This window comes from Chelonia mydas, chromosome 7 (assembly GCF_015237465.2).
Source record: "Chelonia mydas isolate rCheMyd1 chromosome 7, rCheMyd1.pri.v2, whole genome shotgun sequence".
Lineage (NCBI taxonomy): Eukaryota > Metazoa > Chordata > Testudines > Cheloniidae > Chelonia > Chelonia mydas.
Genome location: NC_057853.1, coordinates 71,302,928 through 71,360,040, shown reverse-complemented (window position 1 = coordinate 71,360,040; position 57,113 = coordinate 71,302,928). Strand labels below are relative to the sequence as shown.

Genomic DNA, 57,113 nt, shown 5'->3' with positions numbered 1-57,113 from the left:
GTGGGCACAATACTAAAATCAGTATTCTTCTTCTTAAATTTTCTCCTTGGTTCATATTGGAAGAAGAACAAAGTCAGCTTTTAATAAACTGCTTTGCTTGATTATTTGTCTTTGGGGATAGACCTTTTATGCATATGTTGCCTATAAATGTAAAGGTCTATTTGACATTTGAATTCACACAAACTCTTATTGCCAGTACAAATAACTAGGGCTGTCAATTAATCACAGTTAACTTATGCGATTAACTCAAAAAAATTAACTGTTCTTACAAAAATTAATCGCGATTAATCACACTGTTAAACAATAGGATGCCAATTGAAATTTATTAAATATTTGTGGATGTTTTTCTACATTTTCAAATATATTGATTTCTATTACAACACAGAATACAAAGTGTACAGTGCTCACTTTATATTATTTTTATTACAAATATTTGCACTGTAAAAATGATAAAAGCAATAGTATTTTTCAGTTCACCTCATACAAATACTGTAGTGCAATCTCTATTGTGAAAGTGTAACTTAAAAATGTAGATTTTTTTTTGATACATGACTGCACTCAAAAACAAAACAATGTAAAACTTTAGCGCCTACAAGTCCACTCAGTCGTACTTCTTGTTCAGCCGATCGCTAAGACAGATAAGTTTGTTTACATTTACAGGAGATAATGCTGCCTGCTTCTTATTTACAATGTCTCCTGAAAGTGAGAACAGGCGTTTGCATGGCACTGTTGTAGCTGTTGTTGCAAGGTATTTACGTGCCAGATATGCTAAACATTCATATGCCCCGTCATGCTTCAGACACCATTCCGGAGGACATTCTTCCATGCTGATGATGTTTGTTAAAAAAATAGTGCATTAATTAGATTTGTGACTGAACTCCTTGGGGGAGAATTGTACGTCCCCATCTCTGTTTTACCCACATTCTGCCATATATTTCATGTTACAGTAGTCTCAGATGATGACCCAGTACATGTTGTTTGATTTAGGAACACTCACACTGCAGATTTGACAAAATGCAAAGGTACCAATGTGAGATTTCTAAAAATAGCTACAGCACTTGACCGAAGGTTTAAGCATCTGTAGTGCCTTCCAAAATCTGAGAGGGACAAGGTGTTGAGCATGCTTTTAGAAGTCTTAAAAGAGAAACACTCAGATGCGGAAACTACAGAACCCGAACCACCAAAACAGAAAATCGACCTGCTGGTGGCATCTGACTCAGATGATGAAAACGAACTTGCATCAGTCCGCTCTGCTTTGGATCATTATCAAGCAGAACCTGTCATCGGCGTGGATGCATCTCCTCTGGAATGGTGGTTGAAGTATGAAGGGACATATGAATCTTTTGCGCATCTGGTATGTAAATATCTTGCGACACCGGCTACAACAGTGCCATGCAAACGCCTGTCCTTGCTTTCAGGTGACATTGTAAACAAGAAGCAGGCACCATTCTCTCCTGCAAATGTAACCAAACGTGTTTGTCTGAGCGATTGGCTGAAGTAGGACTGAGTGGACTTGTAGGCTCTAAAGTTTTATATTGTTTTATTTTTGAATGCAGTTATTTTTTTGTACATAATTCTACATTTGTAAGTTCAACTTTCATGATAAAGAGAGGTTTCAGAGTAGCAGCCGTGTTAGTCTGTATTCGCAAAAAGACAAGAAGTACTTGTGGCACCTTAGAGACTAACAAATTGAGTAGCTCACAAAAGCTTATGCTCAAATAAATTTGTTAGTCTCTAAGGTGCCACAAGTACTCCTTTTCTTTATGATAAAGAGAGTGCACTACAGTACTTATATTAGGTGAATTGAAAATACTGTTGCTTCTGTTTTTTACAGTGCAAATACTTGTAATCAAAAATAAATATAAAGTGAGCACTGTACACTTTGATTCTGTGTTGTAATTGAAATCAATATATTTGAAAAGGTAAAAAACATTCAAAAATATTTAAATGGTATTCTATTGTTTAACAGCACGATTAATCGTGATTAATTTTTGTAATTGTTTGACAGCCCTACAAATAATATTAATTAGAAAGCCAATTATAATTTTTTATTTTTACTTGTGTGAAGTTTATAGTAGTAAACTCTTGTCCTATGGGTTCCAAAAGTGGCCAGTGGGATATAATACTTAAAGCTGAGTCCCTCTGGACATTTTCATCAGTCCAAGGAGCAACAGTTTATATCTCAAATAGAATTGTCCTTTTTAACAGCTAATATTTATGGTACCTTGAAATATAGAATCATAGAAATGTAGTGCTGGAAAGGGCCTAGATATGTTGCCAATATCTTTGGTTTTTAATGAGCTGTAGCTACTGTACTGTGGTTGATACTTAATCTGTTGTGTTTTACCACATGGCATTAATGTTGGCTAGGGTGAGATTGTGTTTTGTTTGTGAATAGTATTGAAAGGCAGGATGAAGAGGCTGTGTTTCAGTGAAATTTTTGATGAATTATTTTAATTTTGTTTTGATTAATCAGTTGTAACTTCTCCCCCATGGTATTTGGCCTTTTGGCCACATATTGGTATTATATTTTAAAGTTTTGAGACTCCTTTTGGCAAAATGTTGGCATAACTGATATAACCTAATGAATGTTAATTTATCCCCTTACTAATATTATCTCTTGCCAATAATAGTTATGAACTCTTATATTTTTGGTATAAGTTTTTTGGCCACCCTTAGAACTTAAATATAATTAACCTTTTTACTGTCAGCAAAAATTTGCTTTAATACTTAAGAATTTTAAAAAGCATGTCAGGCACTGTGAAGCTTGGCAACCATAGACAATAGTGTCTCTGAAAAATTTATTGTACATGTGGACAAATACACTTTGAATAACTCGTGTAAAATTGTGATTCAACTGAAGTCATTGTCGAAGCTCCCATTGACTTCAATGAGGCCGGGATTTTACCTGGTTTCTCTAAGCCATATCACTGCTGGAGAGGATGAGTGGGATAGAAAGGAGACTTGAATCTACTTCATTAAAAGTGTCTGGGTCACCTGATTTTAATGGTCTAACTAAAAGATACCAGCCCTGTCACTGATGCTTTTGTCTCCCTTTGCACTTTCTCACCCCATCTTGGTTTTCTTGTACTCTTTCCTCCCCCCAGCTCAAAATATTCAAGCAGTATTGTGCACAAAAATGAGATTACGTTACTTGTCAAAGGTGCAGAATAAATGGTGTATTTTCAGTCTTCAGTGTATTGGAGACCGCAGTACAGAGAGATGTTTACAATCCCACCAGTGAGTTAATTTATAAACAGTTAAAACTGCTAACTTTCTGGTTTGCCTTATTCCAAGAAACGTGCAGAGGCAATGGTGCAAAGGAGTGCTTTCATGTGATTATTCTACATGTTACGAACTGGTACATCCAATCTTCACTGCAAAGGGCACAGTCAGCTATAAAATTAAGGTTTGAAGAGCAATACATGTTTTTAGTAATTCTTTAGTTTAATGCTCACAACTAGAGCTGGTCAAAATTTTTCCAATGGAACAGTTTACCATCGGAAAATGCTGATTTGACTAAATCTGTTTTGAGGGGGATGTATCCATTTTGTCAGAATTTTTTAAACATTTTGTTTTTATAAGTTTGAAATGCTGCACTTCAATTTCATCATTTTGATTTATATATTATATTTATAATGTAAAAGCCAAAACATTTTGACCTTATCAAAATGAAGTAGTATATGTAAAAATCAGAGATTTGACTTTTCATCCCAATTCAGGATGAAACCAAATTTTGAAATCTCAGAATTTCCCTCAACTCTAACTTACCTTTTGCATTCCATTCAAGTGAGCTAATGACAATAGACTAGTCAGTTTAACTTTTTGTTGTGTACCATTAGCAGAGTGCTGGAACTTTTCGGTTGCAAACACTGCAGAAGCATGATTTTAAATTTAAAAAAAATGTTTCGTTGACATTTTATTACTGTCAGTATATCACTTAACCTGTTTTTTCCCCTAAAACAGAAATTTGGGCCTATATCAGTTTGATAGCATCACATTAAAATTAGCTTTACAATTCAGTTAGATCATGACCAAGTGCCTAGAAAACTGAGACAGCAGTGCGTATCTAAGGCTGTAAAGATTTACTTGCGTGTGTAACTTGAAGCACAGGAGGCATCCCATTGCATTAATTGGGACTCTTCACATTCTTAAAGTTAAGTGTATGCTTAAGCACTTTGCTGAATTGGGTTCGGTGGTTTCCAAACTATCGTCTGGGGTCACTAGTGGTCTGCAGAGAGCAGGCAGGCTAGATGTTTTGGGCTTGTCATCTACAGATGTTAAACTGCATCAAAAATAGCTAAAGCAAATGTTCTTTATTAATATGGCTTTTCAATCTAATTAATTGCTAGAGCTGCCACTGGGAGGTTATTCAGTGGGGAGGGAGGAGGTGGCCCCTGTCTGTGAGGGGAGATAGTGCATGAGACATTTATCACACAGAAGAAACTTAATAAAATCCCATTTCTCTGAATTCTATGTGATGCTTTAAGTAATCAAAAACCAAATATGTCTAGAAAGGAACATGATGGTAAATCTAAGAGTGCTATGTTAAACACACGCAACAGAATTTACATGCACACAAATCACAGATCAGGCAGTAATTGATGGTCCATTGTATCTGTGGAAAAATGTTGACTAATGAACAATGGCACACTTCAAGTTTTAAATATTAGAAATCCACCCATGGTTGTTCCAGGTGGGCTACGTTTCACTATAGAGCCCTGCAGCAGTTCAAACCACACTCTCTCCTCCTTCTTCAGCTCTGCCATAGCAAAAGTGGTCTCAGAGCTTCCAGTTGTCTCCTGACTACTTGACAGAGTCATTCTGTTCCCACGGCTAAAAACCAGCTGGCCTAGTGCGGGTCCTGCACTAAACTTCACATTGATGACAAACATGTAGACACCATTTTGAGGTGCTTTGAAGTAGCCCTGTTCAGGGAAATAGCTGTTACCATAATTAAGATATGTTTCATTAAATCTCAATGCTTTTATTTCATCCCATTCTTCGGAGAATCCAACGTAGAATGCCACTGATGAATCTAGAACAACACAGGGAGAGGAACAGTTTTAACAATACAGCAACTCTTTCTGTGCTTGCTCCCCACAGGTAGGTAGTGGAATAAAGCTTGTAATTATGATTGCCACATATATATTTGTGTTAACTTACCTTATTAAATGTAAATATTTAAAATAAGATTATGCTCACAATGGGAATCAAAATGGCTCAACAGTATTATATCTATATCTGCTTCCTTTGGGTCTTAGGAATCATCTCTGTTTGATTTAATGAGGCACCATGTTCTAGTGGGTAGGGCACTGGACTAGTGGGTCACAAGACCTAGGTTCTATTCCTGGCTCTGCTGTGAAACTTTGGGCAAGTCACTTTACCTCTCTGCACCTCTGCTTCCACTCCTACTCTTTGTCTCTGTTTCAACTGTGTGCTCATTGTGTGTCTATACAATGCCTGGCACAGTAAGGCCCCAATCTTGGTTGAGGCTTCTAGGTGTTACTGTAAAACAAATAACTAGTTTTTTGCTACCATCAGCATTGCTGAGCCGATCTAGCTACGAGAGCAAGAGAAATGCTGGTCTCCCCCATGAAATCTGTTAATCTGTATGGTATAGAGTAGAAGTACATAAAAAGACCAGAGTTCATGGGGGAGACCAGGAACAGTCAGCATGGATTCACCAAGGGCAAGTCATGCCTGACCAACCTGATTGCCTTCTATGATGAGATAACTGACTCTGTGGACATGGGGAAAGCGGTGGACATAATATATCTTGACTTTAGCAAAGCTTTTGATACAGTCTCCCACAGTATTCTTGCCAGCAAGTTTAAAAAGTATGGATTGGATGAATGGACTATAAGGTGGATAGAAAGCTGGCTAGATCATCAGGTTCAACAGGTAGTGATCAACGGCTTGATGTCTAGTTGGCATCCAGCATCAAGCGGAGTGCCCCAGGGGTTGGTCCTGGGGCTGGTTTTGTTCAACATCTTCATTAATGATATGGATGATGGGATGGATGTCATCCGTGAACTTGCGGAGAGTGCAACTAAGCTTGGGTGAGAGGTAGATATGCTGGAGGGTAGGGATAGGGTCCAGAGTGACCTAGAGAAATTGGAGGATTGGGCTAAAAGAAATCTGATGAGGTTCAACAAGGACAAGTGCAGAGTCCTGCACTTAAGATGGAAGAATCCCATGTGTTGCTACAGGCTGGGGACCAACTGGCTAAGTGGCAGTTCTGAAGAAAAGGACCTGGGGATTACAGTGGACGAGAAGCTGGATATGTGCCCTTGTTGCCAAGAAAGCTAACAGCGTATTGGGCTGCATTAGTAGGAGCACTGCCAGCAGATCGACGGAAGTGATTATTCCCCTCTATTTGGCACTGGTGAGGCCACATCTGGAGTACTGTGTGCAGTTTTGGACCCCCCCACTGCAGAAAGGATGTGGACAAATTGGAGAGTCCAGCAGAGGGCAATGAAAATGATTGGAGACTGGGGCACATGACTTATGAGGAGAGGCTGAGGGAACTCGGCTTATTTAGTCTGCAGAAGAGAAGAGTGAGGGGGGATTTGATAACAGCCTTCAACTACCTGAAGGGGGGTTCCAAAGAGGATGGAGCTAGGGTGTTCAGTGGTGGCAGATGACAGAACAAGAAGCAATGGTCTCAAGTCGCAGTGGGGGAGGCCTAGATTGGATATGAGGAAAAGCTATTTCACTAGGAGGGTGGTGAAGCACTGGAATGCGTTACCTAGGGAGGTGGTGGAATCTCCATCCTTAGAGATTTTTAAGGCCCGGCTTGACAAAGCCCTGGCTGGGATGATTTAGTTGGGAATGGTCCTGCTTTGAGCAGGGGGTTGGACTAGATGACTTCCTGAGGTCTCTTCCAACCCTAATCTTCTGTTATTCTACATGTTATTATACATGCAATAGGTGTTTCCATAATTCTAGATAAAATAATGCCAAACCATATATCTTAAAGCAGTGCCTTATTTTAAGTCTTTTCTTGTAAAAGATTATCAAATTAAAGCAGGGAGTTTGTATTACCTTTGTATATGGCAGTGGTGAGACCATTTCTGGAATACAGTCTCCAGTTCTGGTGTCCTCACTTTAAAAAGGATGTTTTAAAAAATTGAAAAATATTCAGAAAAGACACAAGAATAATCTGAGGTCTGGAAAATGTGCTTTGCGGTAAAAGACTTCAGAAGCACAGTCTCTGTAGTTTATCAAAAAGAAGTTTAAGAAGTGACTTGAAGATGGTCTGACTACATAAACAGGGAAAAGATTTCTGATGGTGATCCTTAGTTTAGCAGATAAAGGAATAACAAGATTAAATAGATGGAAGCCAAATTCAGACTGGAAATAAGGTACACATTTTTAACAGTGAGGGTAATTAATCATTAGAATAATTTACCTAGGGATCTGACGGACTCTCCATCAAGATTTGGATGTCTTTTTAAAAGATATACTCTAGCTCAATCAAAAGTTACTGGTCTTGATTCATGCACTACTGGGCAAAATTCTATGGTCTATGCTATGCAAAAGGTTAGACTAAATTATCAGAAATGGTCCCTTCTGGGCTCAGTCTGAATCTATAAAGAAATTCTTCTTACCAGCAGAGGGCACTGCAGTGAGGCATGATAGAAAGGAACTTACAGACTCAGTGCCAAAAGCAGTCAGTAAACAACACATTTTAAGTGGCAAGAATCTTAGGTCCCATTCAGAGCTTGTCTACATGGGGAGAAACAGGGAAGTTTTGGTGAATCAACTAGAGGTATGAAATTAAAACACATAAAGTACAGCATATTAAATATATGCTTCCTTTGGACCCAAGCTTTTCCACTTCGCTTACTCAAGTTACCCAATTAAGTTAATGTGCCTGTTCCTGTTAGCAAGATGAACAGGATTTGGCCCTTTCTGTTCCTCCCAAACTCAAATAATGATGGAGACTGAGCCAATGCTTGGAGACCCAGCAGCCTCATCCTGACTCAGAACAAAAAAAAATTTAAGTAATCACCAGCAATTGCAAGCAAAACATGGAGCTTTTAATGTTAAGGGCCAGTTACCCAGCTGTTGTAAATCTGTAACTCCACTGACTTTATACCAGCCACTTCATACCAGTCACTGACTTCATACCAGACAAGGAACCAAATGCAATGTCAAATCTTGGATTGTATTGAGACACTGACCAGCTCCCACACTATATATACCATGCACCTGAAGTTTGCTGTGAGGCTCAGAAACAAGCTACAGCATGGGGAAGGGGAGAACGTACCTTTTTCCAAAAGCTCAGCCACTAGTTTATTTCTTCCATTTATAGTTTGCATGTGTTCTCTGTTCTCAGCAGTTTCTTGTTTCTTGTCTCTCCTTTTTTGCTTCTCATGACCTTTTTGCTGCCTCCTCATCTTTTTGGTCATCATTGACTGAATCTTTGTAATGTCCAGACTTATGTTTGAGGCAACTAATTCTTCACTCCTTCCAAACAGTTTTTGAAAAATCTGTAGATGGTCATCAAAACTCTGTTTGGTGGTTGCTAAACCTGCCCTCAGAATCTCCACTGAAATGCTGAGTGGTTCCACTAGATTTACTACAGTATGATTGCAGCAGTTATTGTTATCGTCCCTCCATGACTGATGCCTCTTAATGTCCATACTTAGATGTTTGATCTCTTTTTTTAGAGTCATGATATCATTATATGCTGGATTATCCACAATGTCATCCCTGGAAGCCTCATGGTTAGGCTCCATATGTTCTACATTGCTGTGTGGGCTCCTGACTTCCTCCAGAGTGTGTTTTGTTTGCTTTTTATGTTCGGGATGTTTAGGGACATTCTGAACATCATGGTTACTCTCACGACCCCTCTCCAGAAAATTAAATCTTTTTGTAAGGGATTCTAAAGTCACATTTTGCTCTTTGAGTTTATCTGAGGTGTCTCTGAGAGCTTCTTGCAGTTGAGCTACTGATGATATTAAGGTGTTAGGGTTTTCTTCAGACAAGACCTCCATAATTTCTGCTCCCAACAAGGCCTCTAGTGCTGTTTCATGCCGCATTGCATCTTCCAAAAGAGAATTGAAAGAGCTATTGAGATACTTGATGTGGCCGTGAATTTCCTCATCTTTCTTCTTCAGGAAGCCAATATCTTCTGACAAAATCTTAATCTGTGATTTAAGATGAGACATGCTGTCCATCAGTTGTCTGCTTTGCTCTTGTTGATAACCAAGAGACTGATGGATAGAATGAATAGCCGTGGACAGCTCTTTGATTTCACTCCTCAAGAGATCCTTGGAAGACGTCTCTAGGTGTTGCACTTCCTTTAAGTTTAGCTGGATATTCTCTAGGGAATGGGTGATATTCTTTTGATCTTCTTCCAGTATGTCAATGTCAGAAGATATTTTCTCACAATTGCACTCTCTCATGTACTTCAATAGATCCCAGTGGCTTTCTTGAAGATTTGAGAGGGTATAGTTCAGCTCCAATATTTGCCTTTGCAGAGATTCTTTGTTCTCTTCAATAATAAGTGATTTCTCCATTAAGGCTACTCTGAACTCCTCTGATTCATGCTTTGACTTGGCTTTTAAATCCTTAACCCATTTATCTAAAACAGTAATATCCTCAAAGGCCACATCTGACTCCATGTACAGTTCTTTAAGCTGCTTTGCATGCCCTATCAGGGTCTCATTGAGTTGCCTGATGGATAGCCAGGTAGCTTCATCTTTGTTGCCACAATATAAAGAGAGTCCTGTTAAGTTTCTGTTCAAAGTCTCAAGTTCATCTTCAAGGTTTTCTTGTTCTTGTTTCATGTCTGTCATGCTACTATTCAAAGCTAATAAATGGGACTGCTGTATCTTATGATACCTCTTGAGCTTCATATCAGTATCTGCCTTGATCATGGTGAGATTATAGTGAATGATAGTCTGCTGCATGTGTAGATGATTGCCTATTTCCCTTTTCAGCTGGTCCACTCTCACTACATTTTCTTGAACTTTCGATTCAAACTTAGTTCCTAGCTCCTGGAATTCCTTCTTGGGCACGGTGCTTTCTTGGAATTTCTCTATGCTTTTTTTGTTGGCCTCCACATCCTTGGACAAGTTTCTTACCATGCTGGAGAGGTTCTGTAAGCTTTTATTGAAGCTTGCCCACATTGGGTTAAAATGTTCCCTCAGGAAACTCTCCACATGGGGAAACAACATTTGCTGAAGGAGCCTTTCAGGCAGTTCTGCAACACAGAATTAAATTGTACAACACACAATCTAAGAAAAATATTCCTATAAAACTAAAAGGGAAAATTTAAATGACGTTTTGGGAAAATAAACCTTTTCAGGCTGGGACCAGATTTGGACAAGTACCTCCAGGTCACTAGCTAAGTGTTTTTCTGTGGTGACTGCCACAATATCCCCCCAAAATCTAAACTTTCCTTTAAAAGAGAATTAAGCTTCTAATACTTATGGCTAAGGCTGTGAGTTTGTCACAGAGGTCAAGGATTCTGTGACTTTCTCAGACCTCCACAACTTCTGCAGTGGCTAGTGCAGCTGACTGGAAGAAGCTCAGGCAGCCCCATGGCCAGCTGCACTGACCACTGCAGGGGCAGTCTTGGGCCACTGTGTCCCCCCTTCCCCCTGCAGCAGCAGGATTTTGGGAGTAGGAGGGGGCTCAGGGCTGGGGCAGGAGCTTGGGGTGAGGGATGGGGTGAGGGCTCTGGATGGCACTTATGTCGGGGAGCTCCCTGAAAGTGGCACCATGTCCCACTTGGGGTGGGGGCAATGTGCGGAGCCCCCTGGCTGTGCCTCCACCTAGGAGTCGAGGGACATGTCAGTGCTTCCGGGGAACCATGTGGACCTGGGTAGGGAGCTTGCTTGCCCTACCAATCCTGCCCCCCAGTACCAAGTGGGAGTCCCTGACCACCCTCCCCCTCAGAGCATCCGCAGCACCCCTGGTTACCCCCTGCCCGAGAGCACCCTAGTTTTAGTTAGGGGTATATAGTACAAGTCATGGACAGGTCACGGACCGTGAATTTTTGTTTACTGCCCATGACTTTTACTAAAAATACCTGTGACTAAAACATAGCCTTACTTATGGTTGGAAAAATAATCTTCTCATTTAAACTGAGCATAAGTCAATACAGTGTTGTCTTTCTGAGCCTGCAGCCACTTTGAAACAATAGTTCTGAGAAGTGTGAAGTGCCCCTGTTAACCTAAGAAGCATGTTAACTCTGAATTTATTATGATAATTTCTCAACTGGCCATTTTAGCAACACCCCCACAAGTTAATATATGTATCCCACAATTCCATAATGCCTCCCCTCTGATACTTACCATGCAACTATATCAAATACAAAATTATACAACACACTGAAATCTGAAAATTTAGGGACAGCATAAACTAAAATGACTTTAATAACAAACACAAAGGGATACTCAAACTTAAATATTACACTGGGCCTAGGCAGCATCTGCAAAGTTACCTATAACGGTATGTGATATCTTCTCTGTACTTGATGGTAACCAACTCAAACACTGATCCTTTCTCATTAAGGAACCAGGTTCTCAGAACCCATGGTTCACTAGTAGGCCAAATTCAGCAGTAAAAAGTATGTGTGGAGTACAGGCTGGTTTGGAGAATTCAGACACTCACTCTTATGTAACTTCCACCAATCTTGAATTCAGTATAATGTGTGCGCAATGACTGTGCAAAAACTTACACAGTAAAGGGAGGAAGGTGAAGGGCGCAACGGGAAAAGAAATTAACAAGTAAATGTAAGGAGCCTGCTTTCTCTTACACAGTGAATTGCTTTTCCTGATACCCATTTTTCAGCCATTGTGGCATGTAAATTACACCAAGTTATGCCAAATAAATTCAATTTAAACTATGCTATGGTTTACACCCACTTTACACCCCAATTTGTCACAGGGTAATTTGACTCAGCGACTTCCAGGGGAATTGCTCTCATTTACCCCATATCTGGATTTGGCTCACTCTAAGCAAGTCCATTTTTTAATCAGAGGTGTGATTGCAGCATATGTAGATATACCTTTATATATAGATATATAGTATACCTTTTTAGTGACCTTTGATCTAACTAGCACAAGTACCATTAGCAATGAAACTGTGGACAAGCCTGCCCGGGACATTGGGTCTGTATTCAAGCATCTAGTCTGTGCCGCCAAAGCTGCACTGCTATAGTTTGAGATAGTTCAATCAAAGCTAACACAAGTATGTCTCCACATGCTGCAGTCATATCTCTGGAGTGCAGATACATCCTAAAAATTGAAGTAAAGCCCTACAGAATACCAGGTTCTAGTTTCTAGATTTTCTTTCTGGTATATATGAATCTACAACGCAAGCTTGAACACTGATGTGTCTGTGCCAATCCTCTCACCAGATTTATTCAGGTTCAGTTTTGACGTCATGGTGGTAATGTTGTTTTCAAGTAGATTCTGTAAATCTCCGGCTGACTGATGAATATCATTCTGAAGATCTTCCAGAAGTCCCTTATGATGCTGAATAGTTTTCATAATTTCTTCTGCCTGCAGTGATGTCGACACTAATTGCAAAATGAAAGAAAGTGATCAGCCACAGAGCCAACCGGGTGCAGGCTCTGTACCAACTCCTGTATTCCTTACTCACTGAGTAAAGATTTAATTCATCCTTGAGTCTTCCAGTGACTCTATAAACAAACGGCTTTTGGGGACGTGACATATAAGCTCACGTAAACGTGTAGTCCCAGTTATTTCAATGGGAGTATTATAATGACAGCCCTCTACCACACCATAAGCATCTCTTGCAGAATAAGACCTTTCAAGTCAGTTGCCTAAGGTTACAGCTACACTGCAACTGGATGATGTGATTCCCAGCTCAGGAAGATGTATATGGTCAAGCTAGCACACTAAAATAACAGTATGGCCACAGCTTCACAGGCAGCAGCTCAATCTAGGTGCCCATGCTATCACAGCATGCTGCTATTTTAACATACTAGTTCAAGCAGGGCTAGCGTATGTATGTCTATCCAAGCTGGGAATCACACCACCTAACTGCAGTGCCAGATGTACCCTAAAAGGAAAGCAAAGTTGGTCTACCTACAAATCACACACCATTGGCTTGTAGAGCTGGTTGGGAATTTTTTGACAAAAAACAGTTTTTAATTGGGAATGTTTCTCAGGTCCAAGATAGAATTTCTGGTCAAAACTGGAGGGCGGGGGGAAGAGAACAGAAGAGCTGCTTGGCCAGGATTTGAACCTGGGTCTTCCACATCCTAGCTTAGAACCCTAACCATCAGGCTCCTGGCTATTGAAGGATGGGGGTGGGGAGTTTTTTTCCCAAAAAAATATCAAAAGGTCTTTGTTTCATCCCACTGCAAAACAGGAACTTTTTAAAAATCGTGAAAATTTTCATGGGAGGGGAGAAAATATTTTCAATCCAGCTCTATTTGACTTCACCTTCATTAAAAATCTTTTATACTCTCAACTCTCCTTGCAGCAGCTATTTATGCAAGCTGAGCTCAGTGTCGGAGAGAGGACAGTGTCTTCCAAGGCTGTAACATTGCCCTAAAGCCAGCTGTTAGGAGATATTTAATAGCACTTAAAAACTGCACCATTTCCCAGAGGCACAAGGAACCAGTACATTTGGTCAGACTGACAGGACAGAGTACTGAGGTATGGATCTACAGCACTAAGTCCATAGTAATGCCAACAGAGCCTTGGGCAGGTCTATTTTATTAATGACTAAAATACCATTTTGATGGGTTGTTTTTCTGATAAGTATTCTCAGCGATAGGTTTCCACTTCTTGACAATGGTAGAATTCACCTTGCATTTCGTGTTAAAATCCCCAAAACAGTGAAAGAATTAACTGTTTGTATTAGTTGGTATTCTCATCTCATTTGATACAAAGTTGTAGAATGGTTAATTTCCCTGGGTATTCTTGTATTACAAGTCAGTATAGGGCAGCCAGAGACCAAAAAGACAGTTAGCACTTCAGGACAGGTATGTATTTGTACAGCGCCAAAGTCCGGAGCTGCCGGGTGTTCAGTACATTTTAAAAAAGCAGGCTACTTATTTAGGTGCCTACCTATTGGCAAAGGAGTCTAACAGGGTACCCAATTTTGAAAATCTGGGTCACTTTGTTTCAAGCTTGGCAGGATCCTGTGTCAAACTTACATGCTCACAAAAAGGGATTCCCTTACACTGAAGGGTCGGGGAGCATCTTATACTGAACAAATGATCTCTTCTTCCATGATCATTTGTAGAAATGTTATACAGGGTTAACACAAACAAGATGTATACACTTAAAGAATTCTCACCAACTGAAGGGGAAAGGCTTTCCCAAAGCAAGCAAATTCACTATATAGACAGCTATTGTTCACACACAGCATGTATACGGCTGCTGAAAAGTCCTTCCTCTCATTGTATACATCTGTTTTTATGAGATTAAAGAGATGAAGTGAAGCAGTGAGTTAAGTTCAGGAACATACTTTTGCTTGAGAATGCTTCTCCATCTTCCAGTCCTTCTGTATGATTAGCTGGCAGTGGAACAAAATTGGGATCTGCAATTGAGATTTGATAAATTGCATATTAATGGCACGGCCTGCTTTCCCCTCTTCTGTAAGTTGTTTCACACAAGTCAACTACTCAAAACAGAAGGGATCTCTCTTCATTTTATACATATAGAAGCTGATCTTCAGCTGGTGTAAATTATGACAGCACTGTTAAAGGCAATGAAGCTATGTCAATTTACATGTTAAGGATCTGCCCCTTGTTTTCTGTGTTAATTAAATTCCACCTCTACCATGAAGCATTCCAGATATTAAACTATTCTGTCTACCCACTTGCCCAGTTACTGCACTCATCTTTGTAATATCACACGTCAGTCTGTATTGCTTTTTAATTGCTTGTACATTTACATCCCGTCCCAACCACACCCATATGAATAAAGACTCCAAGGTCAGACCTTTGGATTACAAGTTCCTCAGGGCAGTGAATCTTTTCCTGGACTGGAACAGTTACCTATTTTACAGTGCCACAAGCTTATAGCATTGCTTAAATAATAATAAAACCTCAGTGGATCTATTCTATTCATGATTTATTGACCTTTAAGAAATCAGCTAGGAAGGACTGTACACAGTTAACATTTAGTTTAAAAGCTTAGGTTGAAAATTGGACCTTCCTTATACATTTTAACACTTTTGGAGGGAATGTCTGTGTGTTCTACATATATTTAAAATTTTTAAATTCCTACAAATTACTAGTATTTTTGTGGCTTCCACCAAATCTCTGCAAATTCCTTTTTATGACTACAGTTAACTAAAAGTCCCTGCACAGTGTTGCTATCAGCTGTGACAGACCCAGACCAGTGGGGTACAGGAGTCTGGTAAAAGGCAAATATACTGGCTACTGATGAATAGTTTTCTGTTGCCTGAGTGACCAAAGCAGGGGCTGCCCTAGAGAAATCAGGAACCTGCTAGAACCAATTAAGACAGGCAAGCTAATTAAGACACCTGAAGCCAATTAAGAACTTACTAGAATCAATTATGGCAGGCAGGCTAATCAGGAAACCTGGTTTAAAAAGGACCTCCCATCAGTTGGGGGGTGTGTGCGTGTGCGTGCAAGTGTAAGGAGTGAGAAGGCATGCTGCTGGAGGACTGAGGAGTACAAGTGTGACTGGGCTTCAGGAGGAAGATCCTGCAGTGAGGATAAAGAAGGTGCTGGGGGAAAGCCCTGGGGAAGTAGCCCAGGGAGTTGTAGCTGTCATGCAGCTGATACAGGAGACATTGTAGACAGCTGCTATCCACAGGGCCCTGGGCTGGAACACAGTGTAGAGGGCAGGCCCGGGTTCCCCCCACCCTCCCAACTCCTGATCAGACACAGGAGGAGTTGACCTGGTCTGTGAGAAACACCAGAAGGGAAGGTCTAATTTGGAAAGGGATCTGGCCTGTCCCCGACCCACTAGGTGGGACACAGAGACTGCAGGGATTGTTCTCTGTTTTCCCCATGCTGGCCAGTGATGAGGTTAGCTGAGTGAACGGAAGGTTTGAGCCTCTAGCAGAAGTGGCCAAACTGAGGGCTGCCGTGAATCTCTGAGGCAAGCAAATCTGCCCAAAAAAAAAAAAAAAAAAGCAGGATCCACCAAGGCAGAGGAGGAACTTTGTCACACTGGTGTCAGGAGTTGGATCTGTGCACCGCGTGGCAGAAGAAGGAGGGTGTTTTTAAAAAAAAAAAAAAAAAAAAAAAGAGGCATCCGCAGCTGTCTGAAAAGACCTACACCAAGAAAAGAAACCCTCCAAACAGGTGAAGGCGTCTCCCGCTTTAACGCCAGACCAGAAGAATGAGGTGTCTGAGATGATCTTCTGGAACCAAGATGTGTTCTCAACAAAACCGGGTCGAACAACTGAGACATATCACCACATCGTCACAAACCCTGGGGCCAGAGTAACAATGAGGCCCTACCAGGTGCCAGCAGCCGAAAGAGAGGAAATAAAAGCAGAAGTAAAAAAAAATGCTGGAGTTGGGGATCAGTGAAGAATCCCACAGTCAGTGGTCCAGCCCAATCATGTTAGTGCCCAAACCTGATGGCACCACAAGGTTTTGCAATGACTTCCAGCGACTAAACGAAGTATCCCAGTTCGATGCGTACCCCATACCTTGCATAGATAAACTAGTAGACTGTATGGGCAATGCCCGGTACTTGACTACCCTAGACTTGACAAAGGGGTACTGGCAGATTCCCCTTGCCGAAGAAGCAAAGGAAAAGACTGCGTTCTCTACAACAGAAAGTCTTTTCCAATATACTGTCCTTCCTTTTGGACTACATGGGGCCCCAGCTACCTTCCAGCACCTCGAGGACAAGCTATTACATCCCCATAATCATTATGCTGCTGTCTACCTGGATGATGTGGTCATTCATACCCCAGACTGGGAAACCCACTTAGAGAAGGTGGAAGCAGTCCTCGATACCTTCAGGAGAGCTGGCCTTACAGCAAACCCTGCCAAGCGCGCCGTAGGGTTTACAGAGGCCAAATATCTTAGCTACATTGTGGGAAAAGGTCTGGTAAAACCCAATTGAATAAGTTAGAGGCCATCCAAAATTGGCCCTGACCAAGTCGCAAGAAACAAGTCCGGGCATTCCTAGGTGTGGTGGAGTATTACCGACTATTTATCCTACACTTTCCCACAAGGGCAAGCCCTCTGACAGACCTAGTGAAGGCCCGTGGACCTGATCTGGTGAGATGATCTGACGCAGCAGAGAGAGCATTCACAGACCTACGGACTGCCCTCTGCAGTAACCCCATACTGATAGCCCCAGATTTCACCAAGGAATTTATCCTCCAGATGGATGAATCAGAAGTAGGGTTGCGGGCTGTCCTACCACAGATGGTCAGGGAGGAGGAACACCCAATTCTCTACCTCAGTAGGAAACTCCTTCCAAGGGAACAAAAATATGCAGTGGTGGAGAGAGAGTGCCTTGCTGTAAAATGGGCCATGGAAATGTTGCGCTACTACCTACTTGGGGGCAGATTTATCCTCGTGACCGACCATGCCCCTCTTCAATGGATGCAGCGGAACAAGGAGAAGCACGCAAGGGTGACCAGGTGGTTCTTATCCCTCCAACCTTTCCAGTTCCGTGTGCAGCAGGGAGCCATCACGGCAACGCCGATGGCTTGTCACATGTGCACTGTCTGGCATCCCAAGCTTCCCAACCCCTTGGTGTTGAGCAGCGGGAAGGGATATCTGACAGACCCAGACCAGTGGGGTACAGGAGTCTGGTAGAAGGCAAATATACTGGCCACTGGATGAATAGTTTTCTGTTCCCTGAGTGACCAGAGCAGGGGCTGCCCTAGAGGAGTCAAGAATCTGCTAGAACCAATTAAGACAGACAAGCTAATTAAGACACCTGGAGCCAATTAAGAACTTACTAGAATCAATTATGGCAGGCAGGCTAATCAGGACACCTGGTTTAAAAAGGATCTCCCATCAGTTAGTTGGGGGGAGGGGACATGCAAGGAGCAGGGAGTGAGAAGGTGTGCTGCTGGAGAACTGAAGAGTTCAAGCGTGATCAGGCTTCAGGAGGAAGATCCTGCAGTGAGGATAAAGAAGGTGCTGGGGGAAGGCCATGGGGAAGTAGCCCAGGGAGTTGTAGCTGTCATGCAGCTCATACAGAGGATACTGTAGACAGCTGCTATCCACAGGGCCCTGGGCTGGAACCCGGTGTAGAGGGTGGGCCTGGGTTTCCCCCATCCCCTGATTGGACACAGGAGGAGCTGACCTGGTCTGTGAGAAACACCAGAAGGGAAGGTCTAATTTGGAAAGGGATCTGGCCTGTCCCCAACCCACTAGGTGGGACACAGAGACTGCAGGGATTGTTCTCTGTTTCCCCCATGCTGGCCAGTGATGAGGTTAGTTGAGTGAATGGCAGGTTTGAGCCTCTAGCAGAAGTGGCCAGACTGAGGGCTGCCGTGAACCTCTCAGGCAAGCATATCCGCCCAAAAAACGCAGGACCCACCAAGGCAGAGGAAGAACTTTGTCACACAGCCATAATACTGTTGTGCAAATGGGAAATTAAAGAGAGGGTAGCCGTGTTTAATCTCTTCTCTGTAACGCTCATTTACCAACAAAATGCACTACATTTGATGGTATTTCTTCTAACAGTATAAATGAAAGAATGGCCAGTAGTATTATATGTTTCAAAATCTGCAGTGCTTTACAGAGGGCTACATCTGCCCTCCAAATAAAAAAAAAAAAAAAGCCAACTCCACAAAGGGAAAAAGAGAAACTCCATTTTAAATTACAGAATAGATGGACAAGTGAGTGAGATAAGGATTCACCTTCCTTGACTTGTTCTCACTGTGGCCTCCTTAATTACAAAGAGAGGTTGTCTAATAATAATAATATTGTAGTTTGGGCTTCTTGCTCCTCTTCTGAGCATGATCAACAAGCATTTTTGTATGCAGTGTTGTTGTAGCCATCTTGGTCCCAGGATATTAGCAACTAGGTGGGTGAGGTAATATTACCTAATCCACCATGCATTACTGTGTCAACAAGGCAGCTGTCAGTTTCCCCTATTCTGTGGAGGGCAGCGAGTATAGGATCCACTAATTTTGTTTGGAATTGAATACATCATGATCTCTCTAGTAACTGATCTGCTGCTGTAAACTGACCTAGTCACCAGCCTTCACTTGGAATTTAGTCCTGGCAGGGTAGACTTCTACCTCAGTTGAGCCTACAGCCATGTGGCAAACAGACCTTTCATCATGTGTGATGAGCATGACAGCAGGCTTCTAGATGACTGTTTGCAGCCATTTGGCTACTAATAATGTCAAACTAGCAGCAGATTAGGGGAATAGAAGTCCTGAGAAGATGAGCCATGTTAGTGGCCTCACATCTTAGATGTGTAACAGTCTTTTAAAAAAAAATATAGAAATCTAAAATGGAATGAAAGCCTTAACAGAAGGTCTAATGCAGAAAATAAAGTCCTGTTGCTCAGCTTAGATCTCTTGTTCCTAAGGGTATGTCTACACTATGAAATTAGGTCGATTTTACAGAAGTCGATTTTTAGAAACCAATTTTATACAGTCGATTGTGTATGTCCACACTAAGCCCATAAGGTCTGCAGAGTGCGTCCTCACTACCGTGGCTAGCATTGACTTATAGAGGGGTGCACTGTGGGTAGCTATCCCACAGTTCCCGCAGTCTCCGCTGCCCATTGGAATTCTGGGTTAAGTTCCCAATGCCTGGTGGGGCAAAAACATTGTCGCAGGTGGTTTTGGGTACATGTCATCAGGCCCCCCTCCCTCCCTCCGTGAAAGCAATGGCAGACAATCGTTTCACACCTTTTTTCCTTGGTTACCTATGCAGACACCATACCACAGCAAGCACGGAGCCCGCTCAGCTCGCCGTCACCGTACATCTCCTGGGTGCTGCTGGCAGACGTGGTACTGCATTGCTTCACAGCAGCAGCTCCTTCCCTTCGCAGCAGACAGTGCAGTAGGACTGATAGCCGTCGAATGTCTCCTGGGTGCTCCTGGCAGACCTCGGTGAGGTTGATCAGGGGTGCCTGGACAAACATGGCTATTCTATGTGCACCAAATGGGAGCCAGAGACTCCGAGTCATTCTCTTCTTTAAGTTTCATCTCATGGAGATTCAGTCCTGCCTGCAATATCATGCACACTGGAGGCTTCTGCCTCAGGCTGCTCTCCCAGCCAGCAGCACTGCGTGGTCGCACCTACTCCAGCCTACCCTTGCTCCCATGGCTCATGAAGCCTGGACAGTAGTAAGGAGCAGTTCAACTATAGGCTGAGCAAGTGCAGAATGGTGGTAGAATGTGCCTTTGGATGTTTAAAAGCTCGCTGGCGCTGTATGCTGACTAGGTCAGACCTCAGTGCAACCAACGTTCCCATTGTTATTGCTGCATGCTCCATAATATCTGTGAGAGTAAGCGGGAGACATTTATGGCGGGGTGGGAGGTTGAGGCAAATAGCCTGGCATCCGATTTTGAGCACCCAGACACCAGGGCGATTAGAAGAGCACAGCAAGGTACACTGCGTATCAGAGAGGCTTTGAAAACCACTTTCATGAGTGGCCAGGCTTCGGTGTGACAGTTGTGTGTGTTTCTCCTTGATGCAAACCCGCCTCCTTTGTTGGTTTTAATTCCCTGTAAGCCAACCACCCTCCCCCCTTTGAAATAAAGTAACTATTGTTTTGAAACCATGCATTCTTTCTTTATTAATTTAAAAAAGAGAGATAATGGACAAAGTAGCCCAGGTGGGGTGGGGGAGGGGGAAGGACAAGGCCACATTGCTTATTGTAGCCACACTAAAAATCAAACTGTTTGAATGACAGCCTTCTATTGCTTGGGCCATCCTCTGCAGTAGAGTAGCTGGGTGCTCAGAGCCTCCCCCTCCGCATTCTTGGGCGTCTGGGTGAGGAGGCTATGGAACATGGGGAGGAGGGTAGGCAGTTATACAGTCGATGCAGTGGGGGTCTGTGCTCTTGTTGGCTTTTCTGCAGCTCCAACAGACGCTTCATGTCCGTTTGCTCCCCCGTTAGCCTCAGCATCGCGTCCTGCCTCCACTCTTCGCGCTCACTTAATTCTTTCCTGGCCTCTGCCACTGAATGCCTCCATGCATCAAGCTGTGCCTTGTCAGTGTGGGAGGACTGCATGAGCTCGGAAAACATGTCATCGCAAGTGCGTTCTTTTCACCTTCTAATCTGCGATAACTTCAGGGACAGAGATGATACGGGGAGCATAGAAACATTCTACGCTCTACCATTCTGAGGGGACTGCATGGTCATCTGTGCTGCTGAGTGCTGGTGAGTTCGCCATGCTGACCAAACAGGAAATGAAATTCAAAAGTTTCCGGGGCTTTTCCTGTGTACCTGGCTAGTGCATCGGAGTTCAAAGTGCTGTCCAGAGCTGTCACAATGGAGCACTCTGGGATAACTCCTGGAGGCCAATACCGTCAATTTGCGTCCGAACTACCCCAAATTCGACCCAGCAAGTTCGATTTTAGCGCTACTCCCCTTGTTGGGGAGTACAGAAGTTGATTTTAAGAGCCCTTCAGGTCGGCGGAACAGGGTTGGTTGCGTGGACACAGTCATTTTTATATCGGCCTAACGTGGCTAAATTCGACCTAACCCCATAGTGTAGACCAGGTCTTATTATTTAAAAAAGAGAAGTTCTCCCTGCCCCTCCAAAAACCACCATGATTGGTGTCTAGTCTTAATTCTCACATTCACTTTCGAACTTTCCTTACCACGGTGTTCACAGTTCTCGCCAATATAACCAGGGCAGCATTTCCAGTGCAAAGAGTTTAAAACCTTCTGCTTCACACGATATACTGGCTTCAAAGTTGCCCTATACCTGGAAAATGAAAAACATGACACTAGGGACCTGATCCTCAACTGGTATAAATCTCCACCAGCTGAGAATCTGGTCCTATACTGTACTAGATGGCTAGTACAAAAAATTAAGAAATCAAATAATAACAACATGCATCCATGCTGCTCAACAGAGCATTCTGACTGTAGTGAGAGTGCTCTTTTCCACCTCCATAAACTGTGATTTGATTTTCATACTTTTTTTTTTTTTTTTTTTTTAAGTAAACCCCTCGCCACAGGCCTCTTGCAAAAAAGAAGTATCATTGTGATAGTTATAAAGGATTCCAGTGTTAGCAACTGAATGTTAGTTTCCGTAGTGTCTTGCAAATGTAAAGCCAGTCAAACTCAGAGGTGGAGGTTACCATTCGTTAATTTACAGAGCTCCAACATCTTGTTCCACTCTGTACAGTGGAACCTCAGAGTTAGGAATAGGGTGACCAGACAGCAAGTATGAAGAATTGGGACAGGGGGTGGGGGAGAATAGGAGCCTATATAAGAAAAAGACCCAAAAATTGGGACTGTCCCTATAAAATAGGGACATCTGATCACCCTAGTTAGGAACACCTCAGGAATGAAGGTTATTCAAAACTCTCAAATGTTCGTAACTGTGAACAAAACATTATGGCTGTTCTTTCAAAAGTTTACAACTGAACATTGATTTAATACAGCTTTGAAACTTTACTATGCAGAAGAAAAATGCTGCTTTCCCTTAATTTTTTTTAGTAGTTTACATTTTACACAATACTGTATTTGCCTTTCTTCCCCCCTGCCCGTCTCTGCTACTGCCTGATTGTGTACTACAAATGAGCTGTGTGGTTGACTGGTCAGTTTGTAACTCTGGTGTTTGTAACTCTGCAGTTCTACTGTAATTGCTTCCACAAGTGTTGGAGTTAGACTAAATTCCAGAAGTGTTGTGGTCTCCTATATGGTGGCCTTAACGGGACACACAATTGCAGTTTTGTTACTGGTGTATCTATCAGAAACATCACTGAAGGGTTATACGTTCAGGTCCAAATTTCACTCAAAATCCAAATGCCAACTGGAATATCTTGTGACTTTTAAAAACAAATTATACTAGAAACTAGTTTAAACAGACATTCTACTGCCGTTTGCAGCATAGTGCTAGTACCAGAGAAAATTTAAAACTGGCTTGAAACAGGCTATAAACAAACACAAAATTGGACAGTCTACTTTCATTGTTCAGAGCAATAGACAAATTAATGCATGAATAGCTTACAAATAAGATTTTTTAAAAAATGTAATAAATTAATAACATGGGTAAGAATGTGTGAGTGGATATTAAGTGTATTATTTTTAACCAGAAAGTCTCTCTTTCAGCCAATGTTTCCTCAACCACTGTCAAATATACCAGTATTGGTACCTCAAGTTCTTGCCACTGTTCCTTGCACAGACATCATCTTCTCAGGAAGTAGTATCCAATGCAATCTTAGGATCTAAACCTGCAGACACTTACACTGTGCTTAATTTTATGCATTGTGAGTAGTCTTATTGAAGTCAATGGAGACATATTGCATAGAAATACGCATGTGTAAGAGTTTGCCATTAAGGATCAGGGTCTTAATGATCTCTGACTTCAGCCTTTCTTATCTGTGACTTCAGCCTTTCTTTGAATGTGTTTAAGCACAGATCCGTTCAGAATGCCTCAATTCAGTTAGTGACTCCCTTAGTAGAGGACTCTTCCCTCAATTAAAGATGCCTAAGCTAAATTTAGATTACACACAAGCACATATGATTTAGGAGTACAAGTCCCATTTGGGTTTGAATGGGACTTGTGCTTCTACGGGTATGTCTTCTCTGCAAAACAAAGTACATTCTTAACCTGTGTTAGCTAACACAAGTTGAAATAGTAGTGAACACAAGGCAACTTGGCTTTTAATTTCAGTTAACAGCTTGTGTGAAAGCCTATAGAGGAGCCTGCGGTTGAATTTGAGCTGCTAGCCTGAGTTAAATGCTGAGTTGCCAAGTCTTCACTGTTACTTTAACACACATTGGCAAACCCAAGTTAAGAACACACTTTCTTTTGCAGTGAATATGTACGCTAAGTCACTTAAGAACTTTTGAAAATCTCACCCTGAATATGTAAAAGAAGAAGGTTTAGCTGCCTCCACTGGTTTTACTGAAGCCAACAAAGAAGCAGATAATGGGAACATTAAAAAAAATATTCCTTGGGTTCTCTAATTTTGAGGTATATAAAAAGGCAGGATGTTGGGGCTGCTTGTTTTATTTTACTGTAACACATTCTCCTAACCCATCATGTTGACCCTTTCACCCTTCTCTTTGATCCTTCCACTGGCTTCCAACCCTTTGCTATCACATCAAACAAACTGCTTTTTTCATTTTCAAGGCCCTTCACAGTCAAACCCCACCCTACCTATCAACTGTTGATGCTCACTGCCAGTTGGCCTATGATGAAAGCCCCCACTGCCCACTTTTTCAATTTTCAAACAAACACCTTCATGCTTTCTCCTGTGCAGCCCCTCATGCTTGGGAGGCACTCTCTGTAAACACTGGCAAAGCTACCTCATTGCCCTCCATTCAAACCCCTCCTCAAAACTCTCATTTCTGTACTCGTACAAAAAACTTGACAATGACAAGGCTTCTGGTGTGCAGAGACTGGCCAATATTGCCTCACTGTTTACTTGAGCTCTCCCATCTGTCTATACCCAACTGTTGCCTCTTGGCTGATACTTGTAAGTTCCTTGGGACAGGCCCATCTCTTTGTTTTGTGTTTGTACAGTGCCTAATGCAGCATGGTCCTGGGCACTACCATAATACAAATAATAATACCACTAAGGATACTTACATGATTTTCTGGCAGTCTGGGGCTCCATTTGAACAAGGCTGCTGTGATTTAATCACGTATTTCTCTTTCTTGCAGGCAGCTGTGTATGTCACCAGCTGGGACTTCATGAAGGAACACCAATGCCTGGGAGGGGAAAGCACAGGGAAGGAACTTGAAAGGAAAGATTTCAAAAATCCCTGTTGATAACAGCAATGCAAAGGAAGTGTGCCATTCAGAGGGGCCTCCTTTTCAAGCTGAAAGATGACAAGGGCCGGCTCTAGGCACCAGCAGAACAAGCAGGTGCTTGGGGCAGCACATTTCTAGGGGCGACATGCCGATGCCGGCCCCGCCGCCCCTAGAAATGTACCCCCGCCGTCCCAGCTCACCTCCACTCCGCCTCTGCCTGCTCACCTGAGCGCCCCGCAGCCACCGCTCCGCTTCTCCCCCCTCCCTCCCAGGCCTGCTGCGCACGAAACAGCTGTTTGGCGCGGCAAGCCTGAGGCTGGAGGGAGGAGAAGCCGAGCGGTGGGAGGGAGCGGAGGTGAGCTGGGGCGGGGAGCGGTTCCTCTACTCCCTCCCCTCCGCTTGCTCCCCTGAACGCGCTGCCTCTCCCTCGCCTGAGAGAGAGGGAGGGGGAAGAAGCGGAGCAGGCGGAGCGGAGGTGAGCTACGGCTGGGGGGAGCCGCAGGAAGCAGTGGGGGAAATGCTGCACGCCTGGGGGAGGGACGAAAAAAAAAGCAGCAGGGCCAAATTTTTTTTTGCTTGGGGTGGCAAAAATCCTAGAGCCGGCCCTGCCATGGAAAATGGAAATTTCCACCAAAGTTTTTCTTTGTAGTTAATTTGCTTTGGTCTGGGATGATAATGTGTATTAGTGTTCAATACAAAGGAGGAGTCTCTGAATTTTGGGACAGTATCATGACCTTGAGCCATGTTTCCAACCCTCTCAATTTTGGTTTCAGTTTGCAGGCTCAAAGCTTCACCTGCAAGTATTTTATTGGCTGACTGAGGTCATTTAGACCTCAAATAACTTGACTGGCATGTTGAATCAAGTAGCTAGGCATCTAAATGGTATCAATTTTGGATATACAAGGGAGACTGCTTCTGAAAATCTAAGGCCCTAGATAACTATAAACTCCACTAATAGACTGTTCCTAGACCGTTATTTTGTTTAATGTTTGGTCTTGTTTGATATTAATTACAGCAGCCTTGAAAAAATCCTCTCACCAAGGGAAAATCATCTTAGAAAAGTGAGTACAGTATCATTTATTTTTTCATTCTCATGGTCATTCTAAGGGTGGGCAAGTAGATTATGTTTCTGGACATCTACATTCTTATGATAATTTTACAAAGCTGAATTATATTAGCATCCACTAGTCACAGCATGTCTATATTTCCAAGGCTTTATAATCCACCCTGGACAGTTGCTCTGAACTGAAAATTTCATAGGTGAGGCCAATAACTAAATGTAACAACAAAAATGGAGGGGGCGGGGTAAAGGTCAAAGCGGGAAGGAAGAGGAATCAGTTTACACATGAACTTGAATAAGAAATTGAACTAACATCATCATCCTGGGAAAATCAGCTTGTAATTAGTGTTAAAATGGAAGCATGTTCAACATCCTAGTTCAGACAGCATTTATGCAAGAAGGTTCAGCAATTATTCAAAAAGTAAGGGAACCAAGCAACAACACCACCAATTCAGTAATTAACAGAAATGGCACCGTGTCAGTTTAGTGCTTGCAAAAAGGAGCAAGAGAGATAAGTGGGTCCCAAATGGCAAGGAAACTGGGCTCCCTGCCTAGCATTCTAGCTGTAATAATTTCCAGAGGAAGAGTCTATTGAACTAGCTGTAACATTTTACAGACCACATATCTATAGACAGTCTAGTGCCTTTTGTTTAATTAACACAGGTCTCCATCAGTGTGGCTATTTCACATGTCCAATGCCAGTTTTTCATCAAAAATAACACAAGAATTTTACATGCAGTGTTAACTCCACAAGAACTGACTCACAAAGGCTAGGCTCTCTAAGCGTCCATTAACCAAACAGGCTGGAAAGTTGAGGAACTAAGAGGCTACTGTCTCAACAACCTAATGAACAGTATCCCCCTAGGGAAGTATTTAAATCTGACTTTTCTATCTAAGATACAGTGTTTTGCAGATGCATTGTGGTACGCTGTCTCATGAAACTCAGCATTTATGACACAGGAATCACTTGGCAAAATTCTATGGGCCTGTGTTACCCAGGAGTTCTACATGATCCCAATGGTCCCATCTGGTCTTAAGATCTATGAAGTAACCTGTCTCCCAGTGGGCAGGTTACTTGAATTCTGTCTTTTGAACCATAAGAGCTACAAATGAAACTTGACATGCTCAGGGGCAGAACTCTAACAATTCCTTTGAAACAGAGCCTCACCCATTGTTAATCACAGCATCACCTTCTGGAGATTAAGGTTGTTAGAAGATCAGTTTCAAACAGATTTGTGATTTTCATCATTTCTGAGTGGACGAGTATTCCCATCAGAAAAAAACACCTCTACAAGTGACATTAATTAGCAATCTTGGGCCAAGGACCAAATGAGCCATGGAGCCTGAATTACCCTGTACTTTTACAGGTGACTACTGTCATGCTGTCTGGAGTGACTCATAAGCAAGAATACCAACCTCAGGACAGACTGTTAAGAAGCAGGGCACAAACTCTAAACTGATTGTGAGTTGTATACTTAGATTTTACCAATCAAGTAACAAGTGTAAACTGCTAAGCCACTATACAGCCTCAACATGGATTCACGGACAGTCTCCTGGGCATTCCAATCTTCCTTGCCACCTAGGCAAGCTTGACTCTATGAAAGATGGTGACTTTACACCAAAGATCACAAAATATTCAGGTTACTCTCAGTCCCAAAGGACCAATAACTTACCCAGGTCAATTTGCACTCTAGAACTCACACCAAAGACAACACTTGTAGCTAATCCTATAGTAAACTAACTAAGGATTAGCTCTGAAAAAGAAATGAGTCTTTACCAGGTTAAAGCAGGTAACATACATACAAATGAGTTAAAATATTCGGTTCCAAAAAATAACAGAAACTTCTATAATAAGCAAACTTTGTGTCCTTTAGGGCTAACCCAAGCTAACCTGTTAGAGACTCCTCACCCATCAGAGTCCAGGCAGCAAAGGAATCATAATTTCTCTTTAACAAGCCTTTTTATTCCCTTCCCCCAGAATTCAAACCGATGGGATAAGTGCCTCTGCACTTAACTTCTTCATGGGTGGATGGAGGGGAGCAATCAACAAAGTCTTTGTTCCACAATGGCCCATTTGGATTCAATAGTCTTTCCTGATGAGCAGGAGATAACACCTTCTGTAGGAATCCCTCATTTTGCATTAGGTGAAGTTTTTTTTCTTCCTTTTTGGTAAGTTACATAGGCCATGTCTGCACTACAGAGTTTGTTGACAAAAGTTATGCCACTTTCATTAAAGCACTTTAATTAAACTGCTGTTGCATGTCCACACTATGCTCCTTGTGCTGGCAGCGCACATGCACACTAGCAGCTCTTGCATTGACAAAGAGAGCAGTGCACTGTGGGTAGATACCTCACTGTGCAACTGGCTGCAGGGTGCTTTGGGAAGGGTTTTCTATGCCTCATGGGGCAGGTACAGCATCACATGATGCAGGTTTCTCAATCCCATTGTTCCATGGGCATCCTACTAGATTGCCAGCTGCTTTTCTATTGAAGTATGGGGGAGGGGAGAGGTGGAGAGTGTGTGTGTGGAGAGTCAGAAACAAAGTGTGTGTTGTGAAGTGTGTGAGAGACTGTGTGGGGAGAGTGTGTATATGTGAGAGAGACTGTGTGTTGGGGAAGTGTGTGGTGTGTGTTGGGGGAGAGTGTGTTGGCATGCTGTCTCTCTAAGTTCAGACAGCAGCCTGAGCATCCAATCCCGCGGGAGGGGGACAACACACCCCCCAACCCCTGGCTCTGCACAGCAGAGCAGTCTCTCCTCTCCCTGCCCCTGCAGCAGCAGCTTGCTCTGCCTGCCTGCCGATTCCATATTAATGGCTCTATGATTCCGAGTTCTCCCATAGCTGCTCAGCTGCCAGGAGCAGCATCCTCAGCAGCTCTGTGAGCTCTCCAGGCTGAGGAATGTCAAATCTTCCTGGAGCTTTGAAAGGGGAGGGGTGCATGGCTGCAGGGCAATTGAGTTCAAAACAGTGAGCAGAGTGGTCACGGTGGGTACTGTGGAATATTGAAGGAGGCCAGTTATGGTGACATAGCAAACAGCAACGTCTACACTGACGCTTTGTCACTTTAACTTTGCTGCAAAAAGCTTTATGCCTCTCATCGAGGCAGTTTTATTTTTTCAGCAAAACACCAGAGTTTTGCCACCAAAAGTAGCTTTGTAGTGCCTGCACCTCCACTATTTTGTCAGCAAAAAATGCCTTTTGCCAACAAAACTGTGTAGTGTAGACAAGACCATAGTTTCAGACCAAACATTTTACAGCTATAGAGCAATTTTTTAAAAGGGCTCCAGAGGTGATCCCAGCAATTACAGGCCAGTAAGCCTGACTTCAGTACCAGGCAAACTGGTTGAAACTACAGTAAAGAACAAAATTGTCAAAACACATAGATGAACATAATTTGTTGGGGAAGAGTCAACATGGTTTTTTTAAAGGGAAATCATGCCTCACCAATCTATTAAAATTCTTTGAGGAGGCCAACAAGCATGTGGACAAGGGGGATCCAGTGGATATAGTGCACTTAGATTTTCGAAAGCCTTTGACAAGGTCCCTCACCAAAGGCTCTTAAGCAAAGTAAGCTGTCATAGGATAAGAGGGAAAGTCCTCTCATGGATCAGTAACTGATTAAAAGATAGGAAACAAAGGGTAGAAATAAATGGTCAGTTTTCAGAATGGAGAGAGGTAAATAATGGTGTCCCCCAGGGGTCTGTACTGGGACCAGTCCTATTCAATATATTCATAAATGATCTGGAAAAGAGTTAAACAGTGAGGTGGCAAAATTTGCAGATGATACAAAACTACTCAAGATAGTTAAGTCCCAAGCAGACTGCAAAGAGCTACAAAAGGATCTCACAAAACTGGGTGGGCAACAAAATGGCAGATGAAATTCAATGCTGATAAATGCAAAGGTAATGCACATTGGAAAACATAATCCCAACTATACATTTAAAATGATGGGGTCTAAATTAGCTGTTACCACTCAAGAAAGAGATCGTGGAATCATTATGGGTAGTTCGCTGAAAACATCCACACAATGTGCAACAGCAGTCAAAAAAGCGAACAGAATGTTGGGAATCATTAAGAAGGGGATAGATAATAAGACAGAAAATATCATATTTTGTCTATATAAATCCATGGTACACCCACATCTTGAATACTGTTTGCAGATGTGGTAGCCCCATCTCAAAAAAGATATATTGGAATTGGAAAAGGTTCAGAAAAGGGCAACAAAAATTATTAGGGGTGTGGAATGGCTTCCATATGAGGAGCAATTAATAAGAGTGGGACTTTTCAGCTTGTAAAAGAGACAACTAAGGGGGGATAGGATGAGGTCTATAAAATCATGACTGGTGAGAAGAAAGTAAATAAGGAAGTGTTATGTACTTCTCATAACACAAGAACTAGGGATCACCAAATGAAATTAGTAGGTAGCAGGTTTAAAACAAACAACAGGAAGTATTTTTTCACACAGCGGACAGTGAACCTGCAGAAATCCTTGCCAGAGGATGTTGTGAAGGCCAAGACTATAACAGGGTTCAAAAAAGAACTAGATAAGTTCATGGAGGATAGGTCCATCAATGGCTATTATCCAGGATGGGCAGGGATGATGTGTCTAGCCTCTGTTTGCCAGAAGCTGGGAATGGGCGACAGGGGATGGATCACTTGATGATTACCTGTTCTGTTCATTCCCTCTGGGGCACCTGGCATTGGCCACTGTTGGAAGACAGGATACTGGGCTAGATGAACCTTCCAGTCTGAATTTGTCTAGCTTCAACTTCCAGCCATTGGATCATGTTATACCTTTGTCTGAAGAACCCATTACAAATATTTGTTCTCCATATAGGTACTTAGGCTGTAATCAAGTCATTGCTTACCATTGTCTCTGTTAAGCTTAATAGATTGAGTTCTTTGAGTGTATCTCTATAAGGCATTTTTTCTAATCCTTTAATCAATGTTGTGGCTCTTTTCTGAGCTCTCTCCAATTTATCAACATTATTCTTGAACTGTGGACACCAGAAATGGACACTGTATTCCAGCAGCGGTCGCAAAAGTACCAAATACAGAGAACAGAAGTAATACAGCCTCTCTACTCCTACTTGAGGTTCCACTGTTCATGCATCCAAGGATCACATTAGCCTTTTTGGCCAGAGCATCGCAGTGCGAGCTCATGTTCTGCTGACTATCCACTAGGACCCCCAAATCTTTTTCAGAGTCATTGCTTTCCAGGATAGAATCCCCCACTGTGTAAGTACGATCAACCTTTTTGTTCCTAGGTATATACATTTACGTTTAGCCATATTAAAACATATTGTTTGCTTGCACCCAACTAACCAAGCTATCCAGATCACTCTGTAGCAGTGATTTGTCCCCTTCATTATTTACCACTCCCCCAATTTTTTGTGTCATCTGCTAACGTTATCAGTGATGATTTTGTTCTCTTCAGATCATTAATAATTTGTTTTAAATTAGTAAAAATTAGCATAGGGCAGGAACTGATCCCTTCGGGACCCATCTAGAAACATACCTGTTTGATAATGATTCCTCATTTACAATTACTTTTTGAGACCAGGTTTTAATCCATTTAATGTGTGCCATGTTAATTTTATGTCATTCTAGTTTTTTAATCAAAATGTCATGCAGTACCAAGTCAAATGCCTTACAGAAATCTAACTGTATTACATCAACACTATTACTTTTATCAACCAAACTTTTAATGTAATAAAAAAATCGAGTTAGTTTGAGAGGATCTATTTTCCATAAACCCATGTTGATTAGCTTTAATTACATTAGCCTCCTTTAATTCTTTGTTAATCGAGTCCCATATTAGGTGCTCATTATCTTGCCCAGGATTGATGTCAGATTGATAGGTCTATAATTACTCACATCAGTCCGTTAACCTTTTTCAAATATTGGCACAACATTAGCTTTCTTCCCATCTTCTGGAACTTCCCTGGTGTTCCAGTACTTATTGAAAGTCAACATTAATGGTCCAGCAAGCTCCTCACCCAGCTTTTTAAAAACTTTTGGATGCAAGTTATCCAGACCCATTGATTTTAAAATGTCTGACTTTAGGAGCTGCTGTTTAACATCCTCCTGATACTAATGGAATGATATGACTACATTATCTGTCTTTTTCCCATATACAGAACAGAAAAATTTATTGAATATTTCTGCATTAGGTACTGATAATTCAACCATTACCAATGCCATTGTTAGGATTCTTTTTGTTCCTAATATACTTTTAAAAAGTTGTTCTTGTTGTCCTTAACTCTGCTGGCTGGAGATTTCTCCTTGTGTCCCTTTGCTTCCCTTATCAATTTTCTATAATTCTAAGCTTCTGATTTATATTTATTACTATCAACTTCCCCTTTCTTCCATCTGTTATATATTAATTTTTTATTTTTTATAGCTGCCTTTACTTCCCCTCTAAACTTGGTCAGTTTTTTAACCAATATGGCCTTTCTTTATGATGGGATTGCAGCTTTTAAGGCATCTAGTAAATAGTTCTTAAACAATTCTCAGTTATCACTCACATTTTTCAAATTAAATTCTTCCTCCTAACTGATCTTGCTCATAATTGTTTTCAGCTTTGTGAAATTGGCCCTTTTAATGCACCAAGTATATATATCACTGGTCCTGACTTTATTCTGTTCAAACTTTATAAATGTGATCAAGTCATGATCACTTGTATCTAAGTTACCATTATTTTTTAGTTTTGTGATGAGTTCTTCTTTATATGTTAAGACAAGGACTAATAGAGAATTCCCGTGTTGGATGCAACATTTCGCTCATGTGAGTAAGAGTGTATAGGATAGAACCATGTAACTATGGCACTATAGCTTATCTTAAGCCCGGAAAGGTGCTACTGTTCCCTTCATACAATGTGGTGTTTTGATATAAAACTACTTTCCCATAAGAAACCAGCTAGTTACTAAAAACAAAAATAAAATAAAGCCCTGTACAATGCGGTAAATGTCAGATGGGCTGTTTGGAAAGGTCAGGAGACTCTTACACTTCATTATTTCAATGGGGCTTGCATTAAATGAGTACATTGTTTGTCTAGGGAATAAGGCTGTGTCTGATAAAGAACAGCAGAACTAAAAAAAAGTATATTTTTTAATGGGAACACAGGAACTAAAGCTTTGATTAGTGTCATACATGGGAAAAGTTTGCCTCAGAGACTCAACTGCAGAAACAATGGGGAACCATGTCAAGCACTAAAGCAAAGACTGACGTCACCTGCCAGGAGAGCAGCTTAGCAATTAGTAGGAGGGAAGGAAGCCAGCACAGGAGTGGAAATGGTATGGGGAACACAGCTGAATGAAAAAGGTTTAGACTGCACTGTTAGGAAAGTTCACCAAACCACACTCTTTGGGTTTGTCAGGGTATGCAGAGTATTTTTTGTTCCCTGAGTCTGACACTCTTAGAAAGAAATGTGATTGCTTTTGAGACTTCTGCTATCCCTGACACTAAACAAAATTCTTTTCTTGGAAATCAACATATTCCAGTGGCCCCTGGAATTTGAAGAATCCTGCAGTACTCTGAAAGCTGAATGGAGATTCAGGGTATGTCTACGTAGCAAAAAAAAACCCATGGCTGGCCCGTGCCAGCTGACTTGGGCTCGCGGGGATTGGGCTGTGGGGCTGTTTCACAGTATTGCCAACCTCAACCGTTCAAAAATCATGAGATTCAAAAAAAAAAAAAAATTATGATTGGCCTAACAATCACAAGGTTCTTATAAAAGAAATCATGATTTTTGTATTCGACCTTCTGATTTTTGATCTCCCCCTGTCTATTCCCTGTGTATGTGTGATTAACACAGCACTGTTTACTCTTGCGTATTTATGGAAAGGAAGAGGATTTTGGCTCCTGCAGGAGCTCTCTCAATAACGCAAAGAGCTCTTATCTGTATGCAATTGTGGAGCAGGGCCTGCAGGTATCGCCAGTATCTCTTGCCCTCCCAGACCATGGCACTCACCTGTTCCCATCGCTGCCAAAGTTTGTGTAGCTCCATGCAGGATATTTTTCACCAATGTGAAAAAGTCACTAGTCTCCCCTAAATGGTCCCCTGCCACTGTTTGGGGCGGAGGGGGAGACAACCATATGAGGAACATTAAATATTTGCTCGCTGATGAGGAACATCGCGCATGGAGCTGCACAAAACTTTACTTCCCCCCAAAAGTCAATGAATGTCCCATATTTTTTGTGGCCCAACTATTGCCTCATATCCTGCTGCTGCTCCTGCAGGAAGCCCTCACTCAGGATTGGGGGATGCACAGGAAGATGATGGAATCTTAACTCTACCTTACTCCTGGTCAGAAGCAGCAGCAGTGGGAAATGAGAAGGAGGTGCTGGTGGAAGCTGAGCCATCTGGGCAGCACTGCTCCAAGCAGCTGATGAGAGAGGCAATACACAGTCATGGCAGAGGAGGTGTATTGAAGTGGCTCCCCAAAACAATGTGCATCCCCCGGCAGTGGGAAGAGGTGGGTCCCGGGGCTGACAAAGATTTTTAACTAAAATTAAGCCTCACTCATCTTGGTAAAAAATCCCGACATTTGAGTGTTCTATCGCAAGATCATGAGTCAGGCTTAATTTTAGTTAAAAATTGCATCTCTCATGATCAATTCATGAAAGTTGGCATGTCTGGTTTCATTGCTGTGTAGATTCAGCTTGAGCCCGTGCTCTAGGGCCCTGTGTGGTGGGAGGGAGACTTAGAGGACCTAGGACTTGTCTACAGCTTCACCTTTGTAGCACTTCAGTGAAGATACTACGTTTTCCAACAAGAGGGCTTCTCCTGTCAGCATCGGTTCTCCACCTCCCTGAGAGACAGTAGCTAGGTCAATGGGAGAATTCTCCTGTCAACCTAGCGCTCTCGGTTAGTTAAACTGCATCACTCAGGGTGTGGACTTTCAGACCCCTAAGTGACACAAGCTATACCGATACAATTTGAAAGTGTAGACCATAGAAATGTCTGCTTTTCACTGGACTACACCATAGGCCAAATCCTGAAGTCTTTATCCTGTCCTTACTCACTGAAGGCCAGATTCTCAGCTGGCATCAATCAGGGTAGTTCAGCTGAAGTCAACAGAGCGACGCCAATTTACTCCAGCTGAGGATCATCATCTGGCTCAAATAGTTTTGACTGATAAAGGATGATATAAAAACTGAAAGAGGCTTGAAATCAGTGGGAACTGGGCACCTAAACACCTTTGAGGATTTGGACCTTACTGCTGAAATCAGAGCTGAAAGCCTGGGCCGGGTCCTGTGTGCTTTGCAAGTCAGAATTGGGAGAGGCTTTCCCGTTCAGAGACTCACTACATTCTTCTGAGCTAACAATGCAACTTTGCTTGACTGCCAACTCTAACTAGTATTGGATCCATTCTGTGTGAAGTCTGCCAGGTTCAGGCAGGGATGTGCAATCATGTGGAAACCTGCATTTAAAATAGGACTCTTTTGCTCTAGTGCTTTTGTTCTTTCCCAGTGAAAACAATCCACACCCCATGAGTCATCATCATCTGTGCTGATTTGTTTACCCTCCCAGATACTGCTCCAAAACAACAAGTTCCTTATGAGTTGTTAATCTAAAACAATACACGCATGGGGTGGCGCGAGAGGAGTAACTGACTGCACATATATTTATTCAAAACTGTCCAGATTCAGTAGGTATTCCAGTTATCAGCCTGAAACCCTCATAAACAGATCACAGAACAGACCTGGTGAGCAGACAGTTCCAAATCACCTGCGCTGCAGACTCTGCAGTGGTCCTCTGTGAGCTGTTAGACCAGCACAGAAGAGCCAGAGCTCAGTGCACTACTGCCTTGACTCCTGCTGGTTGCTCCCCTCCTTCAGCAAGGCCAAAACCACCCCCTTTACTAGGGGCTGGGAGAAGGCCTATATGGGTAGATATGTAGCAGCAGTGAACATCCCACTATACCAGAGGTATGTTTAAACCCACTTTAAACTGTTCAAGTGTAGTAAAGGAGAATTGGGTCAGTAATAGGTAAGGCCTGCTGCTTATTTTGAACAGTTACCAGCATTAAAGCTGGATGAATAGGGATTAAAATACTTGCAAATAGTTTGACAGCTGCTAAATAGAATTTCTCTTTGACTGCATTCACACCCTTCTGTTCGCTTCTCCATTCTTTGGAGTTAACCTTGATTTAGGCATTTCCTGACTTTCGAGCGCTTACCAGTGGAACCTGAAGGTTGCATGAGTGTCACATTTTGTATTTAATCACCATATCTTTTCTTGTTGTCCTGTTCCATAAAGTTTACAACTCATCTTTCAACAGAGGGTCATTTTTCAAGTTGGTATTAAAGTGCAGTATAGGCAGATGAGCAAGCAGTTTAGCCTTTTATTGCAATTATTTTGCCTAGCTCTTTTCAACAGTTTCCTTTCAGGGTATGGTTTGTATTAAGAAAAATCCCCAGGTTTCATTAGGATCAAGGATAAAAGTTTATTTCTGATATTAAAGGAGCAACTTAGAGGTCTATAAGGGCCTGAGCCAAAACTCACAGAAGACAATGGGAGTCTTTCCATTGACTTCACTGGCTATGGATTAGGCCCTAAACGTTCCCAGAATAGCTCTCAAAGTGAGCCAAATTGTTTCCTTATTCAGCTTGTTTATGGGATCACAAAAACCTTGTGTTCTACATCTACATTTTTTTTTCTGGGCTTCCTGTGAAACTGTGTCTAGGTTTATTCATTGGATAGACTAATTTTATGGCTGGTCTAATGCCATCTGCTTTTCATTCCCTCCTGAACAGTTTCACTTTGATTCAACTCACTGCCTGACAAATGGGCAGGAGTAAGACAGACTTTCTGTTGATGGAATAAGTGGGAAAGGCTTCTCTGCAGCGTGGTGGAAAGCAATGTTTGGTTCACGTCTGCAGGCGAAGGCATTGCCTTCTGCACTCACCAGCAACCCAGTGCCACAAATAGTTGGATATTTTAGTTGTTTTTCATGTTTTACAGTCTGTGCTGAACCCAAGCATTGGGCCAAATTAATGCCTGGCGTAACTTTACTGACAGAGCTACACCACGAATAAATGTGACCCATTATCTGTTATTACTCCATTAGATACCGCTTCTCAGTTACTTTCTCAGTTCTGCTTGTTGAATGGATTCTCAAAACATATGTGCCCATCTTTTAGTTTACTTTAATCCAAGTGTCCTGCCTTTTCCACATAACCATTAGTCTCTTACTTCAGCAGCAAATCTAGGTGTCTCTCGGGCTCCGCATCCTGCAAACATTTAGGTTTGTCTTTATTAGGAAAAAAAAGTGTATTCTTCACTCATGTGAACTCACTTGAGGTAAAACCCTAGTGAAGACAAGGTGGTTTGTAGTTTTAACACAAGTTAACAGATCAAGGTAAACACTTGGTTCCCCTGTAGTCTTTAATTTGACCTGCTAACACATGTGAAAAATGGAGGTTACTTATCTGTAACTGGAATTTCTTTGAGATGCGGTCTCCATCCGTGGGAATGCATGTGAGCCATGCGCCCAAGATTAGAAATTCTAACAAGCATTGTCTGTTGGCCTACACATGCTCAGTAGTTCTTCTTGTTCTAGGCTGAGGGCTTAAGAAGCAGCATGGGCCAACACTTCTCCAGTTCCTCTTCTTACCGCGAATCCAGTAAGATGCAAACTGAGGGGAAGGAGGGCAGGTAGTGGGTTACAAATAGGGACCACACATCTCAAAGGACTTCCAGTTATAGGTAAATAACCTCCATTTCTTCTTCACACGCTGATTCCTATGTGTATTCCACATGTGGGTAACTGACAGGCAGTATTCAGAGTGGAGAGGGGTGTGAGGATGCTGGCAGCAAAGATTCGTCTGCAGCAGAGGCCTGAATGGACGGATATGCACTAATTGGCAGCATGTGATGATGCACCCAGAAATCCGTTTAGAGATTCTCTCACAGGATAATGCTTGTCTTCGCTACTCTTCTGCTATGGCAAGAAATAGCCTTGGTGATGTTCTGATAGGTGTGGTCCTTTACAGGTAGAACAAGGTGTGACTCAGAGTGCCCGGGGTAGTCCTCACTGGACATGCCAAGGTCTGGCTGCAAAAGGGAAAGCAGATACTCTCAAGACTGGTGGGTAACACTGAAGTTAAACTCTCCAACCAGTCATAAACTGTGCTTCTGATCCCCCCCACACACTAGTTTTCAAGAAACAAACAAAAAAAGAAATCACACAGCTCCCTTTATTGCATTCCAGTTCTCTGGCTCCCAATCAGCACATAGGTCCAGTACAGTGAGAAGTTATTTTAAAACTCTGCTCACATATGTTCTTCTGATCCCAAAGGGCCAGCCACATTACCAGGTCGATATAAGTTTGGATCTTACCCAAAATACCACATTGCCAGCCAATCCTTTAGTATCTAAAACTAAAGGTTTATTATAAAGAATGAAGAAAGAACAAGAAGAGAGTTGTTAAATGATAAAGCAGTCACATACATACAAAGATTCAAAGTCTATGTATCAGGTTCTTAGCAGTATTGGTGAGTTTGCTAACTTGAAAGTCCCTCTGGAATACATCCACAGCTTGGATGGGTCATTCAGTCCTTTGTTCAGAGTTTCAGTTTGTAGCAAAGTTCCCGCAGAGGTAAGAAGCAGGACTGAAGACAAAATGAAGATGATGCAGTTGCCTTTTATATTCCTTTTGCCATGTGGCTTGTACTTCCTTTGTTCCAAACACAAGCTGTCCAGCACATGGCATGGAAAAACCTTACAGTTCCGTCCATAGGCATGCCCCTACATGGCTTGCTGGCTCAAAAGTAGTCCTTGTTCCTTTTATTGGGTTCATTGTACAGTTGATGTCCCTTGATCAAGCAGGCCTAGTGCTGATGCCAATCTGTCTGGGACTGTCACCCAGAAACACAGCACAAGTTTGGAAATACAGTTATATCCTACATATATGTAACTCATAATACAAAGGTGATACAAACATATGAATAAGATTATCATACTTGCCAAATTATAACATTTTTTGCAGCTATCTTACACGGCATATTAGACACAGCTCATTTCAATTTTACAATATTCATAATATCCTAAAGTCTCCCCCAGATTCCATACAGCATCACACAAGGCATATCTGACATTGAGGGAATGAATGCTTTTCTTTTTGGCAGAAGCATGGGGTTTTGTGAAGAAAGCTTATGTGGATCGTTTGGTTGATATGTAGTTAATTCAGAAATAACCTTGGGGAGGGACTGAGGATGGAGTCAAAGAGAGAACGTTTCCTTGTGAAATATAGTATATGGTGGGTCTGCTATGAGGGCGGCCATCTTGCTTACTCTTGTGGAGGAAGTAATAGCTATTAATAATACAGCTTTAATGGATACGTGGGACATGGAACATGTTGCTAATGATGCAAATGGTGGTCTGGTGAGTACTGATAGGACAAGATTGAGATCCCTTTGAGGTGTAGATTTGTCCACTGGCAGAAACGTCCTGACTAAGTCTTTCATGAATCTCACTGTTGTGGGGTGAGTGAAAATGGAATGTCTGTCTACCTGGAGGAAGGAAGGCATTGATGGCTGCGAGATGGACCTGTAGTGAGCTAATGGAAAGACCCAAGTTTTTTAATGACGACAGGAAATAATCTAAAACACTGGGATATCTGTAGAAGGCTGATTATGCTGAGCCCAGGAACAGGAATGTCGCTACTAAGCTAGGTAGCAGGTCCTATTTGAGTCTTTCCTACTTTAAGTAACAATAGTTTGGACAGGGGGCCAAACAAGCATTCTGGTTCTGATGCCTATCCAAACACCAGGCCGTGAGGTGGAGTGAGTGTGGGTTGGGATGTCTGATTTTGCCCCCTTCCTATGTTAGGAGATCGGGGAATGGGGAGATCCTGACAGGAAGATGGACTGACATTCTCAGAAGCTCCAGGAACCAAAACTGGGCCGGTTAGGTGCTAAGAGAATGACTTAGATCCGCCACGACAGGGCCATTCTCAAGACTTGTAGTACTAGAGGAATGGGAGGAAAGGCATAACTGAATTGGTTTGTCCATGACAACAGGAGAGCATCATCCCGAGAGATGGGACCCATAGCTCCTCCAGAACAATACAGAGGAAGTTTTCTGTTGTTTGGAACACAAAGAGATCCCATTGAGGAGTTCCCTACTGAGCAAATATGCTCAGGACAGAGCTTTGCACCTCCCACTACTACAGTCTGTAGACTAGTGTCTGATGACTAAACATTTAGTTGCGTGCTAAAGAGTTTTGTGCTCCTGAAAGGTATGCAGCTTGGATAGTGATGCGGTTTCTGATGCACCAGTTCCAAAGCCTGACTGCTTCCAGAGAAGGGAGAAGAGATCTTGCTCCACCCTGTTTGTTTATGTAAATCAATATGTACGGTGATACTGTCTGACATTACTTGCATATGGAGTGAATGTATAAGTGGAAGAAAAGCTCTGCATGCCATCAGGACTGCACTCAGTTTCAATAGATTGATGTGCAGTGTGGCTTCCTATGGGTACCTTCTATGGCATGGTAGTTCAGGTCAGCACCCCAACCCAAAAGGAGTCTATTATGATGGTGGCACTGGGGGTGGGAATGTTGCAGGGGCTGCCCACTCTCACTTGTTCCAGATTCCATCAGCGGATTAGAGAGCTAATGACTCTGGTGGGAATGGTCGCTCTCGTGTTGATATGATCCTTGTCTGCTGAGTAGACCAACCGGAGCCAGACCTGTAGGCGTCCTAGATCAAGGCTGGCGAATGTTGTCACATAAGTGCACGTGGTCTAGAAGAGAAAGGCACATCTTCATTGTAGCCTTTGGTCTGTGAGTAATCTGTCATATCAGATTGCTCATTACCTGAATTCTTTACTTGGGGAGGAAAGCTCTTGCTGAAGTGGAGTCCAGTGTCACTCCAATAAAGGTTATAGTCTGTGTGGGTGTTAAAACTAACTGACTTTGTTAACACAGACACCCAGCACTGCTAGAAGATGGAACAGGAACAAAATCACTGACCTGACTTCTTGACTGGAGCGACCTACTAGGAGCCAGTCATCGAAAGACAGGGAAACGGTAGAACCCTGACATCTCATTTAGGCTGCCACAACACAGGAAACGTTTGTGAATACTTTGAGAGCTGCTGCTACTCCACAGGAAAGGACTGTGAACTGGAAGTGTTCTTGATCCACTAGAAACAGAAGGAACTTTCTGTGGAAAAGAGATTCTGAGCATCCTTCGTGTCATGAAACACATCCCCTCCTGTGGGAAGGGGATTATCTGTGCTAATGTAACCATCCTGAATTTTGACTTTCAAATAAAGTTGTCAAAAAGTCCAGAACAGGTCTCCACCCTCTGTTTTTTGGGAGGACTAAGAAATAAGGGGAATAGAACCGTCTCCCTTGATGCTGAGGTGACACTTGTTCTGTTGCCCCTCACTGGAGGAGGGAGCCTCCCTTCTGTTAAAAATCAACGCGTGAGAGTGGTCCCTGAAGGGGCACCGGGAAGGGGATTTGTTGGACAGAGGGAGAGAAACTCCATGGAGTATCCTTGATGGATAATTTCTAAGACCTAACTGTCTGTCATGACAGAGTCTCAATTGTGGGTGAAAAATGAGAGACTGGCCACAAAGAAAATGGGGGTTGAGATGGATGGCATCAATAGCAGTGGGGGTATCCTGACCAAGACATCAAAAGTGGCCCTTAGTGGCTGGCTGGGAATGGTTAGAAGTTGTGGTAGCAGAAGGTGCTGAACATTGAAGCCTCTGAACCATCTGATGTTTACATGGAGGCGTGACTGGATACTGGTGGTAGAGCATCTGTGTAGGGGGTGGATTTGGCTTATACTCCTGCCTTTAGTGCTTCTTCCTCAGGGTCAGAGTGTACATTCCCAGGGTGTGTACAGTCAACCTCAGGTCTTTCAATGAGTGTAGGGTTTCATCTGTTTTCTTGTTATATAAATTCAACTTGTTGAAAGGTAGGTCCTGTATGGTGTTCTGGACCAACTTGGGGAGTCTCAAAGAGTGAAGTCCAGACACCCCTCATAACTATGTCAGTGGCCAAGACTTGGGATGCCATGTCTGCTGCAACTCTTGCAGCTGGAAGGGATGTCTTTGACATTAACTTGCGCTCTTCTATGAAAGACTGAAATTGGTCTCTGTCCTCAGGGGGAAGCTTGTCTTTAAAGTCAGCCAGCCTGGAATAATTGTTAAAATCATATTTCACTAACAAGGCCTGATAGTTAGCAATAAAGAATTGCAGGCTTGTAAAGGAAAAGACCTTTCTTCCCAAGAGGTCCAACCTCTTCGAGCTCCTGTCAGCCAAGGTGGTCTTGGGATGTTGTGATCTTGCTCTCTCCATGGCTGTCTGTACCACCAGCAAATCAGGCAGTGGGTGGGAGAAAAGAAATTCAGCCATTTTGGCGGGGATGAAATAGCATCCCTCCGTCCTCTTAGGTGTGGGGGTGAGTAAGGCTGGGGTGTGCCAGACCACTTTGACTGGCTCCATGATGGCCTGATTAAGCAAGAGTGCCACCTTGCTTGGACCTCTAAGCTGCAGAATATCCAAGTGCCAGTATTGAGTCCTGGACCTTCTCCATTGGTATGTAGAGATCACTGGCCATTCTCTGCAGTAGCTTCTGGTACTGCCTATGGTCATCCAGCAGCGGTGGTGAGGATGGAGTGATGGCTTTTTCCGGAGATGAGGACGAGGTTCCCATTGGTACCTATGGATCCAGAACAATATCCTCCTCTTCATACTCTGATGGATCCAGTGGGTGCCAAGTAAGAGAGTGTGGTATGACTCAGGGATGGATTTGGGGGGTCTATCATGAGGCTCCCACAGGCTCCATTAAGGCCATAAGAAGGGATCAACCAGTTGGGAGGGGGAAATCTACTGGTTGGGGGTGGCAGGGCATCAGGTATCAGCAGTCTCCGGGGAAGTCATATCTGGGTGGATGGCATCCAGATCTCCTCTGTCTGTCAGGGCTCAGCTCCCTACCAGGAGATGACTGAACAGCTGGTGTGCCTAACTCCTTCAAGCCCAAGAACTGCTCTGTTTCTATTGGGGAGCCAACAGTACTAGAGGGTGGAGAGGGGACAGTTCCTGTGTCACCTAAGCAGTTTCATACTCCAGCATGACAATGTCCCTTAGGAAGACTGGCTTGGAAAGGAGAAGAGACTGAGGGTAAGGGAAGAAGATGTGTGTGTGTGTCTGTATGTCTCAGTATTTGGGGCATTTTGACGGTTGGGACCATTGGTTCCCATGTGTCCTGAGAGGCTGTAGTTGGGTGGTCCTCTGAAAGATGGGCCAGCCCCAGCAAAGAATCAGGTCCAGCACTCCAGGATGTAGTCGGTGGTTGTCAATCCTTGTGCTTCAGAGCCGGTACCACTGACTGAAGCAATGTATCCTATTTTTTTGCACACTTCACCCTCCAGCTTGGAGGTTTTCAGCAATCCTGATCTCTTAGGATCTGTACGTGAAGGCTCACCTGACATGGGGGAGCAATTTCATCTTTTATGGACAGATTTGGACAGGGATCGGTCCTTGTGACCATGAGAGTGCACCTTACTCTAATAGAAGCCACACATAAGAGTGCGGTCTCATAGCCTTGTCCATAAGGTGTTTCCTTAATCAAAGCTCACAAGCTTTGCATGTTTGCAATGGAAATGAGCGACAGATGCCTCACTTTGCAGAAATATGCAACTCACCCAAGCAGTAGAGACGACATTGGTGATCATCGCTCTCGGAGAAGGAGCAAGGGCAGAAGACACAGTTCTTGAACCCTGGGACTCTGGGCATAGTCCTAGACTGTGGGGAGAGAGTTCCAGTAGGGGGAAAAAAACAAGCTATATGGACTATACTATAAAACTCTAACTATATTAAGATACAACTATAAAATTATTTACAATACTACTTACAGGCTACCAAAAGAGAAAAGCTGGAGAAATCTGTTGACTCAGGGATTTCAATTGAAGCCATGCAGTGGTAAGAAGGAACTGGTGGGGCGTTGGCCTGCACTGCCTCTGATGCCCTTGGTCTGGAGCAGGAGGAGAACTACTGCCCATGTGTGACCAGTGAATGCTGCCTGTTCAAATTTTTGGACTCAGACACATGGCTCACATCCACGTGTGGAATATACCTAGGGAAGACCAGCACTGGAAGAACTACAAACTATATGAGGATTTTATCTCTGATTAGTTACTATGAGTTAGCTAACGTGAGTTCAGACCACGTTTTTTTTCTACTGGAGAGACACAATTTGGTTATGTCTTCATGACCAAAAAAGGTAGGTTTTTTTTATAGCATTAGCAATCCTGCAGTGCAATCCTAGTGCAGACAGCAGAGGCCGTTTTTACTGCAGTGTAGCTAGGCAAAGACACCACTCTACACCACGCCCCTGTTTGACCTTGTCCAGCTACACTGCAGTAAAAACTATAGACTTCTCTCCACCAGAACTTTACTGTACAGCAGTGAATGTACATTTGTTACGACACTGTAAAAACACATTTTCTTATGGCAGTGGAAACATAGCCTTACACACCCAGGCAACATGTAGGTCCCAATCCTGCAATGCTGCTGAGTTCAGTGAGATTACTCGCATGTGTAAAATTACCAAAGCATAAGTGATTGCAGGATTGGGGGTCTTAGACTCATTACCACAGAGTCTGATATCCTTTCTCAAGAAAAATTCCCATTTAAGTCAGTGAGAGTTTTGCCTGAACAAAGCCTGCAGAACTGAACTCTGAATTGCCTTTTCCATTCATTTTATTACTCCTCTGTGTGCACAGGTTTTAGCTGAGTTGCCCATTCATACCTGTTTCTTAATGATTATAGTCTCACCAGAGTCCATTTCTTTAATTATTTTGCAAACTCCAGTGTTCTCTACCTGAGCAGAATAGGGAATTTGTCAGACCCTTAACATTTTTCTTTTCCCACAAGAGCACAAAAGAAGGCAGCCGCATAATTGTTGCCACTATCAGTGTTCATGTGAAAAATAGGGGTTTGTTTCCTGCCTGGATCTCCACTGACTTAAATGGAGTTACTCCTGGTTTACACCAGTGTGAAAGGGGAATCAAACCTAATACCAGAAAAAAAAAAATTCATGTAGTATTCTGTCTTTGGTCTCTGTGGAAAACCCACATTGACATGAATTAGATATCTGTGAGTGGAATACAGGTAGAATATTGCATTAAATTAATCCAAGCAAGGAGAAATCATGCCAGTTTATGTAACCCATATTTTTTTCATCTCCCAGCATTGCAGAAAGTAGAGTGCTGTGAACGTCTAAAGAAGATGCACAGTGTCTTAGTGGGAACAGGGCTTGCCATGATAAACACTGATTTTTCTTATAAGCAGTAATTAGCATGCAAATACCGTGTGCTCTTTTACCATATTAATTAATCTTCCTGCCCTTTGGGCATGTAACTGAAAGGTTAGCAGAAGGACAGAATGCTCATTGAAGGAGGTAAGTAATGATGTACGAATCATAATGTTAGTGACTATGTCCTATGGAATGTCTTAACCACTAATCTGTGGTTAGAGCTGTTTGTGAACCAGCCCCATTTGAAAGGTTTGGCCAATTGAATACTTGAATTTAGAAGCTTTACTGTAAACAGGGTTCAGGAGAGAAGGCAAATTAGGCTACATTTTATTTTGAGAAGAACCCGTCTTTTATTGCAACAGTGTTCTACATGAGATTTTTCTCTTTTCACAAAGTGTCCACAATCATTATTTCCCAATTCACATTATCCTCACTGCGAAGCAAGTGATCCAGCCACTTCAAAGGCTAAATAATTTGGATTTTATCTTTAGAAGTAATGGTACAAATTCATCTCTGGAGTAACGCCACTGCTTGAGTCTCAGGGCTTGTCTGTATTTCACAATAGCGATCGGTGGCTGGCAATCAGTGTAGCTGCACTGGTGCTGAAGTGCAGATGAGGGCAAGCTGGGGTTTGCATTGATTGAGCAATCAAGGCTCTCTAGCACACCTCATGCACACTGAAGCTTGCCTGCGTCTGCATTTTGGAGTGAGCACCAGTGCAGCTACACTGATTGTTAGAGCCCTACCAAATTCATGGTCCATTTTGGTCAATTTCACAGTCGTAGGATTTTAAAAGTTGTAAATTTCATGATTTCAGCTATTTAAATCTGAAATTTCAGTGTGTTATTATTGTAGGAGTCCTACCCTGAAAAGGAGTTGGGGCGGGGGGCTGTGGTATTGCTACCCTTACTTCTGTGCTGCTGCTGGCAGCGGCACTGCCTTCAGAGCTGGGCACCTGGAGAGCAGCAACTGCTGGCCAGGATCCCAGCTCTGAAGGCAGAGCCACTGCCAGCAGCAGTGTAGGAGTAAGGATGGCATAGTATAGTGTTACCACCCTGACTTTTGCGCTGCTACCTGCAGAGCTGAGCCCTCAGTCAGCAGCCACCACTCTCCGACCACCCAGCTCTGAAGGCAGCACTACAGAAGTAAGGATGGCATGGTATGGTATTTAGAGTAGCAGCCGCGTTAGTCTGTATTCGCAAAAAGAAAAGGAGTATTTGTGGCACCTTAGAGACTAACAAATTTATTTGAGCATAAGCTTTCGGGAGCTACAGCTCACTTCATTGGATGGTTTGCCTCCCATGCCTTGTGGTAGGCATTCCGCAGCTCCTTCACATTAACCATGCACTGCAGCGTGTCCCAGTCGTGGCCCCTTTCTGTCATGCATCGTGAAATCTGTCCATAGGTATCATAACTCCTACGGCTGGAGCACAGCTGGGACTGGACAGCTTCCTCTCCCCAAATGCTGATGAGGTCCAGCAGCTTGGCATTGCTCCAAGCGGGGGATCGCCGTGTGCGTGGACCAGGCATGGCCACCTGGAAAGATGCGCTGAGACCACTGCTCGCGTCACTGAGCAAACAGGAAGGGGACTTTCAAAATTCCAAAGGAATCTACGGGGTGGGGATACTGTTGGTCACCTGAGGGCAGGGCAGTGGAGTTCAAACCGATGACCAGAGAGGCGAGAACAGGCATTGTGGGACACCTCCCGGAGGCCAATCGCAGCGCTGTAATCAATCACTGTTTACACTGGCACCACAGTGCTGTACGCCTCTTCTCGGGGTGGTTTTTTTACAGTGCTACAACTGTGCAGTTTCTGCTCACTAAGTGGCTTGGCACTGTGTACACCTCGGGAGTTACAGCCACAGAAAGCTGCTTTACTGTGCAGAAACTTGTCAGTGTAGACAGGGCCTAAGCTATTGCTAAGCAGACAGTGGCTGCTCCATTTGTTTGCGCAATCACTGCACTACCAGCATCTGAGCACTTGAGCATCATATAATACCTAATTGTATTTCATCCAAGCTAATTTTATTTCAAGCAGATGTTGTCTGTGTTCAGTGTGAACTTTCCACATATGAGAAGCTGGGAGTTTTCAATGATCAGCCAATTCCTTAAAAAGTCCCTGTTTTACTTTTATAGCAATAAACTAGTCAACATGAAACAGGGCTTGATTAAATTGATGGGTGTTTTCCTGTAAAAGAAGACAAGGCAAATAAACTATTGAGCTAGAGCATTGTTCTGACTTCCCCTTGAAAAAGAATGATGGGGATTTTGTTTTGTTTTTATCTCCATCTCCTTCCAACACTTTGGAGAGTCGCTGCACCCGTATTTTGTCACTCAAACAGAATGATCAGAATGTGGAGCTGCTGGCTTTTGACCTTCCCCACAGCAGACTTAGGAGCAGTGTTAAAGGAAGGATAGGGTGTGTGCTATTGTGAGATAATGACACACCTGGAGTGATTTTGGGAAGCCTTCATATAATCAAGAAAAACTTATATCTAGGCCCTGATGTGTGTTACTGCAATTATCAAATAATGCGGGGGGGGGGGAGGGAGGGTTTTTTTCCCAAGTTTTTGCTTTTGCTGTATTTTAAGAATTGCTGTTTTTATTTTAGTGAACCCATTTTCACAATATAGAAAACTGCAAAAGATTAAGATTCTCTGTGTGTGAGCTATAAGGCCAAACCATTCTCCTGTACCTGGCTGAAGATTCGATAATTCCAGCACAGCAGCCAGATCTTACCTCTAATCGCACCAATTATAGCTTCTATAGCTGGCTCATAGAACATTAACTTAAATGCTTGGTTTGTTTTTGAATCAAAATGAGAACAGATCACTCACTAAGACTAAATGGAATCTGAGTGGGCAGGTTTACTTCTCTGAGTTTTAGCCCCACGAAGACCAGTGGAACTTAAGCTATAATTCTGCTCAATTGTTTGAACATTCAGGCAGTGGATGTATAGGCTAGTGATTTTAAACCATGACTGATTTGAGGAATAATCTCTTAGTAAGCATTGCGTGGTAGCTCTACCCAGTGAAAATATGCTGAAGCTACATGCTATGTGGATGTTCATTATCAAGGCACAGCATTTGCTCTTCAGCTGGATCTTTGAAAGTAAGAGAAGTTCTCGGCAAGGATCTAGAAATCCTACTGGGGCAAAGAAATCCGCTTTTCTTTTCAAATGCTGCATCACAGTGTCCCTGGCCTTGTATAGATGTGGAGTGAAGAGCATAATAATAATGTTTTCCCTGCCTGTTTGGATGGTCCCGCTTAAAGGACAGTGCAAGCACCCCTATTCCTCCTGCTCTCCGCTGCACATCACACAGCACAATCCTTTCTTGAGCTCTCCAAGGAATGATGCAACTCGGCACCATGCCCTGTATAGGGCTGTGACTATATGCTGCAATCTAGCTCTTTATTGGACACTGCTTCCAAGGTGGCTTGTTTGTTTAAGCTGAAGTTTAATAGTCCAGTCCTGTAGTGGTTAATAATGTGCCAGCACTGCTATCCTATTTGCTAGATGTGTTGGCCTTTTCATTAGGCACTAATCTGAGACTGCCAATTGGCTACAAACAAGAGTAGCTAACACCTGGGTGCTGACATACCGCAACTTTAAAAGCCCCTCTTTGACTTTGGCTCTAATGCTGGGCTACTTCTGGAGCTTCCTTGTACCTCGTCACATCCTCAGGCTGCCCTCTAAGAGACCATCTCCAGAAGCAAGAAGGCTGATGAAAATAGCAGACTCGTCCTCACCAGCCCTATATTAGGCCATCTGCTGTACAGTTAGAGTGAGTGGTACAAACATTCCTATGATCTATTATGGGAAAATAACCAATGACGGGGTTTTTTGTTGTTAGATATATGTGCAATCTAGAATGTGTTTTTTCTATCCTCCTCTCAAAGTCACATCTAACTTTGTGAAGGCTGGTGAGGAGAGACTCAAGGGACTGCTCAATTTAACTCTCTTACGCCCCTGACCTCTCCCTTTATCCTGCTGGGGAAATGGGCAAGTATGATCCACTGAGGTCAGCTATCTAGGAGATATTTGGGTTTCACGACCAAGAAGGGCTCTCTGTGGTTGACCAGTTCATAGAGAGCAGAGCTGCTCAAAATATTTCAATATAAATGATTTTCTTGAAAAAATGGCCTTTTTTTTATTTTGCTTGTTCAAATGTTTTTATGGAAACACTGCTCACCTTGAATTTTTTCTTAAATATTTTATACAATATTTTTCATGTTTTCCTTTTCATTTTTTCCTGACCTCTTTTTTTTCTCCTATTTCCTTGTTTTCCTCTTCCCCTTCCCAGTAATTTTGGAAAACTAATTTCCTTTTTCACAATGACTGGGAGGAGAGAAGGAAAGAAGAAAATAAAAAACAAAAAATAAATATATAATTTTTAAAATAAAAAAAAAGGAAAACAATTAAAATCTATTAAAATGGGTTCAAAATGAAAATAACTTTAGAATATTGACATTTTTCATAAAATTGTTGACCATCTCACAGAGATAGCATTCCTGGCCATAGGCAATAACTACAACAGGGGGTTCTCAAACTGGGGGTCGTGACGTTTCAGGGGTCAAACGTTATTACTTGGGGGTTGCAAGCTGTCAGCTTCCACCTCAAATCCTGCTTCACCTTCAGCATTTATAAGAGGGTTAAATATACAAAAAAAATGTGTTTTTAATTTATAAGGGGGGGGTCACACTCAGAAGCTTGTTGTGTGAAAGGGGTCACCAATACAAAAGTCTGAGAATCACAGATGTACAGAATTGTTCAGTCAGTTTTTTGTGTTCATACGGTCACTAATCCTACATCACAGGTTACTTGCACATAGAAAATAACTTATAGGCCAAGAGGATAAAAACGGCAGGCTTTCCAAAGTGCATTGATGAATTATATGTGCACCCATTGAAATGATAACCTATTACTATCCACTTCTTACTATTCTGCAGCTTTGTTTACCCATTGGTTATCCACAAAAGAGTCTGGTCACAAGCACCTGTTCCAAAGGCTGAGCACTAACTTTTATGACTTCTATTCTTCTTGAACTCTTTCTGTTAGAATAGTCTTGTTATTTTGAGGGCATTTCATTGCTGAGGTGACACATCCATGCATCTGATGAGCTGTAATGAAACACCTCATCTTAGGTGTGGAGCCATCACCAGGCATCTGTTCTCTCTGTCTGGTTATCTTAGGCTTTTTTAACATACCAGTCACTGTGATATCTAGTTAAATTCAAGCAGATGCTGTGAACAAAATAATGCTCTATTTGTTTTAAGGGGACTTCTGGCTTATTTTACAATGCTTGCTGCCTGTTAAACATACATGGAAAATAGCAGGGTGTGGGAAATAATCATCATTTTTTGTAGGGTTGAGAGGATATAATAGGTAGAGATACTACAGAGTTATCTTCTGTTTCTTTAGCAGGATTCTGAAATGACGGTGTGCTCTCATTTCAAGGGTAAACCTAAGTCTGATGGACAAGAGCTTGGTAGTGAGCCATGTTTTACTCACTCACTGTAGCTACTTGTGCGGTGTTTTATCTCCATCTTACCACTTATTCACCCCCTAATGCTTCATCCTATTCATATTCTGGTGGATGTAGAAGCCCAACTTTTCAAAGTCAAATATGGTCAACGGGTCACAGACATTTACAAATGCTTAACTTGTTGCCTGCAATTTGTGAGCAAGCTTAACTGGATACCTGAGCAAAATTTCTATGTGCACTTTGGGTATCTGCACATGTATGGTACATGTATGCCTGTGCAGAGTCCTTACTTTGATAATCTGGACCAGAATCTACAACTGGGAGTGTGAACCTCATGAATGGAGAACAGCATAAACAACTACTGTCTCCCTCCACGGAGTGATTTCCTCCCTCCACTGCCTGCTTTGGAAATGGTCTTCTCCAAGCAAAGCATAAATCTCTGCATGTATCTGAGGTGTCTCCTTCCCCGGAGTCCATGTATTAGAGATGCCATCAGCCTATAAACATCACTGCACTCCCTGTATTCTGTTGGAGAGCAGGACTGGCAATATGACTCAACTCATCCTAAAACCTCATTCTTCAAGGTCCCCTGAGAAGGAAGTGTTGTACTTCCCAAAATGAAATGAGGAATGGATGGTGCTACACAAGTGGTTACACAGGCAGAAGGAAGAATCCCATTATGCCAATAATTTTATAGTGGCAGATCTTTCTGGCTGTAAAGCTCCTGTTAAACGTCAGTCCTTATCAAGAAGCCTGAAGTGTTTTTGAAATACGATTTCACTACTGTCCAGCTTTATGGTCCAGTGGGTAGTGCCTTGCAGTATCACATGAAAAAAAAAAAAGGGTAACCTTTTTGGCTTGCTTCCCTATGCTAGAATGGGTCTGTGAGTGTTTTAAAGGCATTATGCTTAGTATTTAGGATAGGGTATCTCATTATTCAACAGTACCTCTTCTGGACAATAAAGGACTGACACCAACAGGCTCAAAAGAAAGACTGAAAAACAATGACTGTGACAGACAGTGGAGAGGACTTAACTATGCATCTAGGTAAGGCTTTGAAACAAGTCAATCTCCGATTTTGTTTGTTTGTGTCAGAGGGAAGCATAGTATTAACACGGTTTTATTTTTGTTTGCTTGGTGTGTAGATTGATTTTTGCTATTTTCCTTTCCGCAAAGGCATTCAAAGAAATTAATAAAAAAACTTGTCAGTACATCCTAAAGCATGAAGCTGTGAATAGCACTCACTGTGCTGCTGACCCAGATTGGGCTCTGCAGTATCAGTCAGTGATTCAAAAACAGAAGTCTAGGTAGGAGATTGAATGAATCTTTTATCGCAGAGACCTACTTACATGTCCTGGAAAATTTTGAAAAATATTCTGCTTGAACACAGTTCTGCCAGAACACACACTTCTCACACACAGATTGGCTTTCTTTCCCCTGTATATGATCACAAACAATATTTACTTATGGATCGTTGTTGTTTTTGGTTCATGTCCTCTTGATACTTATTTATTATCCAATGTCCTAATTCTCCCTTTCTGGTGACATCCCAATCATTCTGCTCCCCTCTGTCCATTCTCAAGGCCATAAATTATAGCCCCTCATTGATAACTTGGGACGGGATCACACCTGATCATATGCTGCAGAGCCGTTCATTCAGATTCTGAAACACTACTTGGTTTCATCACATTCACACCGCTTATTATTCAGCCTGGCCCTGATTCAGCAAGATACTTACATACATTCTTAAAGTTGAGGCATGTGCTTATGTACCTTACTAAATGGGGGCCTATCCACAAACATTTATGTGGACATATTTTTGTTCACACCAATGCCTGGAGAATGGCTGTTTGTACCAATACCTGTATCCACATGTGAACAGAAATAGACATTGTTCATTATTCTCTATTCATTCATTATTATTTCCTGTCCTCTTCTTAAAATGTGTTGCCCAGTCAGGGAGTAGAAATAATACCATGTGATTCTGGTGACCAATCACACGCCACAAACAAGGAATAGTGCATAATCAAAATGAACATTTTTCACCCACACCCTAGACTGAAATCTGTCTGTACACACTATTCAGTCAGTACTTCCATACAACAAGCAAATGCACATGCATAAATCAGGATAGGATTGAGAAGAGAAAAAATGGATACATTAATGAGTTTATTTAATTCAATCAACTCTACCTCACTACTATTACTTGTCTGTATTACAGTAGCAGCTTGAGGCCCAAACCAATATTGGGACATCATTGTGCTAAGTGCTCTATATGATAAGCACACTCAGCCTTCCTATTCTGGAATGAGGAACAGAGCCTAAGTCTTCCATGGTTTCATCCTCTACAGACTGCTTATTTTGCCTTTCATTTGGCAGCTGTAACATCTAAACCCCACCTGTTCAGACCTGGTATAAACCAGAGATTCTGATCCATTCTTTATAGGAGACTCTCTCTTTCAAGCAGGAGCCCAGTGCCATTATAGGCAGGAGAAAATATCCTACTTACCCATTTCTGGACTGTGGGGTTCCAGCTTCTGAATCATCTCTCTCTTCTTGATATGACGGTATGGTGCTTGAAAGATGGTCTGGGGTCTCCTCCTTGAGCTTCTCCATCTCCCAATCTTCCTGTGATATGGGGGACCGTTGAAGATATGTAGATCTCCCATAAACTGATGGCTTTGAGCTGTGGAAAGAGCCATCTTCGTATCCATTTCTTGAATGTGTGACCAGCTCCACCAGTTCTACTGAGACACAGAGGAGCAAAAGCTTCACTATCATTATGGCTTTTCCTAACCAGCCACACCTGCCTCTCATTCTCCTCCCTGAAGCTCAGACTGAATTCCTTCTGGAATGCCCTTGTAATATTTTTTAAGTTAAAACTTGGAAGAGGGAAAAAAAGGTTTTGTAACAAAGAGCGGAAAAAGCTTTCAACCCTCCCAGTGACTGTGGAAATGTCAGAGGCCATCAAACAATGTGAGGCTGGGTTCCTGTGTGGAACTCAAAAGACTGAGAGAGGGGAGAAAAGTAGTGGGGGAAGGGTCATAGTTTATTCAAGGAACTTCTGATTTTGGCTGCCTTCTAATCTTGTCTGTGAACAGGAATTTAGTCTTTATCAGCTGCCTTCTCTCTGGGGCACAGGAAAAGGATGTTAGCTTTAAAGGAAAAGAAAAGAAAGAAAAGAAAATATTGAGCGATGTAGCAGATTTCCAGTGTGGTGTTCCCAAGCCCAAGAATATGTCACAAACCAACCTGCTATAGCATCTGCTCACATATTACGGCTATGATTTAAAGGATGGAAGGCACTGGTTATAATTTTTAGCATAGTTATAGTACATATTACAAGCTATTACTGTGCCCACCTCTGGGTTGGATGGTATTCTCAGAATGCAATGATAGGAGAGCCCGGGTAAATAGATATTAAGGGATTTGTAGAGATTTCTTTCCATAGTTTAGATGGGATTTTCAAAAATATTCACTGTTAGTCTATCCCTCTCCTCCCCCTTGGGTCCACAGGCATTTTACATCAGAGTTATGCCAATGTTAAACACTTCTGAAAATCCCAGTTTGGGTACCCTCTCTTTCCACTTCCTTTGTGTGTGGAACCTATATGATGAGTTGACATTAGTAAAGTATCAGTATTTGCCAACAGCAACCACACAGTAGAAACTGAGATCCTGACACATTTCACCCTACTTAGAAAAGGAAACATCTGTGGCATCTTGAATATCACTGTAGCGTAACTATTGGCAAATGTTGACTTTAATGGTAATCACTGTGCGGTTTCTATTGTTACTCTATAGGATGCCTCTCTTGCCTCACTGTCTTGCAGTATGTGACTCTCTAATGTGTTTGAGGATAGCGTTTATAGGAAAGACTCTTCATAAATTAAGAGATTGGTGCTCTGGTGTATATTTGGATGCATAATTGTTAGGTCATGCACTGAATTCATACACAGCGTGAATGGAGGATACACATGCAAGAATGCTGCATGTCCTTCAGAGTGTGGAATGTGAACGTGTTCAAACTATTCCAAAGCACCTTAAAGGGTAGAGTCCTAATTCTACCCCCAGCCTTTCTGATGGCATTGGAAGGGTTCACCATTGAAATTAGTGGAGTTGCACACCCTTAGGGCTGAATTTGGGCCTCTCTCTCTTTTTGACTTCCTGCCTTTCTACTTGACAACAGTAACCAGATGAAGGAGGAAATACCAGTTTCTGCCTAATGTCAGAGTCTACAGTAGACTTGAGCGCTGTCCAGCCAACAGCAACTGAGCAACCAAGAGGTAAGTGGTGCAAAACAGACTTGAGAAAATATATCTCCAGGGAGAGAATGTGTGCCCGTTATCGTCACCTCTCCAGAGACATGAAACCACAAGATAAGGCTCTGGCTCTGCAAATCTAAAAGTAATGAGCATCTTCCTTCTGTTTCCTTCCTGTCTTTCTGTTGTATTTCATGTTTGAGTGCATCCCATTATGATACACCTTACTCTCAATGTGTGACTATTTAATGAGAGATGATCCAGATACAAATGTACTTGTATTACAAGTAACTGTCAGTGTTCAAGTTACTTTGTATACCTTTAACCTGTTCAATATGTTTGTGTGTCAGCTGAATCCCTTCACTGACAAAAAACCAAACCAAACATGAAGAGTCTTAAAAACAAAGCTATAATAACTTGGGTTCTAAAGGAGGAATTTTGGGCTAAAGATAATAATTACTGTTCCAATCAGTACCTACTTCCAAACCCCATTAAGCTTATCTTTCATCACATATCTTTCCATTCAATCTTGTCTCATCTATTCAGTCCTTATCCTCAGTCAGATTAGACATATCACATGTAGAGTATATGGCAGTATTTCTGTGTCCTATGACTGTTTTTGGAGTGTCTAGGCCTCACCTCTCTTTTGGGTATTAGAATTTATTTTATGCAGCTTTTAAGATATGCTGCTTAGAAATGAAGCAGCCAAAATATACAGATTACACATCCATTTGCACATTAATAATGAAACACATTTTTTTAATATGAATGAAAAGTGCTAAAATATTGACTATCCTGGAGACTGCAGTCTTCTATCTATGGGCCTAGTACAGCAAGAACAGCTGCAATGTATAAAGGGTATGTATAAATTATTAAAAGGTGCACCCTTACTAAACAAAATGTAATACTAACCCTGTCTTTGTACTGACTGTCCTGATTTTTGGGCCTCTAGATAACATACTCACCTGCTAGTCTCTATTTCCAGCAACTAACCCATTGGTTAACTGGGCTGTCAATTCTATTTTTTCCCTACTCTAGAGGAGCAGGTAAGAGCCCCCATTTTGGAACATCATACTTGCAAACTTTGCCTACACTGACATTTCAGAAGCAGTCCAGTGGAACCATGTATAGGGGCTGAAGAGTAGTTCAGTCTCCATACCTATTCTTTCCTTGGGTTTGCTGATCAGTCTGCCACAAGGACAGCCATTGTGAAGGTGGCTTTTATGATAAGAACACCTGTCCACCAAGGGCTGGACTGATACCAACTAATTTCGCAAAGGCCATCTGACATCCATTGAATGGCTCTTGGTCACTACCCAACTGAGCCAGACTGAACTGTCATCCTACCTGAAATGTTAGCTTTAACCACATTTATAGAATGTGTGTATCACTGATGGGGGGAGAGAGAGAAGGGTATGTGATAAAAATCTGATTTAAAAGGCATTTTGAAAAATGATTTGGAAATAGGTTTTACTCCACAAATGTATTTCAGGGCAATGTTCTGAAGCACATCAGCAAGCAACTTGATAACTAGAACATGTGGAATCTTTAGGTGAGTTTCAGGACTATTTTTCAGGGGTTCCTGGTACCTCTCAGATGAGCCTCTCCACCATGGTTTTACTCCAATGGCATCTCCATTTCAGGAATTGACTTTCAGTTGGTGATCAATGTTTGCTCTTCCCTGTTTGGTCCTGATCATTAGCAACAATTCCTGTGCTCTTACCACCTTAAATGCTTCAATCAATATAGAATTTCAGGTTAGGAGCAACTATCACATACAGCTACACCAGACTTAACTATACAACCATTCATTCTGCACATCGCTTTCATAATTTTTCTTAGCATGCTTGTTAGTTACTACATCTATTTGTGTTTATCCAAGATCTTCCTTCCTCCCAGACTACCTTGCACCTGTAGTGAGGACATAATGTTCCATAATCATAATCAGAAGTACTTGATTAGTTCTTTAGCATTGGGTGTAACCTAGAACATTGGTTCGGAATCCCCTTGGAACTGGGTAAGATCTATGATGAAACATCTCACTTTGGCCACTTTTTTACTCCTCGGACTGGGAAACCATCACTACAGGCCAATATGAGGTGTGTGTCTCACCACCCATAGAGGCAAACCTCTGCCTAAGAGCTTGTCTGCATGGGAAAATTGATCAG

General features: G+C 42.4%; 1 protein-coding gene and 1 long non-coding RNA gene across 2 annotated transcripts; one reads left to right on the top strand and one right to left on the bottom strand.

Annotated features, from left to right (window-relative positions):
• Positions 1 to 3,886: 3,886 nt before the first annotated feature.
• Positions 3,887 to 53,690, bottom strand: MMRN2 (multimerin 2). The gene is made up of 7 exons (XM_027831735.3): positions 53,194 to 53,690; positions 24,691 to 24,813; positions 21,743 to 21,849; positions 14,467 to 14,538; positions 12,377 to 12,541; positions 8,276 to 10,216; positions 3,887 to 5,038 (listed from the first exon to the last, which is right to left on the bottom strand). The coding sequence occupies exons 1-7, from the start codon at positions 53,499 to 53,501 to the stop codon at positions 4,656 to 4,658; spliced, it is 3,099 nt and encodes a 1,032-aa protein (XP_027687536.2). The 5' UTR covers positions 53,502 to 53,690; the 3' UTR covers positions 3,887 to 4,655.
• LOC122466741 lies at positions 25,301 to 41,125 on the top strand. The gene is made up of 3 exons (XR_006292497.1): positions 25,301 to 25,330; positions 25,871 to 25,916; positions 40,851 to 41,125. It is a non-coding gene; the product is annotated as an uncharacterized LOC122466741 (long non-coding RNA).
• Positions 53,691 to 57,113: the final 3,423 nt, after the last annotated feature.

Excerpts from the sequence above, each read along its gene's own strand:
- MMRN2 (XM_027831735.3), bottom strand. The coding sequence starts at position 53,501 with ATGAGAGGCAGGTGTGGCTGGTTAGGAAAAGCCATAATGATAGTGAAG. Across the intron at positions 12,542-14,466 it reads AGAAGCATTCTCAAGCAAAA|TGTCGACATCACTGCAGGCA; the intron begins GTATGTTCCTGA and ends TTTTGCAATTAG. Across the intron at positions 10,217-12,376 it reads ACTGAACCTGAATAAATCTG|AACTGCCTGAAAGGCTCCTT; the intron begins GTGAGAGGATTG and ends TCTGTGTTGCAG.